Here is a 72,089-nt window from a genome sequence, read left to right as displayed (position 1 = left end):
TGCATTAGGTATAAAATCAGAAGAAACTTGCCTTTCATAGCTTATTAGTTTAATAAGAATAAAGATTAGTTTTTCTTGAATCTGTAAGAACATAGAGACCTTTTCATAAACTACTAAATTTCACCGGCTTAGATATCTACTCCTGACACTCTAACAATTTGTTAGCTTAAATAGTTGCTATGAGAATCACTTTGTCTCCTGAAAAACAATATATTTATATGCCTATATTTAATATAGCCCAGATACTGAAAGGTTGCATCTATAAATTGTAGCCAAATCCACTAGCATGGTCCTTTACTTGGGTATCAGATGTAGATACTTTAAATTTTTTGGCCAGCTATGAGAACTATGGATTAGTTCATGTGGGAGGAAAAAGTTTCAATAGTATTTCAGGAACACATGAGAGCTGATAAAACAGTTCCCCAGTTAATATATACGAGGTAATCTGAAGAAATCCCAGGATGCTAAGGTTACCAAGTCAAATTTATGGGAACAGCCATTCATCTAAATGTATTCCAAATAGTTCAGAAAATATGAAGCTCTACCAAGTAAATTTACAATTGTTAAGAACTATAGGATCTTTGCACCTGTGTTTCTACATAATGAAAATAAAGATCAGTAAAGTGGACAGTGGTGTTTAACATTGTGAATTTGGGAGTTAGACACCTCTGGAATGGGTCCTGGCTCTGCCTTTAAAAAATGTTTGATTTTAATACTTCTGAGGATCTTGTTAAAACATCTATTTCATAAAGTTGCCATGAGGCATAAAGATACACTGTAAGCAGAGGAGGTGGTGTGATGCCATGGAAGTTGTTAAATCAATCCTGGTGATATAAGAATTTAGAACATGCAGATTATTTCTTTGGTTTACCATGTTTAGAGAAATAGGGGATATGTAATACTTAACATGTGATATATCATAGTATATTCATATTATATATATTCCATATAATAACTTGATTTGAGCGATCTTTAGTTTCTCCCCCTCACTCTTAATTTGTGACCCCTTTAATCTGTCAGTTATGTGTTGTTTCATTCCTCACATCCCACACAATGCCTTCCCACATCTTCCCTACCCTAGATTATTGACAGATACACTAGGCTCCCAGCAAACTGTGTGCTTCTTTTATTGTGTTAACTTTTTATGTTGAATTGAAATACTGGCTTAATTTTATGCAATTAAAAAAACTTAATTATGAGAAAGCATAATCTGTGTGTGTGTGTGTGTGTGTGTGCGTGTGTGCACAAATGCATGTATCTGATCCAGAGAAGGAACTCAGTGAAAACCATTGTTTAAACAGACATGTTATATTATTTATATTATTTAAGCACGTCTGTAATGATGGAACCAGAAACTTTCAACACACTCAAACTGAAGGTGAGTCAGAAACTTACTTTTGTTTTACGGGTAAAATATTTCATATTAAGAAGCTAGGTCCTACTGAAATGTGAGTTTATATCTTCTCACACTGTTGAAAAAGACAGGAATGAATAATAATGGTCCTATCAGAAAAAGAAATAAACTTTAAAACAAAACTTAATTTTTTAGTTTTTGTTTTTTGGTTTTCAAATGCTTTCCCCTTTATACTAAAGGTTATAAAAAAATAAGTTACAGTTTAAGAGGATAATAAATTTTTAAAAGAGACCTGTAACATGTACAACTTAACTTATACAATTTTATATGTCAAGTATATCTCAGTAAAGCTGGAAAGAACAATAAACTAATAACAAAGTACATGTCCTCCAGAAAAATATATTTTTTAACATAAATTTTAAAAAGAGAAGGTGTAATTTTTTTTTTTTTAGTCTTCACCCAAGGATACTTTTTCCATTGCTTTTCAGAGAGAATGGAAGGGAGAGAGAGAGAGAAATAGAGAGAGAGAAAGAGGGAGAGACATTGCTGTGAGAGAGATGCAGAAAAAGAAATATTGGTTGCCCCTCCTCACCTCAACCAGGCCAGGGACTGAGCCTGCAACAGAGGCACTCGCCCTTGCCAGAATTGAATCCGGGACAACCCCCCCCCCCCCCCAGTCCTTGGGCCAATGCTCCAACCACTGAGCCAAATCAGCTAGTGCAAAAAGAGAAGATTTTATATGTTTCAAAATATTCTTGTGACTTCTTCCCTAAGTATTAGATAAATAATATTCTTCTGTAAATTCTTAATATCACAGAGAAGTAAGAAACAAGCCCATCTCAGATTCACCCACTCAATGGGACAGGAACTTTTCAGACCATTTGAGAAAATGCCTTGCTATTTGTTTTTTTATATTTAAAAGCTGTCATCAGATGGATATCTTAGTAGACAGTTGGTTTTGCTTCAAATCATAAATCTGTCATGGCCAGCTTTGTCGTTTGCTGCCTGACACTTTCCTGTACTAATAATCTCTGTAAAGAATAAGAACTTGGAGTGGAAGTATCTTTCTAAATCCCTTCTGTACTACATTTGTCAGTTTCATGTTTTTAACTCCTGGCTGCTACTGTGGGGACATTTCTAATTCATTCTCATTTGAGAGTCCTCTCATTTTATCTGCTTTTCCGAGAGCAGTATTATCTGATGTTATTTCATGCTGAGATGAAACACTGACTGTATCAGTAGGGATAACTGCTGAGAAGAAAGAACAAAAGAATTGCATATATCTAACAGTCTGGAATTTTCACTGGGGTTGTGCTGAGCTAGAAGATTTACTTATATCCCAAAAGGATTGTTTCATAATATATCGGTTCCTATAAACTTTGAAACATGCAAAGGTTGTAAGAACTCAACCGCAAGTTTCACATATGGGTGAAACTTTAAAAGGGATCTTATTTTTGTCACATTTTCCTTATTTCCCCTAAGAAAACAGTTGTGCAGATGCAAAAAAATTGTCCTTGGGAACTTTGATCTAAAGGATGAAACTTAAGAGTTTAATCTCTGAAAACAGGCAAAAACTTTACATTTATTGATCTGATCACTGCAAATGTGCTCACCAAAGTGCAGTTAGGAGCAAACATTTCAAAAAAATTATGAGAATATAAAAGATTGAGGAGTGACTCGGCAATCCCATCCAGACACATGTTTGTTGCGGGAGAGCATACCAACCACAAGGAATGACATTTCATGGACAAGATAAACTGGCATTCAAGAGCAAGGCTCCTGGCTGCGAGATCAAGATAGAGGAGTAAGAAGATCCTGAGTTCACCTCCTCTCATTGACACCAGAACTACAACTACATATAAAACAACCTGAAGACTAGCAGAACAGATTTTCTACAACTACAGATATAAAAAAAAGCCACATTGAAATGGGTAGAGGGGGTAGAGACTAAGTCTAGTAAGGACCTACCCTACCCCCCACTCTCCATTCGGTGACTCACAAGTGGTAGGGATATTACAACTGCAGAGGTCGTTGCCAAAGAGCGAGTGGTCTGAGCCCTAGCCTAGGAGACCTGTGCTAGGAAGAGGTGCCCCCATAATATCTGGCTTTGAAAACCAGTGGGGCTTATGTCTGGGAGAGCCAAAGGGCTATAGGAAACCCAGGTTGTGCTTTTTTCTGAGTCCCGCCGCAGAAACAGCAGTTTGAAAATTACCTAGGTCATATGTGAAAGTGATACACTGACTAATTTTAGGTGTGTGCTAGAGGAGCAGGGATCTGTTAGAACTTTCTCTTGAGTCAGAGGTGCTGGTGGATGCCATTTTTCTTCCTTTCTTTAACCTAGCTGGTCTGACACTGACAGGTGCCATGTCTGACACTCTCCATTAACCTTGCTAACACTGTTCACCCCACCCTGGCATTTCCCTGAGGACCTATCCAAGCTAGCTCCCCACCAAAGTGACTCTGCCCTGCTACACCCAGTGGAAAGCCTCATTTGCTACCAGCGCACAGCAGTGTGTCTGCTAGACCATGGCTGAGCCTCACAGCCAGCCACACCAATGTTTGCCCTGCACACCAGTGAGCCCACAATTGTGGCCAGGCCTCACAGCCAGTAGCTCAAGAACCAGCCTTACCTGCCAATGTGTCCAAAGAAGTTGTGACCTAGTCACAACAGGAGGCCACACTAGTCTACCCAGGGAACACCTCTGGAGCACCTGGCTCTGTGACAGGGGGGATTCCACTACTAGGCCCCACAGGACTCCTTCTAAATAAGGCCACTTTTTCAAGACCAGGAGATTTAGCTGACCTACCTAATACATGGAAACAAACAGTCAAAATAAGGAGAGAAAATAAAATAATATGTTCCAAACAGACAAGAAAAACAAAAAACAGGACAAAACCCCAGAAAAAGAACTAATTGAAAATAGAAGTCAGCTGTCTTTTGATAAAGAGTTCTAAGTAATAGTCATAAAAATGCTCATCAAAACCTGCAGACAAGTGGATAAACCCAGTGAGAACTTCAACAAAGAGATAAAAATTATAAAAAAGAACTGAATATAACAACTGAAATGAAAAATACACTGAAGGGAATCAATAGCAAATAGATCAGATGATGCAGAAGAATGGATCTGCAATCAAGAAAAGAGGATAGTGAAAATCACCCAATTGGAAGATCAAAAAGAAAAAAGAATTAAAATGAATGAGGATAGCATAAGGAACCTTTGGAACAACATCAAGTGTACTAACATTTGAATCATAGGGTCCCAAAAGGAGATGAGAGAGAGCGAAAGGGATGGAAAACCTATCTGAAGTAATAATCACCGAAAACTTCCCTAACTTGGCAAAGGAAACAAACATCCAAGTCCTAGAAGCACAGAGAGTCCCAAACAAGACGAACTCAAACAGACCCACACCAAGATACATTACAATTAAATTGTTAAAAGTTAAAGATAAAGAGAGAATCATAAAAGTATCAAGAGAAAAACAAGTGGTTACATACAAGGGAATGCCCATAAGGCTATCAGCTGACTTTGCAACACTTTGCAGGACAGAAGAAAATGACCTGATATATTTAACATGATGAAAGGGGAAAACCTACAACCAAGGATATTCTACCCAGCGAGGTTATCATTCAGAATTGAAGGAGTGACCAAGAGTTTCCCAGACAAGCAAAACATAAAGGAATTCACCACCACTAAAACAGCACTATAAGAAATGCTAAAGGGAATTTTTTAAGTGGACAATAAAAGTTCAAAACTAGAAATAAGAAAATATATGAAAGAAAAAGATCTCAATAATAAAAGCAACCATACAATATAGCAGACTGACCACTTTTAAATCTAGTATTAAAATAATTAAAATGGCAATAAGTACATACCTATCAATGATAACTTTAAATGTAAATTGACTAAGTGCTCTATTGAAAAAAAAAACGTAGTTTGACTGAATGGATTAAAAAAAACCAAACACCTCTTATATATGCTGCCTACATGAGACTAGAGTTTGAAAGACACACCTAGACTGAAAGTAAAGGGATGGAAAAAGATATTTCATGAAAATGGGGAGGAAAAAAAGCTGAGATAGCAATTCTTATATCAGACAAAATAGACTTTAAAAACAAAGGCTGTAATGAGAAACAAAGAAGGACCCAGCAATTCCACACCTGGGCAGTTATCTGAAGAAAAAACCCCACTAATTTGAAAAGATATATGCACCCCTATGTTCACTGCAGTATTATTTACAATAGCCAAGATATTGAAGCAACTTAGGCGTTCATCAATAGATGAATGGATAGAGAAGTATATACACAGACACACACATTGGAATATTACTCAGCCTTGAAAAAGAACGAAATTTTGCCATTTGCAACAACATGGATAGACCAAGAAGACCTTATGTTAAGTGAAATAAGTCAGCAAAAGACAAATGCTGCATCATTTCACTTATGCATGGAATCTGAAAAACTAAACAAATGAACAAATGAAAAGGACTCATAGATACAGAAGAGCTGACAGTTGCCAGAGTATTGGGAGGTGTGGATATGGGCAAAAAGGTGAAGGGGATTAAAAGGTACAAACTTATAGTTATAGCATAAGTAAGTCACAGGGATAGAAAGTACAACATAGGAAGTACAGTCAAAATCACCATAACTTTGTACAGTGATAGATGGATAGTGTACTTTTTGTGGTGATCACTTTGTGATGTATATAAACATGAAATCTCACTGTTACACAGCTGAAATTAATATAATATTGTACATCAACTATACTTTAATTAAAAAGAGCTATACATTCAGAATGAAAAATAATAAAAATAAATGATTGAGGAGACTACATAATTCACAAAATTAACTACTGTTTATCTTTTCTCTTAGATTATAATCACACTCCCATATCTGAAATACCTTATAAAGCCAACTTCAATTCATATGACCTCAGTGTAAGGACATTATAGAATCTAAACCCTCTGAGCATATCTTGAAAGTTCTTTTTAAAATCATGTGATAAAACTCCTGACAGATTTTAGTTTTAGCCCTTTTTGAGACTATAAACAATTGAACAATCATTTTCAAACATGACGTACAATTATTCCAGTTTTAAAGTATATTAGATAATATTAGCAAATTCTTCCACACCAATCTTGGACCATACCATAATATAGCATTTATGAAAAACAGAAATCAGAGTGGTCATCGTGATAGCTGTATAATAACAATAGTTTTGGTAATTTTCCTTTTGAAAGGCTAGTTTAAAAGATACTAATAATATTTGACATCAGTGCTTATCAGTCACTAATGAACAGATTAGATTTGTAGTTACCATTTCATAATTCATGCTTCCATGCAGATTATGCTATTATAATTATAGCCCATTGCTTATGAAGATAAAGCTATTTGTGTGTTAGGTTAATCTTTAATTGGCATGCATAGAATTATAACCAAATGCAAAATAAGGACAGTGTAACGCTGTGCTTCATCTTAATTACACTCATATATTTGTATGAATTTTCTCTTCTTTTCCTTCTTTTAAAGAAAAAGGAAAATATTTTACAAAAGCCTTCATAATAGGAAACACCATATGGTTCATTATTCACCCATTAGAGAAAATTGAAAAGAACAGCTTGTTCTTTTGTAATGCAGTGATCCTCACTTTACCTTCAAGTACAGTGTAATTCTGACCTCAGAATTTCAGATTTGTTCTGAAATCTTTGATCCTGGTGACCGATTTGTGAACCCTCAACAATGCATTTGTTGTGCTTCTAGATTTGATCATTTATATAAGAAAGGTAGCACTCATGGCTGTCAAAATAATCCTTGAATCTTCAGTATGAGACGTATCCATATTTTATTATAAGAGGAGTAAAAAATAGAAAAGATAGTGTAGTCCAAGGTTACATTTAAAATTCACTTATTCATCTATCTTTGTAGACTGTAGCATATTGAGAAATATTGCTATGGTTGATCAGTCATAGAAACCCTCACTTTTGAAGAGGGCACTTAGGGTGGGAGAAAGTGTGAAGAGAAATTAAAATATTTTATCAAAATTGTTGTATAGCTATGCTCGGGCAATTATAGGAATAAGTAAAATATTTACACTCAAATATTGCAGGCCATAGGTAAGTATAAGATAATAGTAACACAAATTTCAAGCATAAATAAGATAGTATAAGGATCACTTAGTGTAAGTGAAGAAAAACTCAACTGATAAACCAATGTAGGAGGGATGTATGAATGTGATTACGACATGGCACAGGCGTGTTTTCCTATTTTAAGGGTTGCAAATTTAACTGCATGTAGATGTCACATAAATACCTTAACAGAATTGAATGGACTTAATGGCATCTGACGTTTTGCCTCAGTGCCCAGGGTAATGGATAATGGTGGAACACAGTCAACTGTAGAGCAGGGTCCCTGTCTGAAAGGCCAGACACTTCCCCTCCTCTGTTGATGGTTATGATGATTACTATTGTCATATTTTTCACAGCGAAAAACCCAAGTGTGAGATAAATGTATTTTTAATTGAAAAATATTTTTACATTTAGTTTCAGTTTTTATTTTTTAAAGCAACAAAATTGAGCAGAGGTATATAAATTTCCCGTGTATCTTCTGCCTCCATGCAGGCACAGCTTCCCCCACTATCAACATCCCTCTCAAGAACGGTACGTTTGTTACCACTGATGAACCTACATAACTACCAAGAGTTCACTCTTGGTATTGTATAGTCTATGGATCTGAACAAATGTATAATGACACGTATTCATTATTATAGTGCCATGCAGAATGCTTTCACTGCTCTAAAAGTCCTCTGTGCTCTGCCACTGCATCATTCTCTTCCAGTTATCCCAGCAACCACTGATCTTTTGATTGTCTCCATGGTTTTGTCTTCTCAAGAATGTCATTGGAATCATGCAGTATACAGTCTTTCAGACTGTCTCATTTCACTAAGTAATATACATTAAAATTACCTCCATATCTTACCATGACTTGATAGCGCATGCCATTTTTGAACTGAATATTCCATTATCTGGTTGTATCGTAGTTTATTTATCCATTCACCTACTGAAGGGTGCTTCCAAGTTTTGGAAATTATGAATAAAGCTGCGATAAACGTGTGTACAGGTTTTTGTACAGACATAAGTTTTTAACTCCTTTGTGGAAATATCAAGGAACACGTTTGCTCTGTTAAAATATGTTTACTCTTGTAAGAAAGCACCACACTGCCTTCCGGAATGGCTGTACCATTTTGCATTCCAACCAGCAATGAATGAATGAGAGTTCCTGTTGCTTTGCATTCTCATAATCATTTGGTGTTGTCAGTGTTTTGGATTTTGTCATTCTAATGGATGTGCAGTAATATCCCATTGCTGTTTTGATGTGCAATTCCCCAGTGACATATGATGTTGAGCATCATTGCATATGCTTATTTGCCATCTGTATATCTTCTTTGATAAGATGTCTATTCAGGTCTTTTGCCCATTTTTTAATTGGGTTGTTTGTTTTCATACTGTCAAATTTTAAGATTTCATTTTACATTTTGGAGACAGTCTTTTATCAGATTTTTTTTGCAAACACTTTCTCCCAATCTGTGGCTTGTCTTCTAATTCTCTTGACATTGTCTTTTGCAGAGCAGAGGTTTTTTAATTTCAATGAAGTCCAGTTTATTACATTTGTTCTTTCATGAATCATGTCTTTGGAGTTTTATCCCAATAGTCATAGCCATACCCAAGGTCATTTGGATCTTCCAGGAGATTTTGTGTTTTGTATTAGTATGTGATTAATTTTAAGTTAATTATTGTGAAAAATGTAAGCCCTATGTTTAAATTCATTTTTTTAAACTATGGATGTCCAGATTCCGGCACCATTTGTTGAAAAGACCATTTTTATTCCATTGTATTACCATAGCTCCTTGTCAAATCTGCTGACTATTTATGTGGATCTATTTCTAGGCTATGAATTCTTTTCCTTTGATTTATTTGTCTGTTCTTTTTCAAATACCATAATACTGTCTCAGGTATTGTAGCTTTATGGTAAGTCTTGTACTTGTGCACTGTCAGTCCACCAAATCTCTTCTTCTCTTTTAGTATTATGTTACTTATTGTGGGTCTTTTGCCAAAAGTATTCATTTTTTAATATTAGAAGAAATATTTTTTGATATGGTGTGTGACAACACTGTATAGGCCAAATTAAATATCTTTGCAAGCTATTTTTAGCCCACAGATTGCAAATGTGTTAAGCCAACGCCAATATATCCATAGAAAAGATTTCTAGAGCATTTCTGTTTGATATTATGGTAGGACAGTGAGAACAAAATTTGGATTCTCTTCAAAACTACCACTTAGAATAGAACATAACTGATCACTTAGACATTGTCCCAGCTGACTAGACACCAGCTGAGGATTTAGATTTAAAATAGGCAGCTAAGGGACATGGGGGTCAAGAAAAACAAAGGAGAAGTAGGATACCTGACATCTGGCAGGCAGCTCAGGGCTGGAGCAACCTGCAACCTTGAGGGTGGGAGTCTAAGAAGGGGAGCAAAGGATTAAAGTAATTAGATGTTGCCAGAGTAGAATCTTTCAAAATAGCCAACAGAAGGACACTCAGGTAGATATAACCCCTAGACAAAGAAAGTCTCAAGGCTACCTCATGGAGACCCCTCTCGCTGCGAGGGAGCTTTTGTCTCTCCTCTTCTTTAGTAAACTTTTGCTTTCCCTTACCTCTCTAACTGTGCATGAATTCATTCTTAGACTCCAGGAGACACTGACCCAGCTGTCCAGAAAAATTGGTAACACAATGATAAGAGTTTACATTCACTCAAAACTGAAGCAGGAACTGTTTCCACCTAGAGTTACAGTAAACCAGAGACTATGAGAACTATCGCCAATGAAGCAAATATCAAGAGGGACTTGGTTGCTTAAGACAGAAATCAGTGCTGTAGCCATTCAAGAGGGTATCATTGAATGATGCTAACTTGACAGATAATCTCTTTCTTTATCATTTTAATGTGGCCTTTTTTTGTTATTTTCTGAGTGGAAGCAATAACTCTTCGATTTGGCTATATCTCTACCTCCTTCAGGCCCTTTTAACAAATATTCTACACCTGCCCCATGCAGAATACTTTCTTTGACTCTCCACACACACACACACACACACACACACACACACACAACTATCAAACATTATTTCCTTAAGTAAGTGTTTGCTGATCCTCAAGATTATACTAAATTTTTCTGTAGCATACTCTCATGATGCCTTATACTTCCACTCAGCACATATATCACCATCTTAATCGAACAATTCATTTGGTATCTATGTTTTTAATTCTGTCACCTATTAGAATATAAGCTCCATAATGGCCAGAGCCATGAAAGATTTCTTCTCCAGTATATTTCTTGTACTCAATGCAGTCTTTGCAAGAATAAATTAATATTTCTTGACATAATAAATAAATATAAATGAATATATTGTTGACTTTTGTGAACATATTATATTCTGAAAAAAACAGTAAGAAAATATCATTCCATTTAAGTACCTGGTGGAAATTAAAATTGAGAAACACTGGGGGTGGACTCAAGAAATTACTGATTTATTTTTACTATTTAACAGTGCCAAAAGCAGTCTTTCAATATCAACTTTACCATCATAACTTGAAAATAATTGCCAAATACAAATAAATCAACAAGAAACCATAACTATACCGTGCACTATGTTGTGGAGTTGATGACTACTTCATTTTTTATACATCTATAACTATGTTAACATTAATTTAAGAAACACCATTGAAAGCCACTTTTTTTGTTTAGAATCAGTCACTCACTTTAAGTGGCTGGGTTCAGAATGGTGACATGATGTCCCTTACAGTATTAAGAGCCCTAGATTATTATGTTGAGATTTTGTTTTCTTGAAACTTCTAATAATATGACAAAATTGAAGTTGCACAGCTGTGATGGTTTCTTGGTTTCCATAAAAGAATTGTTGTTGTTTCTTTTTGTAAAGCAAGGACTGAAAAATCCATCCATATTCAGACATCCCTCTTGCGTGATGGCTCAATTATTATTGTTGCTACTAATCATCTCAGTACTTGGCAAGACTCATTCATGCTGCAGGAAAGCAAACTTTCCCAGAAATCAAAACACCAAATGTTCGGAACAAAATAATTGGAGGATAAGGGTCTCCTTAGAATCTGAAATTTTTACTTGACAGAACCTTGACAAATGTGAGTGGGTGTCTAATCAAAAGGGTATTTGTCGTAGAGCATAGCTCACAATTTTCAACAGCAAAGGAAATATTTGGTTCCTATAGTGCAACTGGAGCTTAAATCCAGACAGACCATTCCAAGTCTCTGATCCAGATTGATTTTTAATTCAGAAGTCAATGACTTGAAGATTCAATTTCTGGGTTTTGTACAGATCTGAAAGCAATGTCTTACTTTCCTACTAATGGCAGAGATGGCAGAACTGTGTGTGACTACACCCAGTTTCTAGGAGGGGAGTCTAAGGGCCTGAATTAAAGAAATGTAGAGTTCTGTTCTGTATGTTTATGAAATGGAAAAGACATTATCAGATCCATAATGTTTATTTTATATATATTCACCTTTTGAAAATAATTGCCAAAAAAAAAAAAACAAACCCAAAAATACCAGAGCCAAAGAAGATGTGTTTATAGTTTACTTTTTCTTGACAAACTTGTTTCTCAAACTTAACAATTTTAAGAAATTAGTACACCTTTGAAAATGCCAATAGTTAAGAGGGAGGTAGACTACACCTCAGGGATTGTTTAAGGCTACTTATATCTTCTAATAAAATCTGTCTGGCTATTAGAGTAATGCGTTTTTCCTAACCTGTTTTCCCCTTTTTATGTGTTTATGCATTAGAGAAGTCAAAGCCATAAAAAAGCATAGAATCAAGAAAATCCTATTTTTGAGAAACAGCTGTGTGTACATGTGTAATGCTATACATTCAGATTATTGTTGGAAAAAACAGAAAGTTTATAGTTTTATCCAAATTATTTCTATCAATCTGTCCGTCTGCCTCTCTGTTCGGTCTGTCTCTCTGTCCATCTACCTATCTATCAATCACCTACCTATTCAGATTATTTTGGGGAAAACAAAAGAGTTTACAATGGTTGAGCCCTTACTAAGTACTGTGAACAGTACTTAAAGCTTTCTTTAAAATGATCCTAACAGGTATTTCAATTGTCCTATTTTACAGCTTAATGTATATTAAAGCGTGTAGTGGACAGTTATTGTGCACAGCTAGATAGTGAAAGGGCCTCCATTCTAATCTCAGTCCCGAACCCATTTTCTTGATTGCCATATGTCAGAGATAAAGAAATGTATCTCATATGTACATTTTTTTCCCTTAAATAACATCACATCACCTTCATATAACTCTTATTCCCATGAGTGTGCTATTGTTTTTCATGATTGGTACATCAAACTGAGTATCTCCAATACATTTTTCAAGATTCTCCTGATTTTTCGCCCAAAGGTGTATTCCTGTGTGTAATCAATCCACGTCAGATCTGTCACTGAGTTCATTGTCATGCATAGAGCAACTTCATTGCTCTCATCTTGGAATGTTATCTTTTTCCACTTTGATCCCACTCCTTCTTTAGCCTTCATCATTTTATGACCCAAAGCTACACTTTTTCCCTAAATCATTTCTTATAACCTAAACCTCAGGCAATTTTACTCTCTGAAATTGCATGTGTCATCTGCCCCAGAGACTGGAATTTATCACATTGTATTTCTTATATTAATATATTTTTCTTTCTACAACTATTTGCATGCCTAAACATGTACATCACTGTGCTAGAAACTGGACTGTGCGGATGAGCGAGAGGCATGTCTTTCCCTTGGTTTACTCACAGATTGATGCCTCTATGGTTTGTCCCTACACCTGGAGAACGTGATTCTTAGGTTATATTGAATTTTACGGTTTACAAATTATCTAAATAGCACATTCTATAAATTTGACTAGTCACCCCTTTATCAAACTTGCTCTTCAGAAAATGATAAGAATGTATCTCACAATTAGAGTAAATATAAATTCAGAGACCTGATACCCTTTTTGCCAGCAGAACACCTGGTACCTCTTACCAGTGCCAGGACTTCGACTACATGGAGGATAGCAAATATCATCACAATACCAGCCTCCAGGACTGGAAGCCCACATGTTTCTGCCCACTGCATTTAGAATCAGAATCTCCAAGGAAAACACAACACAGTCAGGCCCTGGATGGAACAAGCCCTTTACTCACATGGAGAAGAGACGGAGCAAGATCAATTCCAATAGCCTGCACTGCTCCACCCCCCTCCCATGACCAGCAGCTCCCCCTACACACTGTCCTTGTCCCTTCCTTACTCCTTCATGGGTGATGCAGGGCAATTGGCAGCTGTACATCTTATAGTGCCTGAGGAGAGGATCCCCACCCCTGCCCCACAGAGTCTAAAGTACTGAGAGCTGGGGGCTGCCTGAGAGCCACAAAGGTACATAATTAAGCAAAACAGAGGAGCACTCACTGAGTATAAAACAGGGAATCACATTGTCATACAAGTTGATAAGCCTGCAACAGGCTGTGCGGGCTCTTTATCTCCCTGTAAAGCATCCCAGGACCAAGGATCATTCTTATGTGGCTGAGCAGGGGTCCAAAGACTATATATATACCTTTCCTAATGCTTATACCATATGAGAAAATACATTTTTAAAAATATAGATAAATTAGCCCAAATGGAGAGGGTAAGTAGTTTGTTTTCATCATGGATGTACAGGCTCCAGATGGTATACTTAGGTGATCAGCCATTCCCTCATATCTAGTGTGCCCTATTAAGGATTCCTGCTATGTTTAACTTAGGGCATCTTCTTTACAAAGAAAACACACACACACACATAACCTAAGCTGGATTTTGACAGCATGCTGCAGAAATTTTTATTGGAATTCATGACTTTTAGATAATCATTTAAAAAATATGTATTCTGTTGAATATATTCTGTGAAATTTTGCAAGCAATGGTGGCCAACTAATATTACATCTCTGTTTAAATGAGGATCCAACTTCAATTATGCTTTACCATTTGTCCAAATTTTTTCTTTGATATATCAGCTTTTCTTCTATGAGTGGAAGTCTGTCCTTTAACCACATTTCAAGATCTTTGAGACAATGAACAAATATCTTCTACTTTGACATAGCTCATCACATGCTAATATAGCTCAATGTTGGACAGGAAGCAGGCAATAGAATTAGGTAGATTAATGATGTAGTTTCAGATGCAGGTACAAACAACTTGTCCACATTATATTCTATTTCTATACAACCTCTTTACCTTACACTCTGCCAATAGGATATACGTCGACCCTTGAACAACATGAAGGTTAAGGGTGCCAAACCCCCACACAATTGAAGATCCATGTACAACTTTGGCTCCTTAAGAACTTAACTACTAAGTGTCTACTGTTGACCAGAAGGCTTATTAATAACATAAACAATCAATTGACACCTGTTTTGTATTGTTATATGTATTATGTACTGTATTCTTATAATAAAGTAAGCTATAGAAAAAATGTTATTAAAATCATAAGGAAGAAAACATTTATTATATTTATTGAGAAAATCCACTTGTATGTGGACCTGCGCAATTTAAATGCATGTTATCCAAGGGTCAACTGTTTTTAAAATAGCACTCAGTGCAGTGAAGTTGTTGGATAAAAAATTATAACAAACTCGGTGGCTAAAAACTACACACAATTTCACAATTGTCTGGGTGAGAAGCCAAACGAGACTTTGCTGGGTCCTCTGTTCTGGAACTCAGTAAGCTACAGTCAATATGTTGGCCAGGTGGCACAATCATCTGGATGCTTGACTGGGGAGCAGTGTGCTCCAAGCTCAGTCACACTGTTGGCAACATCCATCTCCTTGTGCATGTGGGATTGAGAATCCTGTTGTCTGTCTAGCTGTTAGTTGAGGGTCATTCTCCTATACAGGCCACCTGCAGTTCCTTGCCATATGGCTCTCCCACACCATGGCAACTTACTTTTTGATAGCCAGGAAAAGAGATGCTTTCTCTCCAGGCTACTAAAATGGATGCATTTATAACATAATCTGATCATCGGGGTGAAATCCTAACACCTTTGCAATATGACCTAACTTCAACAAAGGAATGACATTCCATTGTCCTTGCCAAGTTTTGTGGATCAAAAGCAAATCACAGGTCCTTCTCACAGTCAAGGGTGTGTCCACCACAGTTGATATTCTTTTATCATGAAGGAAAGGTGAAGACATTTTTGCCTATGAAGTTTATTACTCTTTTTAGTGAATCTTTTAGTCCAATTTATTTAGTTTTTCAAATATATATCAAGCTGGACATTGGTCTATTTAACCAGCAGAGAAAAGGACTATTAATTAGTAAGAGTTTTAAAAAGCCAAGTGCCTATTTTTTTCCTCCTGGTATTGACCTTTTCAAGAGAAGGTTTTAATTTGACAGATTTTAACTAAATCAGCCAAATAGTTTTAGCCTTTTTCAAGACTATATCTCAACCCACTCTCACTTACACATTTTATTTATGCACATCTTAATTAGCCAAGGAATGAGTGGCCAGAAAAATACAGGGTTTTAAGATTTTAGAACACAAAATATTAGTGTGTCTGACTGGGAGCTCTGCTCTTCATGAGAGATTGCCTGCTCACCAGATAAATTCCTTACTATCTATCTATCATGGCCTTCAATTTTCCAACAGAATAGCCTGATTCATCACTGTTATGCCAATGACACCCTGCTCTATTTGCTGTTGCCTGCTGATTCCCCTGGGGAAACTCTAATATTTCAGGCTCATGTGGAAGATATTAAGTTTGATATCACAGAACTTCTTGCACCTAGCCAATGCTAAATGCATTGACTTTGACTATTCATACAGGAATTTTAGACACTCAAAATTTAAAAGGATCTCAGAATGTTAATGTCAAAACAGGTTTTTTTTCTCCGTGATGAAAATGAGGCTGAAAGAGGAAACATGGTATAGCTTAGACAACCAAACCAATTAGTTTAAGGAGTCAAACTTAAGTTTTATAACTTTAAAGCAGTATCTGTACCCTGTATTAAACATCATATACATCCTTTTCAAGCCAGGACACACAAGACAAATTATAGCCCCAATGTTGTAATGACAGAATAACCCTGTTTCGTGATGCTTTTTCTTCTGTTCACATTTTAGTTACTCTACTGCTTCAGCCCCTTCTGGATCTCTTTACCCCTTCCAGTCATCTTTCTTCTCTTCAATAACTAACAAAACACAGAGATATTAAATTATTGTATCAATTGTTGTTAATCAAAGTTTTAGTCAAAGGGAGACTCACTCAGTTTCTACCATTGTCTTTGTACCTATTTTCACTCTACATTTCACCCTTTCTCACCTATTCCTACCCATGCATCATTAACCACCATTGTCTGCTGCTCTGCTCTCTGATTTCTCATTGTCTGTTTCAAAAACCAGTCTCCTGAGGCTCTGGGCATGGAAATCATGAGCACTCACCATCCTGACCCTTGGAGACGCCCCCTGTGCTGGGGCGGAGTTCTGGCAAAGAAAGATGTGAACAATTCAGAAGTGCAGCACTTAGGTTCTCACGTGTTTACTTGGACATGGATTTCAATGGTTTCAGACAGGGCATGGGAGAGAGATACAGCAGGGAAAATTCAGATATTCCCCTGTCTTTGTGAAATGTATAATATAGTTTGGGAGATAGGTAATCAACAAATAAAAATAAATAGATATAAAATGCAATGTCAAGTACAGAAAGTGCTATGAAGAAAAATAAGCAGAAAAGGGAAATGTAGAGTAGTGTAAGCTGACAGGATGTTTTGCTATTACATTCAGGGGAAGTTTGTGAAGAAAGGCATTTGGGCAGCAATGTGAATGAAGAGGTCCTTCAGGTGACTGTGAGGACGGTGCTTTCAAAGTGAGAGCAGCGATGTACAGAACGAGGACAACCTCTGGATAAGGTCTGGTTTCTCTGTGAGGGATTGCTCCTCTCGTTTCTTCCTGCACACTTCATCTCTCACTGAGCCGGTGCATCCTGAAAACGCCCTGCATTCTCCTATCTTCACACCGTGTACATGCTACTATTGGTTGACTGAAAGTTTTTCAGATCCTCACCTGGCTCATCATTGTCACATCTCTTTCTCAGTTGCATATTTTCTGACCCCCAGACACTGACTTTTGTTTCTTTCTTGAACCCTTAACACTGGACATTGACATAGCATCCATCACTTTGCTTTATTTATTGGCTTCTTACCTGTCCCTGTTTCTGGCTGAACTTGAGTCTGAATGAGGACAGGCGCTGTGCCTTCTGTATACACAGCCTCAAGCACAGAGCCTGGCACATTGGAGAGGCTTGATTTGTTTGTGCTGAATGTGTGAATAAATGGAATGGAAGGAAAGAAAGAAAGAAAGAAAGAAAGAAAGAAAGAGGGAAGGAAGGAAGGAAGGAAGGAAGGAAGGAAGGAAGGAAGGAAGGAAGGAAGGAAGGAAGGAAGGGAGGGAGGGAGGGAGGGAGGGAGGGAGATCCTGAATGATGCAATGACAGAACTGCGTTAGAAACCAGGTCTCTTCACTCCTGGTCCAGGACATTTTCTTCAAGAATCACCCACTCAAATGGATCTACAGACAAGCAAGAAATAAAAATTCCCCAAGTGATCCAAAGGGGAGTTTGAGGACTCTGGTGAGCGTAAGCATGGCCTTCTTTAACAGCAAGGCGGCTCCTCAGGGCCCGCTTACTTTTATCATCTGAGAATGCTGATGAATCAGTGTGGCCAGATACTCTGCTGTACTTTTTATTTTTTTTAAGATAATACATAGATGTGTAGATTTGAAATGGTGGCTAGTAAGTCTAGCACTAGTATCAGTCATCTTTCTTTATTGTTTATTTGTAAATACTGTGCTTAACCAACAGTGTAGTCTCTCTGCCTCTAGATTTCAAACTCTGCTCTTTGCTAATCTACCACAGTCCGTTCTAGTCATTTCATTTTCAGAATGCTGATTCTATCTTTAGTTTTTGTTATAACACTTTCTTAAACTTCTAAGTTTTATTTGAAACATTTTCATGTGTCGTTAAAAAAGTCAATAGCAGTTAGTGTCCTCAATATGACAGAAACTGTGTTCTTGATATGACCTGATATTTTAAGAAACATGATCTCATAAATTAGGAAGTATCTGGGGAATTAAACAATTAATATTTAAATGCATTATTAGAGAAAAAAATTGTGAAGTTCACATTTTCCTTGGATTTGAATTCACATTTCTATAATTTATGTCTTAACATATATTTTGTACTAAATTTTGAATAAAAACAATTAGAAGGTCATATTCATCTCCAAACATGATGGAAGAACTTCTTTAAGCATAAACTTAAGTCAAAAATATATATTTGTTTAATTTTTAATTACTGAGCCATAGATGGTTATTTCCATTATAAATTTAAATTAAAGGTAGAACTTATTTATAATAATAGATTGTCTACAACAGAAATATACATTTTGCTTATTCTAACTATGGATTTATTATTCTGAGCACTTATCAGAATATTCATAGTTATAATTAGGCTAACAAAGGAAGTTCTCCTATAAAGAACTTTAAGTCCAAAACTTAGAAATCTTATATCAGCCTGAAAGGTGGGGATAAAGGCAAATTTCCAGGGTAGAAGAATAAATATAATAAAATAGGCATATTTTTATGGTAGAGTAATAACATTAGAAGAGGAATTTTTCAGACTCAAATAATACAAAAGTATATTTTAAAGACATTGGTAGCTCCAAAAAATTGTAAGTGCTATTTGATATTTCCCCCAAAATGTCTATAATTCCAAATGACCTGTGTTAATTTATGCTAGAACTTGTTTCAAAATTATATGATGTATAATATTTTTTTAAATGTTTTGCTGTCTTTATTCATAGTTGCCATAGGTTTGTGTCTTTGAGGTTAATAGGCAAAGCTGATCCTACTGAGGAGAAACCCTTCATATGAGGACTCTCTCACGCGCTCACCATAAAACCCCTTTAACACGCTTGCAGTTGAGTCTCACTGTGCTGGATCATCTGGAATAATCTGAAAGAAAAGAATGAGCTGAAGTCATTGATTTCATTTCCTTTCCATCATAGTAGGAGGACAATTAGCTGTTGTCTTTTTATGGGAAGGCAAGAGCTACTATTTTATGGAATATTTTTGTTCTTTTCTGAAGTAGTTTTACAAATAAATCACCAACATTTCCATTTATCACATTCTATTTCTAACTCACTGTCTTAAACTGATACTTGAAAGGCAAATGAGAAAGAAAATAAAAGGAGCCTAATGGGGGCACAAGCCAGATATGCAAATGGGAGCATTGAATCTTTGGAAGTGACCTACAGATTGTGCAAGAATCTGTTACTATGGTTACCTTCGGAGAACTATTCAAGATTAAAAAGAAAAACCTAAAAAATAGGCTATTTGCCTTTTCTGTTAGTATTAACTATGTTAATTATTTGTCTGTTTGTTCTGATTGAGAGAAAACATACCCAAGAAGAGAATATTTGCTTTTTTCAAAGGAAGAGCACGAGAAGACAATTGATGCCTGCTCGTGAACATTTGAAAATTTGTTCTTTGCAGGAGGATGCCGTCCAGCATCGCAGGTGTAGCTCTGACCTCGCTACTCAACAGCTGGCCCTACAGCAATATTAAGATTTCTAGACTATATATCAGTTAGGTTTTGCTTTATGATAAATATCAACACAATTTAGCAGCTTAAAACAATTAATTATGTTTTCAGTTGTTTCATGGCAAACGACCAGAAATTTAGCGAGTTAAAACAACACAATGTTATTCTGTGACAATTTTTATGTCTCAAGAGTTCATCATGTTCTCTCTCTACTCAGGGTTTCATAGGCTGAATCAAGGCATTAACTGGCTGTGTCCTCAATGGTAGGCTTGAATGAACAAAGATTTACTTCTAAGACCCCTCAGGTTGTTGACAGAATTCATTTATTTGTGGTTGCAGAACCCAGGCCCCCATAGACTTACTAGATATTGGCTGATTACTGCTTTCATCAGCTAGAAGTTCAGGTCTCAGCCATGAAGAATCTCCCCTGAGCTGAAATACCCTCATGCTTTGAATCTTTCTAGCATTTTCTTCTGATAATAGCCAGAGAAATTTCCCAGTGGGCTTATATGATTAAATCATGCTTATCAAATAATCTCCATTTCTTAAAGTCAACTATTCCACATAACATAATCTAATCACAGAAGGAAAGCCTATTAAATTCCCATCCCAGTGATAGCAGAGGGTGTGCCTATCAGACAGGTACAAAACCTTGTCAACCACCACCCTTTATAAATGTAATGAACCTGTTGGGCTGGGCTCAGCTAGGTAATTCTTCTTTCATTGGATATTATAGGCTGGTTTCAGCCAGCTTACTTCAATCAGCTGGCCATTAGGTGGGGGCTGGATATTTGATGGTGGTCATGTACGGGAGAATTGTATGAGGACAACTGGGGCTTCCCTCCACTTTGCCTTTCATTCTCCATCAGGGGAATCTAGTGCTTATCACCATGGCAGTGGTCAGGATTCAGAGAGAGAGAGAGAGGGGGAGAGAGAGTAAGTGTGCAAAGGCTCTTGAGGCTTAGACTCTGAATTCATACATTTCCCCTTCTACCACGCTACGGACAAAGCAAATCACAACTAAAAGGGTGAGGAAATGGACTCCACATCAATGAGTTGGGAAACATCTATGAACATATTTTCTATCTACCACACTTTACTCTTTCTACATGAAAATGATTAGGACAAAGAAGAAAAAGAATGTTAAGGAAGAATACATTTTCATAAATAGATAATTAGTTAACATTTATATCATTTATTTAAAAAATTTTAAATTTTTCAGTGAAGATTTTTGTATTACAGGATTTTGGAAAAGGCAGTTAAAATTTTTAAAAGTTAGATAAACAAAACTACAAAAAAGTTATTTTTTTATAGCTGTCTTGATATAAGAGGATAGGTAGCAGCTAGACTGGAAGTAAAAGTGAGGGAACAATTTTAGCTGAAACTAAATTTATTTATCCTATTTTAACTTTGCCTTGACCAAAATCTTCATATCTTAAAAGGTGGAATAAAACATCTTTAACTTACTCACATTTTGTTCTCTGGTGAGCTATTTGTATACAATAAAAATGAAAAACACTAAATACCCTTCCCCTATAACAATTGTTTTAGCTTTTATATTTCTATTTATGTTTATTATAGAAGTTTGAAGGAAATTTTTAAAACCCAAATAGCCTTTTTTCATCTATTTAGAATTTGTTGCATCCCAAATTTCTTCCCTCGCTTTTCACAATCTCACAGGAAGAAAGTGGATAAATGAACTAAATGAGACACAGCCATTTATTCCTAGGCCCCTTATAGCCTCTCTTAGACAATGTCATTCAATTTACAGCGTGTCGTCAGGGGGAACTGAACATCTGTTCTTTATAATCAATATTAGCATAGTTACACTATGACAAATAAATATATATAAAATATATATGTGAAAGATATATATTTATTATATATATTATACAAATGTATACAATATATATATATATTTGCTGCTTTAAAGAAAACAATGATTGACCAGTCTTCCAGTGACAGCAGAAAATTTTTTTTAGAAAATAGGCCAGTGGAATGGCATCAACCCTTAGCCTGAATCAGTTCTGAGGTTTAGAGAGATTAGCTTTCTGAATTCCAGGCTTATGGTGAGTCCAAGATTCAAGTTTGCCTGCCTTCCATGATGCCTCTCAAAAAGACCATATGCCTCCACACAGGTCCCTTAAATTCATTTTACTAATTGTACTGCCATGGCTCCCAGGAGAGTGGAGAGGACATCTGCTTTCTTCAAATATGCAGATGTTCAACAAAGAATTTATAAACTTCTCAGATTTTTAAATAAATATTCACTACTAGATATACTTCAAGGTGTATGGTATTGAAATTCTAATCAGTTTTTTCTTTCTGAACAAGATTTAACAAGAAAAGAGAAATCAAGAGATCAAAGAACTCTGTCGCCAAATAGAATACATTTTCCAAGAATCTTTCTCTACTCCTGTTGTATGAACCATATATTCTAATGCCTCCTCGCTCATGAAAATATCCAGCATGATGTGTGTTTGTTGATCATTAAGAGATCAGGTGTGAGATCTAGAGATATGGATTCTAACTTTGATTTTATTCAGTCAAGTAACAAGTAGTTCTTGGGAACCTGACAAGTACCTGTCTGTTCTAGAAATTGGCAACAGCGCAGCAAAGAAAATAACATATTTTCTCCAAAGGTGTTTATATTTTATACGGGGAAGGAGAATGATAAATAATTAATATAATGTACTATGTCAAGTGGCAATGAGATAAGGGAGGGTAGCGATAATAACTTTGAAATGCCTGTTAGACATCCAAGGCTTTGCCTCCAGTTCATTACACAATCATAGACAAGATAGGTAACCAGTGAAGATCTCCCTGCTAGAGCCAGTGCCACCTGGAGGAGTCCAGCTCCAGGCCAGAAAGACGTAGGTGTGACTTTTCAGTCCCAACCACGGCAGGCCTCATGGGGGAAAGCTGCCCCCCCACACCAGAGCAACACACAGCCAGGGGGCTGCAGGCCCTGGGGGAGTCACAGCCAAGGACCCGGGGCGCTCTGGCTGGCATGCTCTTAGTGCAAGCACGTTCCAGCTCAGGCCCCTGCATTCAGAGGCCTGATTATCTAAGACAGCCTCGGGCACCTCTGCCAATACCTCTTTATAGGGGAAGGGAGGGGATATTCTTAATTCCTACTTCTACCCCATCAAGCCTCCATCAATCTGCAGGAGTTGTTTGCTTGGGGCTCCCGCAGTAGTGAGACTGCAGCCATATCTGTGCTGATTCACCCGAGTCTCAGCCAGTGTAGACACTCACTGCTCCGTGGGGGGAGATGGAACGAGGGGCATTGGGCGCTTTCTTGTTTCAGCCTCACGCTTCTGCTGTGGCAGGAAGTGATTCACAGCTTGATTGTGCCTTTCCTTTGGGCTTGTTTTTAATCTGTGGCTCTGACACCTAGCAGCTCAGCTCTGCCTGGCTCAGCTGCGCCCCTGACACATGCTCCTGGAGAGGCTCACGCGCCCTCACCCATCCCAGCAGCAGCCCTGGAGCTTCCATACACGGGTTGCCACGCGTGTCAATCTTCAACCGTGAGGAAGGGAGCGGGGGCTGTGATGCACACCTTAAAATTGCACCGACTTAGGAAAGACCAGGTTTCTATTTATACACTTGTAATTTCTGTCATAACGCGGTGTAAATTGTAAATTATCCTGAAGATACTTTCTTTCATAGTTTTAAGAGTCCTCCACCTCTCATTCTATACTGTATCCCAGCAGTGCCAATGAATTATATTTCAATTTTATAAATATTTATCAAAAACCTATTAGATGCTAGGAATAGAGTGGTAAGTTAAAAGAGGCAGACTTCCTGTGAGGGAATGCTGTCTTAATGAGACAGATATTAAACAATAACAAAAATCAAGATATAGTTTTAAAGGAAACAGCATGAGGTGTGATAGAAGAGTGAACAGAAAGAATATTTAGATTTATGGTGAGGGTGTGGGAGCCGTATTTGGGGAAACAACATTTAACATGAGACCAAGAGAGTAACAGGGTATGAGTGCTATTTCAGTATTGCATGTAGAGATCTGGGGCAGGGCACAGTTCAGAGAAAGATACCGTATAAAAAATTAATTTGAAAATGCTTGAAAAATTTGAAGTGGTGTAGAAGTGTGCATTATTATTATTAATCATTGCAATGATGTTGTCTAAATGTCAGGAAAATTTATCTCTGGCTGAAAGCATAAGTAACAGAGAAGCTCTGAACACAACCACATAACTATAATAAATAGTTCAACATTATATCTCAGAATAATACACTGGCTCATTGCGAGGAGCCAGAGCAAACAGCAAAGATGCCAAGATCTAGAACAAGCAGCTAAGGTATGGGCAGGATGCAGTTGCTGATGCCAGAAAGGTCATTCCAGTGGCCAAAGCTGCTCTCAGAGATGCTAGTGATAGATAACTGGGTGTCACCTATGGTGCTTAGCATGGTTGCAGGGACCCTGGGAATGCAGATCCAGAAAACAGTGAAGTGCCATTGGAATTGTCTGTCCCTGTGTGACAGGGGAGAAGATTCACTAACAGCACAGGTGTTCTGCTCAGGTCTTAGTGTCACCTACCTAGACTATAGCAAGTCCTCAGATAATGTCATTTCACTATAATGGTGATGGGGGAAAAATAGATTCCCAGCTGGGCCACTGTCTGTCTGGGGTCTGCATGTTCTCCCCACATCTGTGTGGGTTTTCTCCTGTGACTTTGGTTTCCTTCCACCTCCCAAAGGTGTACATATGTCTACATTGTCCCAGGCTGAGCCAGTGTGTGGAGTGTGGGAGTGGCCCTGAGATGGAAGGGCTTTCTGTCCAGGGGGGTGAGTTTTCATCTTGCACCCTGAACTGCCTGGATGGGCTCCTGCCACCAGCAACCCTGCCCTGAAATAAGTGGGACAGAAAATTATTATCTTATTTGTTCTTATGCAACTTTCTTAAATATATGTATAGCTCATGTTTATTTCAGTGCTTAATATTAGAAGAGTTTTGGAGTCTTTATTTAAAAGTTTGGTGATGTTTTTGTGACCAGAAATATACTGAACGAACTAACCTTTATTTATATCAATTAGCCTACGTGAAAATTGCTTTCGTGCACTTTGTTTCATTTAAAGGCAGTCTCCAAAAACCTACTGATGACGTTAAGTGTTAAGCGAGGACTTTCTGTACCAGACATTGACTACTGGGTCATCCTATGAGTCTGTCCTTTGCTGATAGAAACTGGCTCCTCGTCATTTCCACTCCTTCACTGTCTTTAGGGACTGGCTCATGCTAACATCTTCAATTTTATTTCCTTTTACTCCTCTACCTCTAGGGCAGCATTTCTGTCTTCCTCGACGTATTTTCATTCCTGAATGTACTGTTTTGTCTGAAGACTGAAACATTATACATCTTCTCTTTGCCAGTAACATTCTCCCCTTTCCCTTTCTTTGCATCTCCAATTTCTCCTTGACTTTCATTCATCAATTTAGTTATTTCCTTCAGGAAGTGCTGTCTGATCCCAAGGCTGGATTATATATACCTGTTCTGTGTGCCTGTAGGCGTCTGTGTAGCGCTCCTAGATTGTGATTACAGGGACCAGGAATTGTAGCTATAGACAAATAAAATGTACTCCAGCTTGTTCAGATAAAATAGTTTCTCTAAACAGTGGGGTAGGTTTAAAACGTGTTTTCAAATATTGTGACATTCCCATTAAGAGGTAAGTTTAACATTTTCTTCCCTTGACCGCTGTGGGCTGACCATATGACTCACTTTTAGCCAATAGAATGTGCCACCTGTGACCCTACATGACACTGACACTATGCTAGAAAGGGTGATGCAGGTTCCATCTTGTCCACTGAGGTAGCAGAATTCTGAACTGGTCCCCCAAGATTCCCTGTGTTCACACTGAGGACATCCTTGATTATGTTAGGTTTTGTGGAAAAGGAAAATTTTTCATATATAATTCAAGGTATTATCATTTCACTCTGTGTTAACCAAAAGGTGGATTATCTGGGTAGGCCTGACCTAATTACATGAAACCTTTAAAGGTATAAAGGTTTCTTGGGGTAATAGCATTATAAGAAAGAAGAGAGGTCTGAAGCACAGTGGGAATTTGAAAGGAGAGGATGTGATCCTAACTGAGAGGTTCGGAGGGTCTGTCAGAGGGCCTGTGAGAAGAGCTGGGGCACAGAACTGCAAGTGGCTTCCAGGAGATGAGCCCAACCCCTACTGATAACTGGAAATGAGGCTCTGGGTCCTACAACTGCAAGGAACTGAATTCTGCCAATGGAATGAGCTTGGAAGCAGATTCTTCCTCAAAGCCTCAAATGAGAATGCAGCTGGCAACAAGTGGAATGTGAGACCAGATAGAGAACCCAGCTGAGCCTTCCCAGACAGTGAGGTGTCAGTATCAGAATAGTCATAGGTTAAAATACATAGTGGATATATATTTTATAGAAGAGTGAGATATAGCTGTTGTCTTGAGCCAGTGAGTTTGGAGCAATTTGTTTCACAGCAACAATAAAACAATTCTTACTGATACCATTTTAAAAACCTGGAGACTCCAAGACAATCACGCTGTGAGCACGCTCACATGTAGGTACTCTAGATGACAGTCTCAGCTGAGGTCCCAGGTGACAGCCAGAATCAATAGCCAGACATATGAGTAAATATATCTAATGATTCCAATCCCTGGCATAGAGTGACATTGAGCCATTTCATTTAATCTTCCCAGCAGAGGACCAAGATATTGGAGAGCAGAATCCAGCCAGCCCTGTTGTTTTCTGTATGAATTTCAGCCTACAGACTCCATGAGCAAAATAAGATAGTAATTTTAAACTGCTGTGTTTGGGGGTAACTTGATATACAGCTCTAGAGGGTAACTTCTGCCACCATATGGCTATTAAGTAACTTACAGGAGCTCTCCTAGAACGGACAGAAAAATGATTGCATTCAAATAGGCAGGAGTGCACAGATAGGAAAGATAAGCATTAAATTTAAGAATTAAAGTTATATCCAATCCTAAATATTACTTCTGTAATAATAAATAAAATATCCACTAAATATTAGTGAGCTGTAACCCCTTGAATCTACCTCTAGAAATATGAAGTTAAACATAAAATGCAACTTCCAGCTATAGATTACAAAATATTTTATAAACACCTTATGTTTTATCGATGCATGTGCATCCTATTATTGGATGGGGTAACTAGACCCTAGAATACAATATTTAAAATAATCCTTATAGATTATTATATGGCTTGTTCCCTGGAATAAGGGAAGAGTATGAAATGGGGGTATCAATTTGGCCTTCAGGTACAGCCAGGGGCCTCCTGAGAGTCACCTACAATACAAAGTTTAATAGATGAAGCATACTCCTCTCAAAGAGGTCAGCAAACTAAATGTATGACTTGAAATTTAGACAAGGCTTTGCAAGGAGCCACATGCTACCCCCCATGGCACCTTAGATCCCAAACCACAGTTGTTGGCTCAGGAATGAACTCAAGATTGGAAAGATAATTTACCTGGGATGTTTGAACGAGACTTAATAAAAATAAAAATAAAAATAAAAAGATAGCGATTCACTGCTGGTGGACAGGAGGTGCATTTTTTGTTTCCTGTGCACTGGTTTTCCAGTTTCTGCCACGTAGAAGAGAACACAGCTGGCACAAAGCTTTTATCACAGATGATTAATGGAGGGGAAATGGCCCACATTTAAGTCTTTGGTTTGAGTTTTCTGTTATCCAGCCACAGTCCAACTTTTGCTCTACTTACTTATTTTTTTAAATTTATTTTTATATTGTTATTTTTCCCCATCACCACCTATCCCTTCTATGCCTTCTTCCACCTCCACCCACCCCCTTCCTCCCAATTCTACTTTTTTCTAATGAACCAGGATTCTTCCAATAAACTTCCTTTTGGCCACAGCTTGTGCAGGCAAACTTCTTTCATTTCAAGCCATAGATCCTCCTTTGTTTAATTAACTTCAAAGTTATTTTTGTATTCAATAATATTTATTAAGTATAAATTATGTAGAGTACTTACACTCTAGATGCAGACTTGATCAGACAGCCCTGTAGATAGCTTCGTAGAATGTACATTCTAGAAAATCACAAGACATTTAAAAATGGTGAATTAATTACTATATCACAATTTTCATGAGTGCAATGGCAGAGAAAACACTGGGTCCTGAGAGTGCCTGTGAAGTACTTCTGGAGAGCCAGGGAGGCTTCATGGAGGAAGTGATGTTTAAGTGATGTCTGATTTTATGTCCTAGAACAAGTCTTCCATCTCCAACATACTCCAAAGTATAGTTGGAGTAGAAAACTTCTCTTATACTTTTCCTAATTTTTCCAATTCTATTGATTTTCTTGTTTAAGACATAATTTTTTTATTTAGGTACTTAATGCTCATTAAAAAAACAACCTTTGAAATCACAAGTCCTTTTGCCAAAATATATGGCACTTGTATTTCAACAGTCATGTGACTGTTAAGATCTGTCTTCTATTAAGAGTATAAGGAGACTAATAAAGAACTAAAAGTAAGAAAGGAACTTTTTTAAGTTATCACAAGCTTTAACATTGAGAACATAGAATATAGAAAGGTATCTTCTGACAGGAAGATGAGGCTAGGGTGAAAATGAAAGGAAATAGGTACAGAAACACCTGCTACAAGCCTTTCAGGTAACACTCTGCTTCTGTGGCATCTGTGCTTAAATCTGGACAGTGAGCAGGAATTATCTGTAATAGGCAAAGAGGTAGAGTTTTCAGAAGGCAAACTACTCATAAAAAACATAAGATCAAGTATAGTAAATAAGGAAAGGATTTTTCCTCCCAAGAAACCTGGAAACAGTGCAGTCAGAGCACAAAACGTGAGGAGTCAGCTGCCACAGATGACACCATTGAGATGGTACCAGACTAGGAGGCAGGTAAGATGCTAAATTATTTATATTTAACCCTAAAGATAATGGGAATCCAGGGAATTATTTTTGACAGGCACAAATGAGATCATGTGACCACAACTAGGAGCCTGTGCTCCAAGAATCTCAGTAGGATGAGGTACCTTCTTCATGAATACGTGCCCATTGAGGGGGGTGCTTTAATTTCATGCTCTAACCTACCCTTGGTTCAATTGTTTCTTCATAATGCTGGTGTAGAGATAGAGTTTTACAAGTTTGTGAAATGCCTATACTGGTCTCTGTGTCAGCCCACCACTTTGAAATTAACAGTGTCTGAGACACTGTGTTTGGTCGTGAGGGTGTGATGGAAAAATCAAGCTTCCCTTCGCACAAAGGGCACTCCTTCCAGAGGTTTCCAGCTTTACATAATACATGCTGTGACTTCTCCCATCCGGGGTTTTATCTCCTCTGTGCTGCCATTGCTGAAACAGTGCACCCTCACTTAATTGTACACGTGTGTGTTAGTGTGCATGCTGGTGTGTTCTCTAGAAAGATTTCTAAGAGCTTAGAAGGGAAACACTTGGAATGATATCATAGATTGGAGTAAAGAATGAAATATTGTTATGTTACTTTTTATGGTTGGCATTATAGAAAAAAATGGCAAGTCTGGATAATTAAAAAAGAGGTAGAAAGCTGATACTGTACTTCAAAAATAGAAAAATAGTTTAGGAGTGTAGGCATATTTATTTTTTCATAAGATAAATTTCAGAGAAATGCTATTATGTTTAGCTGTATTAATTTTTATGATCATAAAACACCCTAACATATTTAAAAATATTACTGCCCATTGGCATTAATAAATTATTAACTAAAATGAAGTGTCCATTGAGAAGACATTTAGAATTTGGATGCTAAGCTTTAACTTATGATATGGAAAAAGTCAACTGATACATTAATTAAATTAATATCTGGCCGTACATTGGGGGCAAGGAGTAGAGGAGAAATGAGAAATAGTAACATAAATGTTAGAGAGTTGTAGCTCTGCATGAAAATAAGTGAATTTCCCGAATTAAAAAAAAACAAGATCCTACAAGGTAAAATAGCCTAACAAAAGATAACATCAAAGTCTAACTTTAGGGGATAAGATTCTTCAATATAATTTTATTTCTGTAACATTAAATTAAACAATTCAATGAAGTTGATATTTTTTAAAAAATAATTTTATCCTCAAATATAAAAGTTTAGGTTCTGCATAATTTCAAGAGAATTAAATGGAAGTGGCTATTTTAATTCTTAGGTAAATCATATGTACACTTAAGTAAAATTTAGTTTTATTATTTACATATACTTATTTGAGTTTTTCCCACTTTATGAACAGACTAGCATAACATGTATATAGCATCACTTTAGAGACACAAAAATGAATCCTCTGCTTGCCTGCCCCAATCTTGTCTACATTTTAAGTAACAATAAACCATACTATCACAAAGTTATTCCTTAATGTAAAGCAAGAATGTGAAATTACATTTTTATGGTGAAATAATATGGAACATGCAATTCAGTGGGAGGAATTCCCAAAGAGAAAATTGGAAAATCTTACAGTGTGCTTAAAGATGGCTTTTATACAAGAAGTAAAGAATCTCTCTCCCAATTTTAATTCCCTGATTAGACCAAAGTGGCAAAGGTTTCAGAAGCTCACTGGCACCGTTTAACAACTTGATGCCTGAACCTCACAAGGCTGCCATCATAGTTTTGGCCAATGTTGTAGTCTTGTCAAGGCTTCCCTAGGGGAGAATTCCCTTCTATGGTTGTTGTCATGATTTTGCTCCTTCTGGCCCCTTGGACTACAGGACTCAGTTATTGGCTGATCTATATGTTGATTGAAGGCTGCCCAAAGTTTTCTCCATATGTCACCTCATAATATGACAAGTGGCTTCATAGAATGGATCATGTGACAGAAAGCGAGTGAAAGCCAATAAGACGGCAATGATATTCTCTCACCTCTGTCATATCGCTCCTGTTAAAAGTTGATCATTGGGTATAGCTCATATGCAATGGGAAGGAATTGTACAAAAGTATGAATACCAGGAACTAGAAATCTTTGAGAGCTACCCTCAAAGTGTGCAAACTACAAGGGATATGTAAATATATTCTTGCTAAAAAAATGTTTCCAAATTTCTGTGAGTGAAAAACCTTGGTCCCCATGAGATATCTGAAAAACTCTCATGTAGTAAACATTAGGAAACTGCATTCTTTGGCCAACCAAATGTCACATACCATTCTTCTTCAAAAATATATTGATGTGTGTGTGACACAGGAAGACCATGCTCACATGTCAAAAGAAAAGAAACATCACAATGGTAGCTGTGTCTTACACAGATCCTATTCAACATTATGGAGTGCTGCAAATCAAGAAGTTCTGTCCAGTTAATTAAACATAAATTTCATTTCTCAGCTATATAGAAATTTTACCCTGCTTCCTTTTATCTGGCTTTACACATAGTGTAGTCGAAAAGGAGAAAATAAAACATATCACTGTTAATTGTCCACATTTAAAGAAAACACTATAATAAGAATCCATATTTAGATGGAGACACTGTCTTAAAAATTCATTGCATTTAATAGTATCTCACATACTAATGCATGTAAGCAAGCCAAGTCAAAAATAAGAATGGCTATTCAAGGAAGATTCTTTAATACTTACCCATCTGCTGTTAGATGAATTCTTAGAAAATTCACCAAGATATGGAACATTATTCTTCCTATGCTGAGTGATTCATTAATGTTCAACTACCTTAGATGATAATGTGACTATCCATGCACGTTATTGGAAAAATGTAGCCCTGGAGAGTTAAACAAATGTGATGCAGGGAATAATGCTCTCCCAGGAGGGAAATGTGTGATCTACTCACTATATTATCTTTGTATTGCCTTTGCTTCTATGATTGGTTAAGAAAACCTATAAAATAGTTATTAGTATTTTAGAAAAATGTTGGAAAGTCTATTGCTCTGCATTTGCACAGTAAACCAAGCAAGCTACTAGACTCTACATTTAAGGATTATATTACACTGGGATATTCACTCAATATATGTTCTTTGAATTTAAAATATGATCACATTTGAATATAAACTACTTTAAGAGAAGTTTGTCCACTTTAGTTGTGATAGTAAAACAATAGATTGATAGTAAATCAAATTATTATTGAGTATCTACTATGTTTCAAGTACAATTAGGTGACACAAAGAAAACTGACTTCAAAGAGGTTAGGATTACATTAAATCAAATTTGTAAATCATTTTAGTATATAGAAATAAATTTCATATATGAAAGGGACATATTATCTTTCACATACTTCTTTTAAGTAATAACTTCAAGACTACTCAGCTTATAAAATGACATAACTGGAAAATTCTGGGTTCATTGTTTTGTTCCTCTAAGCAAGTTTTTATCAAAGTATGCTCCCGTCCCATTCTAGTGTATAGAACAGTGCTCCTCAGCACGACATCCACGGGTTACCTGATTAGGACCACCTGGGTGATCTGTTAAAATGCATTTTCTGGCCACAGACATGACCATTCTATATGAAAGTCTCCAAGGGGGAGCCAGAGAATCTCCGTTTTCACCATCTCTGTGAGATTATTATGCACAGTGAAGCAGAGAGCCACTTACCTTAGCTGTGCAGATGCTTGTATCTTAGCTACGGAGATAAACATTCATTTGTAAAACTACTAGTGAGGGCTTGAAAGGAATGGGAGATAATTACTAGAAAACTGGAAAGTGGTAACTTGTCCTGAAATGCATTTAGTTTTTAAATAATTATTGTAAGTTTACTATGTGTCTGGCATTGTACCAGCACTTTGCATACAGTGTCTAACTTAAATGTCCTATGAAAGAGGAAATTTGAATCCCCAATTTATAGATAAAGAAACCAAGACTGAGATAATGTACTGACCTGACTAGATTAGACAATCATAATAGGAGAAATTCAAAACCATCAGTCTCATTTAAATTCTCCATTTCTGTGTTACCCTGGAGAGAATGTGCTCTGCAGAGGCTAGAGAAAGTTTCACTAAGAAATGCAACTCATGTGGGGCTTTGGTATAAAGAGAAGTGGGACTCACAATACTCACTAAAGAATAACTGAAGTTTAATAACTGAAGTTTAAATAAGTGTAATAAAGGAGAGAGGCCATTCCTGCTTTGAAGAAGAATGCAAGTAAATCCTGCAGTTGAATATATCAGAGACGTATGTGACACCAGACACTGAAGTGTAGAGCAGTAGGGAGAGTTCCCTCCTGGGAGACTGAATGTTTCTCTGGTAGACAAGAAGGGAACATTCTTTCTTCCATCAGTGTGAGAAAAGGAACATTATATTTATGTGATAGTATTTGGTAGAATCTTTATTCTGCAAATGTTTGTTGTTATATCTGAAGCCTTTAAAACAATTGACCACTCTCTTCTTGAGTTTTTTCACTGTGAAATTAAGAGATCTTGGTCCATCTAATTTCCTTTCATTACTTTTTTTTTTTTTTTTTTTAAATCAATCTTTTGTCTCATTTTTCCTTCTTTGCTTATCCAGGAAAGAGGGTTTTGTTCTGCCTGCTGTCCAAATAAGGACTCCAATGATTTTGACTACAGTTTCTGACAAGTTTCTTAAACTAGTGTCTAAAATATTCAGCCTTATTGTGGCTTAATAGTAACTGTTGGATTCCAACTCAATCTGTATAGTTCTTCATTCCTTGTTTTAGGCTGGCAGTGTCTCAGTTTTATTTAAATTTTAACGCAGCTCCATATGGATCATCCTAAGTCCTTAATGGAAAGTTAATTTCTCTTCCAATAGATTGATTTAAGAATGGAGATATGAATCAATCCTAGCAATTACACATTAGATGAAGTTGTCTGGAGAAGGGAAAGAATGGTTCTAGGAAAGGTTTCTTCCCTGGTCGAAGAGACACACAGAGAAAAATCATCATTTCCTCAGCTGGACAGTTTCAGCTGTGGATGCTATTCTGGGAACTGATGCATCCATCTTGTGTCCATGAAGAGGACTCGTCCAAGTGCAACCTGACAAGATAAGGGTGGTGGAGAAGAAAGACAGAAAGTCCTAATGTCCACTGTGATGTTCTGAGGGATTGCGTCATCAACCTTGGAACTTAGTGTTACGTGTGATGAATTTTGTTATTATTTAAATTATTTTAATTAGTCTTTTCTTTTACTTTCAACCAAAGGCATCCTCACAACTTTGAAACTGCAAAATTTTGTGCATGTTTCTGGGAATATAATTTGTAGTTTTTATGAGATTTAAAAAATATATGTAACAGTAATAAATTCTTAAAATGCATAAAAGGACATATTGATGCCTTGTAAATAAGAATCCTCTACATTATGTGATTAACTTCCCTCATATACTTCAGTAAAGCAATCATTTCTCTGTTACTAAAGTTCTGTTTCCTAAATAAAATCTGATCGAGTTATTTCACTGCTTTAACCTCTATCCCAATCTTCAAAGGTGTTTGCCTTTAGGAGAGTAAAACAAATCACATTGCCTACAATTTTAATTTTTTTATTTCTTTATAACAAGCTTATTGAATCACTCTAATCTTTCAAAAAATCAATAGAAAATGCATGCAAAGCTTCTTGAGTGATGGACTTGTCATGAATATAGCAGCAAAAACATAGAGTAGAGGGGTGACCTGTCTGAACCACATCAGTGTCTGCGGATGAAGCCGTGTTCATTAAGGGAGTGTGGGAAGCAGTGCCAGCCACTGGCCATGCCAGGAGTGTGGCCAGGAGTACCCGCTGCTGGCCATGGCAGGAGGCTGGCCAGGAGTACCAGCCACTGGCCACAGCAGGAGCGTGGCCAGAAGTACCAGCCGCTGGCCACGGCAGGAGCGTGGGCAGGAGTACCAGCCGCTGGCCACGGCAGGAGCGTGGGCAGGAGTACCAGCCGCTGGCCATGGCAGGAGTGTGGCCAGAACCAGGAGAGTCAAGGAGAAGCAAAAGATGCTGACCAGTGACCAAGAAGAGAAAACATCAAGAAATATGTTTTTCAACTCTGGCATGAAGAAAGCTAGCACCGGAATGGGAAGGAAAAAGGCAAAGCTACATGTAACCCTTCGAAGTTCAGGTGATGAACTGATTTCACTCTCATTTCTTCATAAAAATCCTTCAAGCAGTGGCTGAGTGAATGGAGGGAGAAGGCGGGAGACTGTCTTTAATCTGCAAGGGCTCCCTGGCTCCCCTTTCACTGCAGCGGGAAGGAGAGGCCTCAAGGCCCAGCACCCTCAGGGCCTTCCCGGGGCAGGAACTAAGGGACCAGCGTGTCGCCCCTTCGCAGGCGAGGCGGCGCTTCTCCCTCCGCTGGGAGGCCCTGCCTCCTGGGTGCGCTGTCTCGGTCTCACCGGGTGCCTGACGGGGCGCTCGCCTTCTCGCTACTGCTCACTGCGGGCTGGCTAGACCCTCCCTGTCCATAGCCTGGCCCCATTACCTCTCTAACTATATAATGTAATTTGATTTTTTTAAGGAAAATAATTTAATATACAACAAGAACACAAGCCCTACAATCTATTTTGTAATACAAATAAACAAGACTACGCAGACAATTAAAAATAATAAAAATTTATGAAACAAATTTATGCAGCTGAAAGTTGATTTCATCAGATAGGAATACAGTTTAATATAAAATTAATTTGATTCTTTCTCCTTGGGCTATATTAAAATTTATGAATTAAAAAACACAAGCACACAAATAGACTTTTATTGAAAGGGTATTCTATATGCCAGTCATGCTTCTATCTGTTCTTAGTTTTCGTTTAACCTAATTACCTTGAACCCATAAATAATGAAAATTGCCAGGGAAAGGTACTTGCCATAGTAAACGAGGATTTTGGAGTTAAGCAGGCCAAATTATACATTCAGTTCCTTTCTCTGATGCTGTTCTAAATTTGCATAAGTTACTTATACTGTCTAAACTACTGTTTTCTCATGCATATAATAGGGATATACCAATTTATATGTTTGTGAAAGGATTAAATGAGAATTTATTTAGCATAGTAATTGGCACTTAGTAGTTGCTCAGTGCATATTAATTCCCACTCTTCCTCTAAGAAAAATGGAAAATTACATTTTTTTATGGTGGACCTATGTTAGATGCCCCAAATAATTATATTAATAGCTACACATTGAACAGGTGCTTACTATGTGGCAATACTAAGCACTTTGCATGTATCATCTCATTAAATATCTCAGATTAACATGGTGATGTAAAAATATTATCTTTATTTAACAGATAATGAACCTGAGGCTAATTAGCACACTGCTGCTATGAGAGGCTGAGGTCCTAGTCCAGTGAGTCTGATGTCAGAGCTCCTGCTCTTACTCTTATGTTGATTGAGCTCCGTGGTTATGTACATGTGTGCACATGTGCGTTCATTTCTTTTGATTGAAGAGAAATTTTGAGTAAGTCTTCTCTAACAAAAAGCTATGAACTATATGTTTATCCATAAGCATTTATGGAGTGTCTGCTCCCACTGGTTTTCAAAGTCACACTTATCTACTACCTGAGAAGGTTACTTTTCAGAATTAAGAATGTTAACTAAAGATCTTTATAGCTAGTGTTTTAGATGGAAATTTTCTGACTTATGGAAAATACATATTTTTATAATACAGGGTGTAGCAAAAGTAGGTTTGCAGTTGTGAGTATGCAAAACACAGTTTATACTTTTATTATTATTTATTATATTATTTTTCATACAAACAACACTAAACCTACTTTTACCCACCCTGTATACATATATATAGATGATATATAGATATATATAGATGATATATATAGAGAGATATATATAGATATAGATGCAGATATAGATAGATATAGATAATTTTAGTAAATTTTAAACTGCTTATTCTGGAATAATTTTAGATTTACAGAAAAGTTGCCAATAGAGACAGTTCCATATACCCTTCAACAACTTTCCCGTATGTTCAATAGTGTCTTTTACTGCTCTAGGATCCAAATTAGGATGCCACATTGCATTCAATTTCCATGTGTCCTTCCACTCCTCCTATCTATAAAGTTCATCAGTCTTTCCATATGTTACATGACATTGAGAATTTTGAAGAACAATGCTTATTTACTTTGAAAAATGCCCTTCAATGTCTCATAATTAGGCTGGTGTTATAGGTTTGGTGGGCACATCAGAGGTGATGTGCCCTCTCCCCATATGATACCAAGAGCATATGATATCCATTTGACTTGCTTTGGAGAGGTGAACCTTGGTTACTAGGTAATAGCATGTCTTCTGTTTCCCACTCTAAGCTTACTAGGATTTTCCCCTGCATAGTATATTCATTGAGAGCAAGTCCTTAAGTCCAGCTCACACTCAAGAAAGAGGAAATTTAATGCCACCTCCCAGGAGGGGAAAATACTTGTGTCTATTATTTTTAAATATTCTAAAAAGAAGATTTATGTATTCTATTTATTTATTCAATTATTTATTTATACCTATATAGACTCATGTATATTTTTTGCGCTTTGAGTTAGAATTCAGTGTTATATTATTTATTCATTTCTTTACTTTTTTTTGTATTTGGGCACCAGGAACTTGTTCAAATGGATAACTTTTATAAAATGTTCTTCTCTCTGGTTTATGGGCACATGCCAACCAACTTTCTCCTCTAAAACTTAACCCACACAGGTTTTCAACCCTTCTTTACCCTTTCTGCATTTATTTCCATAATTAACAACTGATATGCCATTTATTTGCTAATTATTTTGATTCATGAAATTTACTTTGTTAAATGCTGTTTGGTTCAGTTATACACAAAACCAAACAAAAAAAATCTTTAGGAATCCTTCCTCTTTGTTAATGGTAATGTTGGATTCTGTTGATACTAGAGGGGAAAAAATAAATTGCATTTGCCTTTAAAGAACATATAATCAATTTGGGAGGAGAAAAAATAGCACTTTTGTAGCAATAGCATGAGACCTTAATAACAAACGTGTTAATATTGTGGATGTTAGGAAAGAGGGCAACAAGGAAAAGCTCTATAAAAATTACAACGCAATTTATCCAATAAATACAGTGTGCAAGGTGTAAGAATGAGGTTGTGAACAGATGATTAAGAGGCATGTCAAGTGGGTGTTATGAGTTAGTTTTAAGATTAGATACTCAAAGCACTCTGATATAACTTCACAGGGTCTGAGTCTAATATGTGGCTTTAGAAGGACCCCTGGAAGTGACTTTTATATAAGACCTGATTGATTAATAGGAAAAGCCACCTTGGAACTTGTATGCAGTTTAGAAAAGTACTTTCAGAGCATGATATCAGAAAAATTATTATTCTACATAATGTACTCAAATTGTAAAATATTTGTGGGTAGGAGTTTATATGCAACATTATTTGGTACAAAATTGTTTTTCAGTAATCATTTTACTGGCATTTAACATGTGTGTTGTGTGTGTGCTTTCCCTGCTTGATTTTTTTTTTTTTTTAACATGGCTATACAGCTGTTATCTCATTATTAATTCATTTCTTTCTCCAACAAAATATCTCCAAGTATTTTGTGAGAGGCAAGATTCTAAGATGACTCCCAATGACCCTTTCTCATATAACCTCATCATTCCCTTGAATATGGAGGAGCCTGTGAATATAATGAGATATAACTTTTATAGTTACATTACATGGCAAAAGGGATTTTTAAAATGTAATTAAGCCCAGCCGGGCATGGCTCAGCAGTTGAGCGTCGACCTAGGATCCAGGCGGTCGGGGTTCGATTCCTGGTCAGGGCACATGCCCGGGTTGTGGGCTTTATCAATGACTCTCATCATTGATGTTTCTGTCTCTCTCTCTCCCTCTCCTTTCCTCTCTCTGAAATCAATAAAGATATATTTAAAAAAATTAAAAAATAAAATGTAATTAAGTTTACTAATTAGTTGACTTTGAGTTTATTAAAAAAGATATTTTCCAAGTGGGCCTGACCGAATCACATGGGCCTGTTAAATCTGCATCTGAAGGCCAGAGAAAAGGAAAAGTCAGAGATCCAAAGAATAAGAAATATTTGACATACCATTGCTGATTTGAAGATGGAGGGGACCACATGGACAAGAGTGCAGCAAACTCTTGGAGCTGAGAGTTACTCTAATAGTCAACAAAAAATTGAGGCCTTAGTACTACAACCACAGGAAACAGAATTCTTTCAACAGGAATGAGCTTTCAGGTAGAACTCAGTTTGGCCAACCCCTTGGTTTTAGACTTGTAATCTGGGAAGTAGAGAACCCAGTCATGCCATGCTGAGTTTCTCACCTATGGAATGAAAGCTAAATAATATGTATTGTTTCGAGCCATCACGGTTTATGGCAATTTGTTATGCAGCAATGGGAAAGTGACACATGCTTACATGTGTCAAGCACAGTTTTAGACCCTTGTAATGATAGTCAAGATACGTTATATTATCTTGTAAAAAATCACAAAAAGAACATCAACAAATCTCCAAATCTTTGTGGCTTAACACTGCAAAAATTTAGTCTCACTTATGCAAATTTCCAGGCAACTCTTCAGTGAATAATGATGCATCAGCTCAGGCTTTGTTAATCTTGCACTTTCACCATATCAACACCCACCTCTCTCCGTGATTCCTGAAGTAGAGAGCACTATTCTGATACAATCAATAAATATTTCCCCAGGATGGGACATACATCACATTTGTCTGCACCAGTTGGCTCAAACTAGTCATGTGACCATGCCTGAGGATGTGGGGAATGAGTGTACCCAGTGTGAGAACAGAGTTTATGGGAGCAATAGAAGTCTCAGTCTCTCCTTGGGTGACTAAGAACACTTAAATCAGTGACCAAGACAAGATCCATGTCTTCCTGAAGATTACGTTCCAGTACTTCAGGGGAATCACCTGCCTCTGGGGACAGTGGTTTTATTAGGTTTTATTAGTTTGAACCTTGGGAAGATCCAATCACATTCATACAGCCACACCTGGGATGAAACATGAAGTACAACTGGGCTGGGTCCTTCAGAATAAGAACATGTCTTAAGTTACCTCTATTCCTCCTATTTTCATGACATTTTTAACTCTGCATCAAGCAAATCCATGGGCAAATGACCTGATGGTACTAAGCAAATAGCTTCCAGAAAATTAAAATAATAATAATATATAAATAAATTAATTAAATATGTAAATAAAATGTGAAGAGAAGATAATTTTTAGGATAATAATGCTGGTTGAAAAGATATAGTAGCCAGGCAATTCTAAAAATTTACTTCAACCCTCTGCACTTACTACTCATCTCTTTTGTTTTCAAAGATGATCATGGACCGTTTTAAGGAGCCATTTTTTCCCTGCAATTTTGGAATCCTCTCTGAGTGTCAGCACTTAAAAAAGAAAATCAATGAATGTATTCAAATATCTAACAGTACAATATAAGACGCTATAATTGTTAAAATTTTGATTTCCCTTGCTATTGTTAGGCTGCTTGTCAAAAACAGATTCTTATTTATATGAATTACTGAGATGCAGACACTTTGAATCAATTGTTTTAATACATTCTACATAATCCAACTCCTTAATGGCTTGCACTTGGTTCTAAGTCCCAAAGAAATTAGCATCCATCTTGTTAGTAACTTTTGAACTAAGGTTTTATAATCACCAACAAAATATTTCAGTTTTTCTCAAACTGAATCAACACAAAGTAACAAAATATTCTGATATCTCATTCTACGCCCTCTTTTTCTGACTTTTGGTTTAGAAGCCCGAGAATGCCTTCCATCCTTTCTCTCCTTTGGTAAACTTCCCAATCTTTAAGGAGGTTGCATTTATTGGGGGGGTTGATTGAGATACCCATAGGGAGGGTGAACTAGGGCTAGTAGAAATCAACATGACAACACCTTTGCTGTAGCCTAATGGATACCAACCTAGATGTCACATACTGAGCCCTGGCATTTGAGGATTTATACGAACAGTGATGATCAACATCTTTCTCCCATTTATAGATTACCTTAGTGTTTGGAAATTTTCAACAAGTAATAGGGCATTTATCCATGCAAAATCCAAATTACAACTCAGACTCAAACTACACATGTTTTTGGAAGACAATAAAGAGTCTTCAGTTGACAGGTTATTCTCACATAATTCTGTGTATTGCTTTCTGTGACTTTCATAAATCAGCCACACTTTGTAATCATGCTACTCAGCCAGAGGTCTGAGGACCAACTCTGGCATCAATTGGTTCTGATAGAAATGCAGAATCTCAGGTGCCACTCATGATCTATTGAGTCTTGGAGAAGATGAATTTGTCAAATTTCAGATAAATCAAGATTTAGAGCCAAATTCAGTGTGGCAAGAGCTCATGTTATTTCCCCTTCTTCTGTCTCTGTAGACCCCTTATAACCAGGATCAGGATAAATTTGGGGGCAAACAGAAAGCCAGTTTCCTAATAAATTGAAAAGTCTGATTATGAATCTGAATTAAGAAAAAAAGTTTATTGACTTTAGTTGTTTCCAGAGCATATGAAGGAAGGTAAATAAATGGCCTAAATATAATACTGACTATATTTGATTTTTAATCAGCAATTTCAGCATTTTGGTGAAAGAAGAATCAACAGCAGAATTTTTTTTTCAAAACCTTATGTTGCTCTTCCAACTGCAGTGTTTTTGTTTCATTAATTTAGTTTTGAGGCTCAGGGATTTATTTTATAACCAAAAGTTCCATAAGCAAGTCTGATGCACAATATCTAGCAATCACTGGGTAAACTTTTAAAAGACCTGATCAAAATCACCCCAAAGCAATTTCAACTTAGGGGAAATTAACTTACAGAAGATTAGTAGGGAGTCTCGCTCACAATCTTTTCTTTTAAGGACAATACATCTGCCAATAAATAAGCTAAATTACCTTTGTAAACTTTTTATCAACTCTGACCTCGGTAGTGTGCAATTTCCTTTGCAGTGTGTTTCCAGATAGTCGGTGCTGATTGGATGGTATCAATCTTATAAATTGCATTCACCACATGTTATTTAAAAGAATATATGATATGACCAAGGAATAAAAAAAATGAGTCTGCCCACTGGAAATAGAATAGCATAAACTTTATTTGGTAAAGTTTAAATATATCAGGTATATATTTGTTCTGTTCAGTTTCCTGAAGTGTTTACCTATCTTAATTAAAAAAAAAAAAAAAAAATTGTAATACACAACTTAGATTTTATAGACCCCTCTATTACTTTAGATTTTATTTGAACGTTTAACTCCAAGTTCTCAAGGAAATATCTGCTTTAATGTAAATTCACTTTGTGAATGACGACTGGACAAGAAATACCAGAATTGTGAAAATTTGGGGATATTGTCACAAGACGATCTTTGAAACTAGACAAACAATTGTGATATTATGAAGAAGGTCATTTACTGTGATGTTAGGAATTAAAACTTATCCAAGAGTATACAGTTCCACAATGTATAGTGAATGCAATTTATTGCTGCTTTTCAGTATTGTAAAAGAAAAAGTTCATGCTGTCATTGATTGACCTTTAGAAAGAAAAATGTAGCTGGCTTATGGGTAATAAGAAAGCAATATTTTTTTTGTTACCCTTACAAGTGGGCTTTCTGCAGTTGGGGCATTTGTATGATTTTTCCACCTTTTTAGTATCATGTGATTGGATAAACTAATCACTGTAAAATCATATTACTATAATGGATGCGCAACTTTTTGTTGCAATATTTTTTAATACTGCAAAATCTTGCAAAAATAAAATTGAAAATTGGTAAGGCTTATTTTTTAAAATGTGTGTCATTATAATTTCTTCATTTGATAAGTATCATGGCATAGAAAAGACATAATTTTAAAATTTATTCTTATAAAATAAACTAAAACCTCATTTTAAAAGAGTAATACTGTTGAATGTGTTTGTAGCTATAAATGTAGCTGTCAGTTTTTCTCCTTCAGTAGAAAATATAACTAGCATAAAAACAGTGATTGATACAAACGTTTACATGACAAATGATCACAGTCATGGTCAGTTTTTGCAATTGAATAAGGAATGATTGTCTCAGAACTATGACATTTTTCCTATTCTAAATTACCCTCATACGTCTTCCCTCTTTTATCTTCATTTTGAGATCGTCACATCTTTTTGTTGTTCCATATATTGAATGATTTACTAAATAATAAAAGTACCTTCTTGTGCCTCGCTGCCTTAGCTTTAATTTTATCTGGTTAGATCAAATTAACATATTTTTATGCCCATGTATTCCATGAATTACCTGTTTTCATCAACAGAATTTACTGAACATCAATTTTACTTACAAAATTAGTTCTCTGTCCCTTGGCTCTGTTGGCTCAATTTGATTTTCTAAATTTATGGGACACGGTTTTACTGAGCCTTTACCACAAAGAAGATGACACTCAAAAATATAAGCCTAGTTATAAAAAGAAGCCTGGTGTCTAACACATTTACATTAAGAATATCAAGTAAGTGTTTCATTTATTAAAATGCCTTGCACTTTATTTCATTTTTAAAATTAGAATTTAGTAATGGTATTTTTAAACCTTAATTTACATCACTGGCTACAGAATATAATGCTAGACTCTTTCTCAAAAAGTCTCCTAGCTTTAAGTTTGAGTTAATTTAAGTTAATTGAGATAAGCTTGAGTTATTTCTCTTGAAATCATTGCCCTTTCCTACTTTGAAAACTGAAAGTAAGCATCTTCTTATAAGACCTCATGAAATTTACATTTCATGGTATGATGAGATTTATATTTTAATCCGTCTTTTTAGGTTCTGCAAATCTGCTATGTTATTGCCAGCTATAGACCCAGCTTCTACTATAACCAACATTCAATGCTCTGATCCTCTGAAAACCAGAGGCCTCAAAAGATTAACTTAGCCAAAGCAGTCTTTTATGACAAGGAACCCTTCCTGCTCAGTTTAATTGAACATCCTTATAGGGACCAAGTGCATCCTCTTAGACAAGACCTAATCATACAGAGCATCTATATTGCTCAAAACCTAACTTAAAAAGCCACCTAAAAGATCATCTTTTGACTTGCCTAAGTGACTATGTATGACAGTCTGTGCTCAGCACCTTCAGGAAAGAATCACTTGGGCATGCTTTTCCTCATATTTGCCTTCTGGTTCCCTTATATCTTATTAAAGGAGGGATGGTGGGAATGAATTTGTATGGGTGTGGTTGTCCTGATATCCATCTTGTTCATTCTTTCTATAGGCTATCTATGAAAGACCAATAAAAGGAATCTATTTGGGGCCATAGGAATTTATAATTTGGGACTTTAGGCAAATTTACAAAGATATATACTCTCCACACATGTATTCTACCAGAGTGAAATCTAAGCACATCTTTATCAAAGAATGCCAAATAATATTATTTGCAGTAACAAATATATTCTGATATTTCACTGGTTTATCATAATAAAATAGTATGTCTTCTTTAATACACCATCTAATGTGGGCCGGAGGAAGGAATATCAAGGGGGCCAGGGCTCTGCCCTACACAGGGCCAAGTTCTTTCCATCTTGTGTTTCCATCTTGTGAAGAACATACCTGAAATATGTTTACAATATCCAAAAATAACCTCTTGCAATAACAAGGGAAATACACAGATGCAATAGAGTGTATCTCAATTACTGCTTCTGTATTGCATTGAATACTCACAGCCTTGTCCTGTATTCTAGTAGTTGGTGCTATGACCAAATTCATGTTGGTACATCTTGAAATACCTCACTTCAGTCTAAAACACTGCTTGCTTCTCTCAGTCCTAGGACTTTTTGCGTGCTGCAGGACAGACCCAGCAGAAACTGACTTAGATCTCAGCATAGATAACCTGAAAAGTATAGTGCCCTGGAACTAATTATGGTTAAGGAGCCTTGGGAGACATTGGGTCAATGCTTCTTTTTCTCTCCTGTTTTTTTCCAGATGGGGAAAGCTCTGAGACAGGTGACACAAAATGTGTGTAGGACAGGCATAACTTTGGGTTCTTGGGATCCATCAGAGACTAATGCAAATAAAAATTCTGGCTATCGCCCTGGCCAGTGTGGTTCAGTTGGTTGGGCAGCATTCCAGATACTGAAAGGTCTCTGGTTGGATTCCCAGTCAGGGCACATACCCAGGTTGTGGGTTCCAACCCCAGTTGGCGTGCATAGGAGAGGCAACCAGTGGATGTTTCTCTCTTTCTCTCTCCCTCTCCCTTCCTCTCTCTCTCTAAAAATCAATAGAAACATATTAAAAACATACACACACAAAAACCTGGATATCTAGAGTCTTCTATTCTGGTAACATTAATATGTTCAAGTTGAGTTAGTTGAAGACTTGGTTAAATATATCCTTTTATTATTTGATTGAGATTTCAAGTCATGAATAATTTTCAACATTTCACAATAAACCTTTCACTAAAAGGGATTTACCTCTGTTATGACAGTGTTTTCCTTCCAGTAGTGATAAGGAATGACAATGCTAAGATATTGCCATAAGTTATTTATAAATTTCTTCATAATCAGGACACATGTTTATGCTATTTGTATTTATTGAAAATAGTAAAAAAAAAAAATTCTATATGTAACATTAAAAGTATCTTTCCTGAACTAAAAATTAGAAGGGTGGATTTTAAAATAATTTCCTTTGAAAGCACATTTCATTTTCACTGCCTCATGGGAAATGCTCAAATTGGCAGCACTTATGATTTGCCAAATGACTGGAAAAGAGAAAACTGCAAAATAATGCGACATTTATCATGTGAATTTGTCCCCATTTTCCACATATATTAAACTTCAGGAAAAGGAGTATCATATTGAAATATTTTTCATTACAAAAAAAAATGTGCTAGTCCAGATACTCAATGTGATTATAAGATCCACCATGAAAATGGAATGTTTTTCGTTTTTTTTTTTTTTTTGTAATATATCTTTATTGATTTCAGAGAGAGGAAAGGAGAGGGAGAGAGAGATAGAAACATCAATGATGAGAGAATCACTGATTGAGCCCATAACCCGGGCATGTGCCCTGACCAGGAATCGAACCCCGATCGCCTGGATCCTGGGTTGGCGCTCAACCACTGAGCCACGCCCGGCCGGGCAAAATCTAATGTTTCTATAATTAATTAAAGTAAGGGAGATCTTTTTTTTATTTTGATGTAATGGTCTCAGTAAACAATCCTCAGTCTACTGTGTATCTAGTGTTCTTGTTCCAGTATGTTCAAAGCCATTTTTGACCAGCTTGATAATTTGCTGGTGCCTGTATCTAGAAAGTTTTGTAATACTGAAATAAGATTTAGTTTAGCTACTTGCCACCTGGAGCCTACTCTCAAAGTAACTATAAAATTAGAATAAAAAAGTAAATATTATTTATTTGAAAAGAGTGTATGATATCTTGAAGCATTGATATTCAGTGCGCTCTTGGGAGGAGCAATATGTACTTTGGCTGTGCAGAGAGAAAGAGATATCTATTTATAATATTTGAGCTAATTTCACTGATTCCTGTGGCAGGCTTGTTTTACAAGAAAGGCCAGGATAACTTCCATCCACATGCTTTTCTACATGGGGACTGTGTCATTTCAACAATGGATAGAAAGTAACTTCACCACCTGAATCTGAGTGGACCTGCCATTCCCTTGTAACAAATAGAATGTGGTGGAAGCAGCACCATGTGACTTCAGAGGCTAGATCCTGAGGGCACTGGGGCTTCTGCATCCCTTGATCAGGCACAGACTTTGAAGCCCTGCGTGGCTATATAAGAAGCTCTACTGCCCTGTGGCTGCCGTGGTATAAACTAGCCCATAAGGACCATCTAAGGAAAAAGAGGTCCATGCCCCGGACTACGTAGCCAAGGTATTGCATGTTTTAAAAATCCTTACAGCTCACTGGCTGGAAATTGCTGCTATAAATCAATACATAAAAACTATAAATATTTTGATGAATTATTATGTGGTAATTGGTTTGTTGACAAACTACATCTCATAGGCTAAGTCTGGCCCAACTTCTGATTTTGTAATCAAAAGTTTACTGTAACACAGCCATGCTCATATGATTATATACTTTCTAGGACCGCTTTTGTGATTCAATGTTATAGTTGAGTATTTGCAACAGAAATGTAGTACCCCAAAAGCTAAAAATATTTATTATGGAGAAATTTACAGAGAATAATTTTGAACCTGCTGAGTACCTATCTTTATATGTAGAATATTATGTGAATTATTACTTGAAGTGGTTAAAAAAAAAGTCATATATTTATATACATATATATACACATGTATGTATATATTAAAATTAATTATTAGAAGTCCCTCAAAAACATAAAATTTTAAATACCCAGTCCTATCTTTTTTTTTTATCCAAGGTGTGACTATCTCTTTCTAGCCTTCTTCATTCTCTTTTATTTCAGACAATATTAGAAAGTGTTGACATGGGAGAGGTTGATACAAGTTTTCATTTGAAAACCATCCAACCTCAGAGAGGTATTATTTCACATAATTAGAGGAGTGAATTAAAGTCAGGATTTATCATATGAAATCAAGATTAGTTTTCAGCTTCACTATAAGATGTATTATAATCATTTATTTGTTCAATAAGCATCTTAAAATTTCATTTCTGCAGACTTTATGTGAGACTGTGTGGATACAAAGGTAACTAATATTTGCTCCTTCCCATAAAGCAGCCCACACACTTGGAGATGTGGGCAGACACAGAGCTACCCATGAATTCACGCTGAATTCTGCATTCACATGTGTATTGGCAATGTTGATGGACATGGTTCAATCTATGCAAGCAAATATTTTACAATTGAGCTTGCTGATTATTTTCTTTGTTTGTTTCCTCTTTATACCTGTACATGAGAATTAACTTTACATGTATTTTGTAAGTTACCTGAATTCTCATCATTCCTAAACAAAAAAAATCCTGAAAAAAATTATGAAGATTTCTATTAAAAAATTCACAAAATATCTCTTAGTTTTAAGACAATTCCTGACACTGCACAAAAAGATTTAATGAATAAAAAGTGTTTATATTTTCTTCCTTTTTTGAAAATTATTGGTTAAAGAAAATTCTTAAACAGTCTACATTCTCCTGATAATATTAAACATTGTCATTCTTCCCTGATATATCCTGACTACCTATGTTTCTTGTGATCTTGTTATATTCTTTGTGATATTGTTATATATAGCCACTATTTTGCACCCACATAGTTTTGTTTTGAGTTATATAACTAACTGCATATATTCTATCTTCTCAATTATATTTTAGACCCCATAATTACAAGGAACATGTCTTATTTATTTACTGTCACTAATTTAAAAATCAGTATTTTATTATATGTTCAAGAACATTATAAGTAATTAATATTTTAAAATTTTAGATTTTAAAAATGAGATTCAATTATCATTTTGTTTTGTTTGTTTTCACCCCCATATTAACAAGCCTTTTGTGGCCAACTCCCATCACAATAAATTTATTAATTTCTTCAGAATTATGTACCTTTATGACAAAACTCTTTATTCTTATTCTTAACAACAAGATTGAGATCTTACTATTTCTGGTCCCCCACTGAAATGTTTTGCAGAGTTAACGCTTGAATCTTGGTTGAACCCATGTTTGCTTGGGTGTCACCGTCATCAGACATCTTCATTCTTTGCTCTTCCACGTCTTTCCTAATTTTGTTCAACATCACCTTATCAAAGAGAGTTACTTGGACTATTTTATATAAAAATGCAGACTAGGTACTCTCTATCTATTTACAATATCCCATTACATTATTTTTCCAATATTCTTAATGTTCTCTGAAGATGGTATCATCTATCATCTACTCACCACTCCCACCCCAAGAATCATGCTCTCTGTAAAGACTTTTGTTTGTTTTCATCTCTGCTCTTTCCTTCGTTCATTGAACAGTACCTAACAGATAGTAGGTATTCAATAAATACCCTTTATCCACACCTCCAATTACATCCCTTTAAAGTAATGTTGAAATTATCTTAGTGAAATAATGACTAATGATAGTTTAGTATTTTTTATATGTTAACCTGTTTGCCATTTCTTTCATCAATGCTAGGTGCACAAATATTCACTTAAAAGAAGGTGTTATTTTAATTGTTATTTTAAATCATAATTGTTATTTTTATTTGAAAGAAAGACTGAAAGTATAAGTATTCTAAATTTTTGCCCTACACATTCATAGGTGACTTGCATGCAAATAATTAATATATATAGTTGTTAATTAATTTTATAACCTAATCAATTATTAAGAATGGTAGCATTTTATTTTCATAAATTCTTGTAAATACCTGGAGGAAATAATCTCATTTTGTTCAAAAGATTATTAAGTCAAAATGTTGTTTTGTTGTTTCTTTTTGTCCTAAACAACCTAATTAACAGCAGAATTAAATTACAGAAAATAATTATTTTGTTGAAGATGTCCATCATTCAGCGAATTCCTAGAGTTTCAGCATTTTTAAGGGTATATTAAGGATTCTCATTTTGGATTAAGAAAGAATAAGTGCAGCTGATTGTTTGTCACCGTTCCTTCCCATGATGCCCCTAGTCCCTGCCCCTCGTTTTTGTAATGATTTGGGGCTCTTTCGACACAGAATAGGGAAACAGACATATTTAATTGCCAACTAGTATTTTTTAATATATGAATCTCTTTTCATCTGATAACAGAATCTTCTAGAAAACTGTGCACCTAACTACCTGCAAGTTAGTAGCTTCCTAGCTGCTATGTATACCATTGCTTTAATTTTGGCCAGGAGCTGACTGGATCAGAGAAGGCACTTGAGTCCAGTGACTGAAATCGATCTATTAGATGAGCACCTGCCTCAAAGAGTTATCTTGAGATAATCAGGTCTTTCTTTTGAAAATGTAGAACTAACAGCAGGAAGACATTTAGAAAACAATGGTAAATATTAAAGTTTTGAGGTTCATTTATTAAATGAATGTTTTTGAACCACTACTACATGCCAAACTTTACATACTGTGAATTATAGTCATGTACAAAATAAAACATGAATTTTTTGCATTGTGAAATTATAGGCTAATGAAGAGAGAATAATTAATAGCTAGATAAATTAAACACCGCATGTGTCAGATGGTGTTGAGACACAGAAATAAGCTGAGCAGGAAAAGGGATTTGGTGTGGAGGCACAAGGCACACAACCTAGGAATTCTGGATTTCTCTTATGTGTCATATTTGCATACAAAAAGAATCACTTTGCTTGAAAGTAGAAATGGCCATATGTGAGATTATATACTAATTCATGGGCTGTGGTCAATGATTTGGCTAGGTGGTCAGAGATATAGAAGAAACATGATGAGAAAATTAGTGACAGGGAAATCTTGGCAAGAGATATTTTGATGCACCTTTCTGGACAAAAAAGATATGTGTGTCCCATGTGAATGCTCATCAAAGGGTGACCTCAGCAGAGGAGAATTTTAATAATCAAGTGGATAAGACAACCCATTCTATGGATACCAGTTAGCCTCTTTCCTCAGCCATCTGTGTAATTGCTGAATGGCCTCATGAACAAAGTAGCCATGGTGGCAGGGATGGAGGTTTTGCTTGAGCTTAGCAACATGGACCTCCACTCACCAGAGACAACATGGCTAGGTTGGATCGAGACATAGCCTTTCCTGGGTCTCCAACCTGCTGATATAGATTGTGAGACTTCTCAGTCTCTCTAATTACAGGAGCCAATTCTATGTAATAACTACATATAAATAGCCTACTATTCTCATTCTATGGAGAATACTGACTAATACAACAGATATTGGAGATGAGGCTGACAGTACTGGAAGGGAAGTGAGGGTGACAGATTTACCAGAAACACACAGAGCTATTTGCCTAATTTACCAAGTGAAAATGTTAAGCCAAAGAAGGGCAAGTTTATCTACAGCCTGCAGAGTTACTGAGCATCTTCTGGGGTGTTGCCAATGCAGGTGTGGGTGCCTGGGGTGAAACTTATCTGAAGCACATGTTGCTCTGGGGCATTCTTAAGAGCCCTTGGTTGTGATCCACAGTGAGTTGGAAAGTTAAATAGGACCTGTAAAAGGTAATTAAGCAAATGTGAGATATCGTTATCACCAGAGGCTAATCTAGGAACATATATTTTGTAGGTTTTCTTGACAGAACGATTCTGCCATTGTGAAGAAAATGACTGAAATTAGGAAAAAAGAAGTGGAAAGAAAACCGTTACTGCCCCAGGAAAGATAAAGCAGGGCTGAGAGCATGGGAAACACCAAACAGAACATTTCATCAGTGGTTTCCATCATCCTCAATTAACCACACACTTAATTACCAAAAAGAACTGAGATAAACAGCACTGGTTTCTCTGATTCCCAAAACTTCCTGATTTTTCAGAACATTGAAAACATTTTAGTGCTCTTTGTTCTAGTTACTGCATATGTTTTATAAGCACTAATCCCCTGTATTAAATCTTTTCCTGCCAGAAATACATATAATTGATTTTAGATTTTTGGCTGAACCTTGAGTAATATGTCAATAGATTCTAATTTTAAAAATACAGAAAATCAAGCAGATATGCCCAATGAAACAGGAGAAATGCCATGTTGACCCTAAGAAAAGGAAGAATGTTAATTCTCTTCTGTAACTCTTTTTCTCACAAAGCCCAACTTTACTTTATTTCCTGCTCAGACATTATTACTCTATTAGTGTGCTAGGGCTGCCATAACAAAGTAACACAGAATGGGTGTCTTAAGGAATAGAAATTTATTATCTCATAGTTAAGGAGACTAGAAGTCCAAGATCATGGTGTCAGAAGGGTTGTTGGGTTCTTCTGAGCCTCTTCTTTGGCTTGTAGATGGCCATCATCTTCCTGAGTTTCCACACGATCCTTCTTTGGGTCTGTGTCCTAACCTCTTCCAGTAAGGACACCACTCACAATGGATCAGGGACCGCCCCAATGACCTTATTTTAACTTAATTACCTTTAAAGGCCTTAGTTTGAAACACAGTCACATTCTCACATTCTAAGATACTTGGTGTTAGGACTTCAATATATAAATTTTGGAGGTAAACAATTCATCCATAACAATCACTACAATAATATTAATCCTGAAATCTTGGAAAATTGTTCTCAAGGCAGAGAATATTAATTCTAATTGTGATATTTATTAAATCCTTACTAGATTCCTGGATGTGTATACAGAGTTTTATACTTCCTTGATTTATAAAACAACCTTAGGAAATCACTGTTTATCCTGATTTTACGACTTAGTACTCAACTAAGGGTCTAAGTTGTTAAGTAACTTGCCCAGTGTCATGTAACCATACTGATGCTGTTCAGAGTGAGCTATTTGACATACTTGTGAGGGGGCATCAAGATACATGATCAGAGATTAGATAAAATAAGAATGATCTGAGTAAAACCAAAGGTTTCTGTGAACTCCATCTTTGGAATCTGAAAATAGTTTGTTGTCATACCAGGAAATCATGATGCTATAGATAATTATGTTTTCTTGCTTTTGGTTCTTTGTCCTTCTGCCTATATAATGACCTAATTTCAGAATTTTCCAGGCCCCAGTCTGTGTTCTTGGTCCGTTGATGTTTACAATGGGAAATTAAAATAATGAATTAACATAAAATGTCTGAAATTCACTGCTTACAGTTCTAATATTAAAATACACTGCTATAAGAAATATACTAGAATTCAATATAGGGTGGAAAGCAATAAGTTGTACAGAGAGAAAGAGACACAGAGAGAGAAATAGAAAGAGCCCATGCAGTTCAGTATGCCAAGGCAAAGAGCAGATATATATATATCCAGAATAATTTATATTATAATAAATAAAACTGCTGAAAGGGGCTCAGATTTGCTAAACAAATGTCAAGCTATCTAATGAGCTTCATGACTTGGAAAAAGCATGGATCTAACAAAGGCTATCATTAGTCAAAATTTTGCTTTCCTAATCGTGAAGTTTGTGAGGTTAATTATTCCATGCACAAACTATTTGAATCACTATAAACAATATTGGATTATATTGAAAATTTTAGTTGTAAGGTTTACTAATAATTGGTCTCGAGTGAATTATTAGTTTGGTCAATTGAGCCAGTAAAAATATGACATATTTTTTGTGTCTGGTACTTGGTTGGATTCTAGGGGAAACTCGAAGGAAATCTGTGCCTTTGTTCTCGCCTACAGCTGGCTTACTGTCATCTTCTGAAGACAAGGCTACATAAATGAATGAATTAATTGATATTAGTGTAATAAAGTACTGTTCATTTGAGTGATCGACCATAGGATCACATAAGTAAATTTAAAAAAATGCTTTCCAATGCTTTTCAATAAAAAGATTCCTTATGGTATTTTTCCATGAATTCATGGTTTTAAAATATTTTTAAATTTAAATAATTAAAACTTCCATGAACAAGTAACATAAATAAATTGTCTAAATGCTTGGCATGATAGTTGTGTGATTTAATTTTATAAGTATTTCTTTTTATTTGTTAGGATAAAGTATGGAAACCAGCTCTAAGCCTTTTATTAGAACATCCTCATGTTGGAAACTGTTTTAAGAACAAATTGAAAATGCGGTGCATAGATACAAGTTAGTAAATGTTTACAAATGATGTGAAACATAAACCTTGCAAGAGAAGTATGTTTTCAATGTGTTGAAAAACTAATGAAAAGTAAATATAATCTGCTGCCCATTCTTTTTTGAATCATATTATATGATTTTCGAAGCATTAATTCCATAATATTTTATTCTTCCCATCTCTGAAGGAAATACTAAAGACATGAATGTTGATGGAAAAATAGTCTTTGCTTTATGTATTACTTCTCTGTGTTGCCAACTGCTTGACTAGCTCAAAGAGTTAAAAAAATGTCAGCCTCATAGTAGGCCATTCAAAGGGGTGACCCGATGAAATAGAAGAGAAATAAAAATCCCATTGCAAGATGATTATGGAATCATGTACAAACCTTTAAAGGTTAACGAGCTCTCTAGAGGAGATAAATGACAGTTCTGAAATCAGTTGTCTGCCTATATCCACTTTCAACATAATCCTAGTTGTGAAGATTTGACATATTATGGGTAATCTGAAGTGAATGTTAACTGTAGAAATGGAAATTTAGGTAATGTGAGCCCAACTGATATTGAAAGAAACATCATTTGGTCAAGAGATGAAACAGGAGAACTTAAAACTTAGTGGCTAGAAAAACCAAAGTATACCTTAATAATAAAAAGCAAAGTGAATAAATGAAGAATGATCTTTAATTCATTGATCTCTGTATCATATATCATGTGTGTGTGTATATACATACATGTATGTATGTATATACACACACACACACATATTTTTCCCACAGGGTTGAAATTCAGGCAGGGTTTCTATGTTGTAATTCTGAGAATTCCTTCTGCTTTGGGAATCCTCAGTCTTTGCTTTTAAGGATGTCAACTGATTAGACGAGGCCCACCCATATTCTGGAGAATAATATGTTTTAATCAAAGTTTTCTAATTTAAGTATTAATCACATTTCACATATACCTTTACAGCAACTTCTAGCCTGGTGTTTGACTAAACTAGGGATCATAGCATAGGCAAATTGACACATAATATTGACTATCACAAAGTCTAATCTGTAAGCATTACTACACTTTATCATCCTGTGGAATCTAAAATAAGTAAGTGGACATTGATTCAGCTGGTATTATATGAGGGGTATTAGAATAAATAAATGAGACAGATGAGCCAGAGAGAGAGAAAGAGAGAGAGAAAAAGAGGACTACTCTAATAGCCAGATCTCCTTTGACCACAAAATCCTTACAATAAAGTTTATTTTTTCTTAAGGTAGGTAAAGTATTCTTGGATAGTTTGCTTATTTTTACTTGCCACCAAACAAACCTAACTTTTGTAGATTTTATTAACTTTGAAAAAAAATAGACAAGTTACTAGAATGTATAAAATGCCATTCTAAACAAATCAATTTCTTAAGAGGACTATTTCAAAGGAAAAATGGTAATGACAACAAAACCCTTTTCCTTACGATTCTACACTTGACTCCAAAACTAGAATGTGAATTAAAAATTGTTCTTATATGTCATAGTACAAAAACTCAGTGCTAGAACTATTGTGTTGATTAACATTCATATACCAAATTTGACTTAAAGATATGTCTAGAAGAGATGTCAAGGTATGAAAGAATTCCTTTCATTTCATAGTTATAGGGATTTAAATATTCATGAATTAATTCCATACCCATGCTTACATTTTAAACATGCCAAAATTAATTTGCACCTGAACTATTTTAAATGATAAAAACATTAAAACATTTGCATTTAACCCAAATTCTACATTTATGATATTTTACATTGTGTTGCTTATTTTGTTTCATAGACTGATGCATGTTTAAATATTCTCTGCTATTTCAAACATTTTAGAATCCATTGAAAAGTTAATACAATGAAAGTAACAGATTATAATTGGTTATGGACCACTGGGAGGAAAGTTCATATTGATGTGGATTATAAAAAAAGGATGATTTCAGTGACAGAAATATAATGGTGGTTCTGACACAAAATTAATGGGAGAAGTAAGGCAAGACACTTCTTCTTGGCTATCAGTTTTCCTATAGGCACAATATGAAATTAGCCATAAAACTCATGACATTTTAAAAATTACATTTGCATTATTATGTGCTATATTATAAAAATATGAATATGTATATATGCCTAGGTAAACTCATGCTGATGAAAAGACTGAATATTTTAGTGAATAAATAAAAATAAACAAAGACAAATCTTTATTATAAATTTATTATTTTTTTAAAGTTTTTATTGCTTTCAGAGAGAGGAAGGGACAGGAAGAGAAGGAAACATCAATGACGAGAGAGAATCATGGATCAGCTGCCTCCTGCACACCTACTGGGGACGAACCTGCAACCTGGGCATGTGCCCTGACCAGGAATTGAACCATGACCTCCAGGTTCATAGATCGATGCTCAACCACTGAGCAACGCCAGCTGGGCAAAACTTATTTTTATTGCACAATAAAATAATGTACATGGATATTATTTCTGTATAACAAAAAAGGTACTCTAAGCTGAAATGGGGAAGTAAGCACACAAAAGATTGTAGGGCTCTCTATGCCCTTGATTGGAAAGAGCAAATATTGTACACTTTGCTGAGAACATTTGACAGTAGAAAGGCTGAAAAGTTATTATCATGAAAGACACTGAGTTTGCAATTGTGCTTCTCGGAGCCGTGAGAGCAGTTCTAAGCAAGAGGAAGGAATTGCATACTAGAAACATGATCAGAACCCCTGAAATCCCAGAGACAAATCTATCAGTATTTTCACGTGCTTCCATCCATAATGGGATATCTCATTTCCATTTGGGTGCTGAACTTTCCTGCTGCTGTCAGGCATTATTACCTTTCCAGTTGCAGGTTTGAAAAATCAGCATTTTTACTCCAACTTTGGCAAATCCCTCTGAAAGGCAAAAATCAAATGAAGCACTTTCTATGAGGAGTAGGGCAAGTAGATTTTCTAAACATTTCAGGTTAAAATGGAATAACACAGTAAACACTGGAATGCTGGTTCGTAATTTTTTTCCTTCATGTATACTTTTCTAGTTTGGATATGCCAGGTTTTCTCTCCCTTTCTTTTCTAGCTTAAAATGTTTAGAACAGAAGATAGCAATTCTCTTTTAGAGTTTTGAATGTGAGTTTTGAGAGTTGACTTGAAGTCTCCATAAAAATGGAGGGGATAAATGGTGATGGAAGGAGACTTGATTTGGGATGGTGGACACACAATACAATATGTAGATGATGTATTATAGAATTGTACTCTTGAAACCTATATAATTTTATTAACCAATAGTTATTCAGAGGCTCAAAATGTCTAAAATCTGATCACTGACAGGCAGCCATGAGTCCAAGCATGCACAATTCACATCACTTTTATCAGTACTTAGTTTTATTTCAGAGCGTCTAGCTGTACAATTCTCCCATATCTGTGGGAATGCACTCCAAGACCCTCAATGCATTCCTGAGACCCAGATAGTAACAAACCATATACATACTATGTTTCTTTCTATACATACATACCTTCTCACTTAAAGGAAGCACTTTATGCTTCTTTTTAGCATATTAGAATTGCACTTCGAGACCATTGTTAGGTAAAATAAGAGTTACTTGAAAACAAGGACTGTGACACCCCAGCAGTGGATTCAATAACAGAGATAGCTACTGAGTGAGTAATGGGTGGGGCACGTTTACAGTGTGTACATGCTGGACAAAGTGGGTGATTCATGTCCTGGGCAGGATTCACTGGGATAGCATGAGATTTCATCACACTACTCAGGATAGTGTGCAATTTAAAACTTATGAATTATTTATCTCTGGAATCTTTCATTTAATATTTCTGGACTGCAGTTGATAGCAGGTAACTGAAACCACAGGAAGTGAAACCATGGAAAAGGAGGGATTAAGTATATGTATTTGTTAATATTGACAGGGACATTCAGTTAGTAAAATATCACAACATTTTTGTAAATGTTTATAAATTCTGTTTTTACTCTAATCACGGTCAGGACACATGCCCGGGTTGCAGGCTCTATCCCTAGTAGGGGCCGTGCTGGAGGCAGCCGATTGATGCTTCTATCTCATCGGTGTTTCTATATCTCTGTCCTTCTCCCTTTCTATCTCCCTAAAATCACTAAAAAAATTATATTGAAGAAACCTGGTGGATACCACCTTAACCAAGAAATAAAGGTTAACATTAACAGTCATAAGTCATGTTGATATCATGTACTACCCGAAATTAAATTATGAAAATGTCATTTTACCACTGTTACGCGGTTCCCCCAAAATTCATAAAATCAGTCTAATAATGATAAAATATTAGCCAATCCAAATCGAGGACATTTTAGAAAATACTTGGCCAGGATTCAGGAGTGTCAAGGTTATAAAAATCAAGGAAATACTGAGAATATGTCACAGACTGGAGGAAACGTAGTGACTAAAATACATGTGGCACCTTGGAGTGGATTCTTTACTAGTAAAAAGGACATTATTGGAAACATATAAAATATGAATGAAGTATTATAAATGCCAATGAAATATGAATGCGTCTAATAAATGTTAATTTATTAATTTGAAGTATGTACCATGATTATAGGAGATATTAATATTGAGGGATGCTGAATGAAACTTATATGGGAACTCATTAAACTACTTTGACAACTACTTAATAAATCTAAAATAATTTCAAAAGTTTTTAAAAATTGACAACTTGTATGGGCAGAAAAACAATTTTCCCCCTAGTCTTCTCAGTTCTTGGCTGAGACCATTCTGTACTGAAAGGGCAAATTAACAGGAGAAAAAGAAACAGACATTTCACAGCATGTATACATACCTCCTGTGTACATGGGAGAGATCCCGGGCAAATGAGTAACCCCTGTAATGGCCCAGCCATCATCGTAAATACCATCTCCGTCTAAAGATACAAGAAGATGCTGGGGTGGGAGGGAGCCAGTCATGGGAGGCTATCAAGAAAAGCACAGTAAATAAGGCTAAGGTTGTTATGCAGATTTAGGTCCTCTGCTTTCTCCATTGATAAGAGTTTCTAAAGATTTGATGATTAACCTCTTCCTGGTACAGACAGGGAGACACCTTTAAAAATTGGGATTTTTCTTATACTATAAATGTCTCTTACAGAATGATAACTTGTACTCAGTTTTCAGAGCTTTTCCTATGTCTGCTGTTTCTAAAAATAATACTCTTAAAACAATCATTATGCCAAGGAGGCATATTTGAGGTGGCAAGTTCTGCTCCCTATAAAAAGATAATTACTGGAAAAAAACATTAAGAACATTGTTCACATTTTAGCTCTTCCTCAAACAAGTTGTGTTTCTTCTCTGGTTCAAGCTTTCTAATTTGTAATACACAGAGATAAGACAAGATAAGATCTCGAGTGCTTTCTTCAGTATCCTATAAATTAATGTGTAAAACTTTAATTATGTTGTGCCACAGTCTTGAATTTTTGTCAAGTAGATTGTTAGAAGCCAGCATTGAGATTTGTAGGGAAGGCACCCTGTAAATGGCCCCCAATATTCTCCACCTCTTGGCATCCGTGCTTATGTGTGGGCTGGATTTGGTGCTTTGTTACTAATTACTAATAAAGGGACCATGAAGAAGTGATGAGTGTTATTTCTTTGACTAGGTTATAAAACACTACCATTTTCATCTTGGGCTTTCCTATCCTTTCTCCTACAGGATCTGAGGGAATCCAGATGTCATGCTGTGTGCAGCCACATGACAAATTCCAGGTAATGAAAGAATGCGGAACTGACTATCTAGAATACTAATTTTCATTTCAATAAGAGCATATCTGCTGAATCTATCCTGTCTAATGATACTGTGAGTGTAAGAAAGGTCCAAACTTGTAGAGAATTCTTATAAGAGTTTATTTGAGCCCATACTGAAAACATAGGAAGTAAAATCTCAAATGCTTTGAAGAATAACCGTTTGCAGGAGTTGTTTTATGCATTTAAAATTGAGACCGGAAAGTAAGAAAGATTACGAGGGTAGGAGAAAGCAAGGCTGGGATTGGATTATAAGGTTATGTCCTTTCTTAAGGGTGGTGAAGCCTTTCAGGGGTATTACTTTTTTTAATTTCTATTTTATTTTATTTTATTTTATGTATTATTTTATTTTATATTTTATTTTATTATTTATTTATTTTTATTTATTTATTGTTGGCAATATTACAGATGTCCCCCATTATCCACTCCTTTGCCCACCTCCACCTACCACCCCCTCCCCTGGCCTTCACTGCACTGTTTTCTGTGTCCATGGACTGGGCATATCAGGGGTATTACCTCTGACCTTTCAAAGGTATGATAACTTAGATGCCCAAGAACAATGGATAGGGCTTGCTTTCACCAAAGATGTTAAAGATGGTATAGGCCTGGGTGGGGCATGACTACCTACGATGGCCTGCCCAATAAGGAATTTATGATTTATTACAGCACCCCTTTATTACCCACAGTATAATTAGTGTACAAAGATAATCGAATATTATATGGTAGGTCACCTTGTTCTAAATTTGGTTTTTCTTTGTTTGTTTTTTTTCAGGGACTTTGATTTGACTTTAGCTCTTGATTACAATCTTTATTGGAATGGGGAAGGCCCTGGTAATTTCCATGGTCATCATCAGCTTCATTTTTATAAGCAGACTCACTCTCATTTTTCCTAGGCTTGGCAACTTAAAGAATTATTTTAGGGATTCGTCTGACATTCTTAAATAGGTCTCATTTTACATAATTTCACTTTTCTACGGCTTCAGTCTTACACTAATTTTATTCTTTTTCCTACCTATAAAATTTTTTGGAACAACTTACAATGGTTAAAAATTGGCTAAATGGAACATTGGTATAATTTAATGTGATATTTCTTTTATTTTTTGGATGATATACATCTATTCAAAAATACTGGGGCAGTATAGCTGCTTTTCTTTAGAGATGTTCTACTGATATAGAAAATAATACCATTAATGCTGAATAAGGGAAAAAAGTCTAAGAATGTTTTATTTTATATGATGTTGAAGCATCAAAGTGATTTACAATATTCTACTAGCTTGAACATATCAATTCTTGTCAAGTATACATTCTATATGTTCTCAGAAACAGTTAACTTTTTTAGGTCAAGTTTGGAAAGTTAACTTTTTATTTTTTCTACTTCAAAGATTGAGGTTGATTATTTGAAGATGCTAATCTTAAACTTTCAAGAAAATTGCTGGAAGGGCTAAAATAAACTGTCATATCATTTTTGGAATTAGCTATTTAATTAAAATTTTCATTCATCTTGAAAATAGAGATAACTGAGAGGGAAATTTTAACTTTCAAGAAATTACTATTTCTGATGAAAATACTAAACCTACATTACCAAAATTTAATATTTGTGTATTTTCAGGAATTTTTATCCTCATAGATAGTTGAGATTTAATTTTATGTGAGAAAACTCATAAAAATGTGCATTTAAGACAAGGTTGCTTCAAAGTTTATTGATTTTTTTTTTTTTTTTTTGACTTGTATGCTCAGAACTGATTTTGAATTTATTCTGGGCATTAATCAAGATATGTCTTAGTTTAAAAAATCCCCTTTATACTTTATTATAAGCATAAAACATGTTTTTTATTTAGCTTGTACAGTACATGGGTATTATTTTAATGATGTTCAATTTTTATTAATTAAATATCTGAAATGAAAAAATGTTATTTTTTAAAAATCTGTAATGTTTTAATTCATAAATTAACTTACAACTCCCAGACCAAGTTTCATATTTACCTAGCTCTTATAAACATCAACAACAATAAAACATTAAGTGACTTTGCAAAGCCAAAGACATGAATTGTTGGCAACTTTGCTCTTTTAATTATATTATAGGGTGTATTGAATGACCTACTAAAAGATAGTCTAAGCTGCCAGTTCAAAATCCATTTAAACATATAAACTAAGATCTGCATTTCTATTCAAATATATAAAATGCACTTTAATTTGAAGGGAAAAAAACGAGAAATGAGTATATATCTGTAACGGCTAATTCTGCCTCCTCCTGCTGTTATACTGATTCTAACAGTAGAGAATATTAAATGAAATCCTGAAGTAATGGAAAGGGCGATTGTGTTAAAAGGGCTGAGACACCAGTCAACCAAGACTCATGATGTTATTACCCTTCCTCTTGGCAGTGCCACTGTGATGAGATAAGGGACTGCAGAGTTCAGCAGGAAGGAAGAAAAGGTAATGGCAATTCTAATTTTCATGTCGATTTTCTTTGTGCTTGGAGACGATCCTGCATCACATTGCTTCCAAAACCAGGGACTGCCTTGTTGTGCTCTGCACTTGCAAAGGTGAAAGAAACATTTTAAAGACACACATTCAAGTCTAAGTTAAACAATGTCCGGTAAGCCAGAGTGGAAATAAAGCTTGATAATGTGTGAGTGCTGGCAGGTAGTAGATTAGCCAAGGAAACTAAAAATGTTCCCACTGTTTGAATCCTAGCTATCCCACTTTTTAGCTGTGATCTTAAGCAAGCAATTTAATCTTTATGCCTTAGTTTTTCAAGTGATAATAATAAAAATAATAGTATTTTCTTCAAGTTATTGGGAGGCATAGAGAATTAATAGAGAGGGAAAGCATCTAAAGCAGTACCTGGAACATAGTAGACACAATGCTATTATTTTTATGCCTAAAAACATTTCTCATGTCTGTTTTTATAAAATAACAAATGAAACTGTTTTCTGTTTAGAAAATATGTACAACTCAATTGTAGAAAATTCAGAAATCAATAAAGAATAAAATTTTAATCATTTATAATGCCAAAAGTCACAATAACTATCTAATTGTTATTTACATATTAAGATTATTTTCCATATATTAAATATACTTTTACGATACCTTTTTAGTGATTGCATGATAATTGGTTCACTAGTTGTTCCACAATTTACCTACCATTTTATATCTGAGCAGGCCTCAATTTCTCTAAAGTGCACATAGTAGTGTCTACCTTTTAGTTAGTAGGGAAAATTAAGTTAGGCAACGTATACAGCATTAAAATAAATTAAGCACTAAACAAATGTCAGCTATTGGTATTATTTACTAATTGTAATTACAAAATTCCTGTTTTAACTCCTCTTACATCTTCAATTATGTATTAGAGAATTCACTTAGTTGAATTACTAAAGCACACATTATACATGTTATTAAGATGTTAAATCTAGGAAGCATTTTAAAATTGCAGTTAAGCATAACTACTTTAACTAAATTTTTCTTGAATTTGCTCCAAGCAAATTAAATTTACAGAATCCTTTCTAATTTTTTTTCTCCTTTTTAAAATCTCCATTCAAAGGTCCTCCAAGCAAAGACTTAGTGTACCCTTTCAATTATATGATTGCAATATGCACACTGATTCATTTTTCACCCTTTGTAGAGCTAAGAGGGTTCTTTTGCCATAAAGCAGTTTTAAGATATTTAAAGGTGACTTTATAATGCAAATATTTTCAATTTTATGTATGTGACTGTAGGGAAAATATTCTAATTCTCAATGATATTAAATGCAAACTAAGAGAAAAGTCTTAGTGAGCAGGTCTGCAGAATTAGTTTTAGACTATTTTATAAATATATCTTTTGAGTTCTTTATTGGATTAAAATTGTATAGAAAGTCAGTAAGTACCTTCAATTTAAAATGATTAATTTATTTTCTAAATATGAGCTTGCATATTTAACCAATATGTCACATTTTCATATAAAGGCTAGGCTAAAAGAATTTAGAAATTTTTGTTATGTGCTTCAAGTATAGTATCCTGATAACCAAAGAAAAGACTTGGGGATACATTTCTTAAATTATGGTCCTTTGACATCTGAAGAACTATGGGTATATTCTCCTGAATGATGGAATCTCTGTTAGAATTTCTTTGATCTTATGACTTGTTTTGATTGAGTAGTTTAATTCATAGCACATGCATTGCTTCTCTTTTGGCATTGTTGATATTTTAATAATTCTCTAATATTATATTCAGTAATATGCATGTTCATTGTCATAGAATATGAGAAGTTATTTTTAACAAGTGTTAAGATTCTAAAAATTACTGTGACAGTTTTAGTAACCAATACAATTCCTGATGTTCTTCTGATAGCCATATCATTTTATTATCTACAAACTTTGTGATAATTTATATAAAAAAATAATACAAAGAAAAAAGGAAGCATGCAAGTAATGGTAGCTAGTTTTCTTTTATTCATGAATATTATCATTATTCTATGTCAGGAACAGAGTAGGTTCCAACTTTTATGCTAAATATGGAGAAGTAATGAGGATCAAAAATTGTGCCAAGAACCAAAGTAAAGAGATTGATTAGCAGTATTTGCTGGAAAAGTATTAAGGAAACTAGTGACATGTATACCAGGTACTAATCACACCCAATGGAACAGTCTCAGATTAAATTTTTCTCATTTTTAGTCCCTTTATTGGTTCATTATTTTTTTATTAGTCAAACTGCTTGCAGCTGCAAGAAATAGAACAAAACTCAGAATGGTCTAAGGAAAAAACACATATATATGTATTTAGATTGGCTAATGTAACTGGCTTGCTCAGTGTTACATTTATGTTCAGGAACAAGCAGACATGAGGGCTCTCTCAAATCCATCTAATCTTTCTTTTGACTTTGTGTAGCCTTCATTTCAACATACAATCTGTCTCTGTGGTGGCAAACGTGATCACCAACATCTTCAGGCTTTCACATGATCAGTTTATAAACCCAAGTGAAAAAGAGCATCTTTCCTCATAGTTACTCTCATTCGCTCAACTCAAAATGCATCTCTGTAGAGGAGGAAGGTTGATTATATCCAACAGAATAACACTGAGTAATGGTAAGAAAAACATGAAACACCACAGGAAATTCAGGAGGCTTTCACTAAAGAAGGGTGAAACAACAAATATTCCTGATAAGAAATATCAGCTAAAACGTTACTTTGATAATTATCACTCTATTTGTGTGATTTTTTTTTTTTCTGCTTAAAAAATTACCACAGACTTAGTGACTGTAAACAATACCCTTTTAATTTTCTGTAGTGACTATTGGTCAGAAGTCCAGGCATAGTTTCCCTGGGTTCTCTGCTCAGGTTCTCACAGACTGGAAACAAGATGTCAGCCTGGGCAGTAATCTAATTTTCATACTCTTCTCCAAGGCCAGTGACTGTTGTCATAATTCAGTTCCTTGTGGATGTAAGACTGAATTCTTTAGCTCTTAGAGGCCTCCCTTTGTTACCTGCCGTGTGATATGATACTCTGATTTTTCAAGGCCAAAGAGAAGTGTTTCTGTCTCTTCCATGCCTCGGACCTCTACCTTGAGACCTGCTTTCAAGGACTCATTTGACTATGTCAGGGGCAGCCAGGGAAATTTATTTTTTGATTAATGTAAAGACAACTGGTGATATCTACAAGATTATATCTGCAAGGTTATTTTACCTTTGCATATAACATAATAATCACAAAGGATGAAACTTGGTGACCATTTTAGAATTCTGCTTATCACAAAATAATTAGAGATTGCAGAAGACAGGCTCAATGGATTTGAAAATAGATCAGTAGATATAATTCAATGAGAGGAGCAGGAAGGAGAAATTGAAGAGAAATCATCAGAGCCCTAGAGAACTGTGGGATATCAAACACACTGACAAACATGAAAAGGGAATCCCAGAGGAAGAGAAGGTAGAGAAAAGCTGATTCAATTGTGAAGAAATAATGATGAGGAACTTGGTAAGACATGGTAATGTACACTTCAGATAGAAGAACTGTAAATAGATCCACATCTAAAGAAATCAGTCACTGTGTTGAAAGACACAGATAGAATTTTGCATAAAGAAAAGGAAAATAACTCACCATGTACAGGGAGGGCTCAATACGATTAACGACTGACTCTAACGGAAACCAGGAAAACCAGAAGACAGTGGGATGACATGCTCAAAGGACTGAAAGAAAAGCCGGCAAAGAAATGAAAAAATTGTCAACCCAGATATGGATATTCAGCAAAATATCCTTCCATAAATAAGTATCCTTCCATAAATATACTTCCATAAAAAAAACCCTAACCAGTATATAAAAAATAACACTTCAGAAAGAACCTATAAACTAATAGTCTATGTAGCTCGAGTGAGTGGTCAATATCATACTAATATTCTGGGCATCCTTACCTTTTTATTTGTTAATTATTATTATTACTACTGTTCTTTTTTAGTCATTTTCTAATATTATTCTGTACTCATTGTATTCATTTTTAAGAAACATAAGAAAGTTGCAAACATTTGGAAATTAAAAGCTGTCAATTTCAGCCAGCAAGTCCTGACACTCAGGGTTTCAGTTGTTATTGTTTTTCATGCTTATTCTGGTATAAGTGGATCTGATGAGGATGGGAAGTGAGCGACCAGTCCAAGAGCAGGTTGCACATTCTTATAAGAGGCTTTCACAAAACATTATTTTATAAATCTTGTGATTCTCAAAATCTAAGTTATTTTAATGTGGCCAGAAAAAAATAAAACAAACTTTTGTTTATCAAAAAATTGATGATGTTATAAATCATCTTTCTCTTTATACTTAATCATAGTCACCTCAGTGAGAATGACAAATATCATATTTCTTTCTTATTTATATTTAGCCAGCAATTTTATTCTGGAGATCTGGATTTATTTCTATGAAAAGAAAAACCTGGGAAAATTATTGACTGAGTTGGAGAGATTTTATGAGACGGAAGGAGGAGAGAGCAGCAAGAGCAGGAGAGAGAGAAAAAAAAAGAGAGAGAGCACAAGAGAGAAAGAGTATGAATAAGAAGGATGAGAAACAAAAAAAAGAACTTTATATGGAGGGACATGATTGATTTTACAGAAAGAAAATCCCAGCAGCAAGATGTGGAATATGGAATGAGCATGCAATTATAATTATACTCTGAGTTTTTGCTGAGAGCTTTGCTCACCAGTGGCAAAGTAAATTAGTTCTTTCATAAACACTATTTAGCATTTATTTGTGAAATTAAAAAACAAAATACAATTAACAGAAAAAGTTGCTCTACTCCATTAGATGTATTGAACGTTTTACTTTCACAGAAACCTAAATTAAGAAATTAAGGCACTTTTACATGGAATGGTAAAGGTCTGGGTTAATGGAGGCTACGCAGGAAGCCTGGGCCCTTCAATTGCACTTCTCTAGAGATGCGATCTCTTTGATTTCTTTAAAAATGTTAGGATGTCAGGTTGCTATTTTCCCCCAATAATTTTCTTTCAAAATAAAATAATGTTTTTTCCTCCTGTAATCATTTTGCAAAGGCCAAGTCTACAGAAAAGGCAGAATTCCTTACTTTACCTCCATGAGCAGGCTCCTTAATCTGCCCACATTCTGTACCTTCAGACACATGACATGTAGCTCATGTTTTCCCAGAGACCTAATTCCAATTAATGTTAGTAATGGTGTCAGGAGATTTCAAGTGATAGATGTACTACTGTCTGTTAGAAAACTACCAGACATTTTGCACATAAGCATAACATTTATATATTAGGTGGTGGGATTTATTGGGTGTAATTACAGGATTTTACACATTGGCAGAAAGAAAGTCAAATTTTTATTAATGGCACAAGAGATCTGATGCTGTCAGCTGAGAATGACTTTTAAAGTTGACACTTTTCTTATTAAAAGTAATTGAAATTAAAATTTTATTATTTTTCCTGTTTTTTTTCCTATATGCCTACTCTCTTCTTTCATTTCATTTATTATTTCATATTTTAGTTATTGTTTCACAACTTTTCCTACCTTGAGTCCCAAGAACAGTGTTTCATATGTATACTTTATTTCAATTAGATAAACCTGTCATTATATGTGTTATTTTTCAACTTACGCCACGCATGTGCCCAGGTATAGTTCTTTAAAAATTACCAGTATAAGATTTCAGCTTTATAATTAACCACATTTTTCATTATAAAAGTAATGCATAAGAAAACTCAAGCAATACAAAACTCCATAAAATAATAACATTTACATTTTTGTTACTACCTCTCTTTTCACTTTGAGTAGTTATGATGAAAAATTTATGCATATCATTCCAGATATTTTTCTACAAACAGAACATAAAAACATTTTAACACAATTATTTCAAACTTGTAGATTTGTTAGCAGTTTTTTTCCATCTGTAACTCATCAAGTTGGCAAAACAAATGTCATCTCATTAGCTGCTCATACTGTTCCACCCTACAAAGATGTATCTATTATGGTACATTTAAGTGGTTAATGATTTTTTCACTATTGTAAATAATATTGTAAACATGATTTAAATATATGGATTACACAATCATTGGTTAGGATAGATTTCTGGAATTAAATTTATTTGGTCAAATGTATGCACATTTATATTTTTTGATAGATATTATCAAAATGATCTTCAAAAACTCTGTAACAATTTATTCTCCCTTTTATTCACTGTATTTTGGAAAAATTATCAGGCTTTTTTTTTTTTTTTTAAACAAAATAGGCAGTGTCATAACCCTAACTTTTGTTAACATTTTAGTATGATATTTACCAGAAGGGGAGGGATGCAAGGTGAAGCTAGTTGCTAAGTAACTGCCTACCAGCCTGCCTTGAGAGAAGGCTTTTTCTCATTTTTTCTGGGGACATCAATTCTACCTTAACTTCGTTTCTCACTCCACGTATTTTTAGCTCAGTGAACGCAGCCATAATCGACCTGACTTATTCTGGGTTAGATTTTTCATGACCGCCTTCATCTGCAATACACAAAAGTACTTAGAATTACTGAAATAACATTAAATGCCAAATTAAAAAATCTTAACAAAGTGTAGGTATTCTTTCCAATCTACCCAGTATTTTAATGTTTCATAGGTGCATTCATTGATATATAAAATAACAGTATGGATTTTGGAATCGCAGATTATTGATTTTAATTTTGCCACTGTGGGGTGTCTTCGGTGCACTTTTAGTCTTCTGAGTTGACTCTTTTCTTTTTTATCCTGCCTCTCTAATCTCTATAGTTTTCATCTTGAACCAGTGTCCATAACTCCTATTTGTGTTTAATTAATTTGATAGTAATGCCCTTTTCCAAGTTATTGATAAGATGAAATGCCAGACTCTTTCCCTGTGTGCAGAAGATTCACACACAGTGTCCTTGCCTGGTACTGACTACCTCTGGGAGGTGGAAGAGGCTGAACCCCTGATCTCTGATCTTGTTCCTTTCTGGTCTTTCTTTTCCTCATTACGAACCTCTCTCTCTCTCTCAGCTATTTTTTTCCCCTTCACTTTCAAATGCACTTTTATGCTTTGAGAGGTTTGTGTTTCTGTGGAACTTTTCTTTAGAAAGCAGTTCAACACCCTTTCTTGTCATCGTTTTGGTTAATTCTCATGGTTCACTGTCATGTCCCAAGCAGCGAGCTCTGTATTGAGGGTCCCATTTTACACTGAATCTGAGGAATAAAGTACACTTTAAGGGATACATCACAAGAAAAACTGAATCAGGAATAAACTTTTACGTTTGAATTCATTTGTCAACAGCTTTTTATGGAGTGTCTCGGTGTTAGGCTCAAGTATAACAGAATTGATTCCCCTACTTTTCCCCAAATAAAATGTAGGATGTTTTCATAAGCACATAAAGAGATGTGGAGTATTTCTAGCATTGATGCATCATTATTCAAGAGTATGGAAATGTATTGTTATATGTTCCTGCCTTTATTATCATTTCTAATCAGTAATAAAATATGTGTATAACTGACTAGTTTCTCATTTACATACATTTTGCCAAATTTTTGTTAGAGAACTCTGACAGGGGCCAGATTAAAAAAATGTATCAAGAAAGTTACTTGTTTTCTGCTAAATCTCTATCAATATTTGGTGAATTTAAAGCAGTTTATTAAAAAACTTTAGTATTCTAAGAGTAAAACTATACCTTCAGTTTGCATAATCTTAGGGTTTATAAAGTATTTTCATATGTGTCACCTAATAATCTTAACAAGCCATTGAAATGCAATAGTCATTCTCATCCTATAAGTGAGGAAACTGGGATCAGGAGATTTAAATAATTGCAAAGGGCTAAGAGTATCTTAATTCTTAAATGGCAGAGCTGAAATGAAAATCCAAGTTTACAATATTCCAAGAACGGTCTTAAGTGTTATATATATTTTGCCTCATTTAATCTTCTAAAACACTGAATGAAGTAGCTGTTAAGAGTATCCTAGACTTGCATGAGGAATCACAGGTGCCAATCACATAGCCAGATGAGAGTGAGGGTGGGAATCCAATTTCACATCTCTAACAGCATAGTCAACACTCATGGCTAAGACATCTATTTTCTGCCACCTTCTGTCACTAATTAAACCAAAAGGGATTAAGCATTTCCTTTATACCTTACTCATGACCAGCATAGAGCAGCTGCTTTTCACTCCTCAAAAACTTTCCTATGCATGATGTTCAGGATGAGTCATGGCCCTGTCCCCAGCGTCTGGTCATCAAGGTGTGGTGTTCATCCCAGAAGCCAGCTGCTCCCAGAGGCTGCGAGGAACTCAGCACCCGAGGCCCCGCCGCCAGGCCTAGTGCAGCGCAGCGTTCGTTTGAGTAAGACCCCCAATGGCCCTCTGCCCGTCAAAGTGCGAACAGCGCTGCTTTAGTGAACCAGCAACCAAAGAACAATCGTGAAAACTACAGGTCTGTTTAAAAATATTGAGATGTTACTTTATTCTGATTAAGTTTTATGGCTGTTATCTATAAATAGAAAATGTCTATCCTAATAATGTCTTTGAAATCCATAGTGCTCGGTGATTTTATGAGTAACAAAATTTGAGAAAACTTTTTTAAAAACCTGTTTTGTTCTATTGGTTCTACTTCTTCCTCAGCTCTTGAGGTTTCTCTTCATTAAGTTTCACTCAGGTCTAATGCATCGATGGCAACAGTGCTTTGTATACATTAGCACTTATTTCTGCGATATAGACTAGATATTGGAAAAGAATGAGGGAAATGTTAGCTTAGAAAACTTGAAGCATAAGTCGGATGCTTGTTTTCTTGGGAATATTTAAAATGATATGCAAGAAAACCAATGAGGGTAATCTTGTACATAAAGTTGGCCTCTCTTTCACTTGAACACTAGAGCACAGTAATACGCTATTCTGTACAGCATCATGAATTTTTTAAAAAGTTACTCTCCAAATCTGTGTTTTAAATTAAAATGAGCAGAGAAATTTTTTTCTGTATATATGCAATTTGCATTATTTAGAACATAAAAGTAGAAGCAACAAATATACATTTATATCCTTCTAAAGCTTAGACACGCAAAAAAATATTTTTTATGCAAAAGAGGAAAAAAGCCAAGATTTTCAGAATAGCTAGTCATAATGTTTCTTTCCAATTCATTGTATTACTAAGGCAATGTATGTCCCTAAGTGTAAAATTATTTATTTTTGTTATATCTTTTAATTTTTTTATTTTGTATCATTTGGAAAGATTACAGAATATAAGGAAGTATATTACCTGTTAAAGGAAGACTCGTTTTCTGTCTACATTTTTACCCTCAGGCAACAAGTTGACAAATGGACATGAATTTCCCCTCTGAGTGTTCCATAAGCTGGTATTGTCCTGACATTGCAAAGTGTTTACCACAGAAATCCGCCACATCTATCACCCAGGGCCTGCCTTTGCTTGATTCTAATTCCACTGACATTGAAATCTGAAGCTCTCTGCGAGTCATTTATCACACTTATTAAAATGTTCCATTGAGGATTAGAATAGCAATTCACTATTATTTCAGTGTTGCCCAAGGGGCATTCTTTGCAGCAAATCTTAATGCTTTATTGAAATAGTGCTTTGGTTTTAATAAATGATCCTTTACAAAGGTATCTTGCTTTCAATTGTGAAAGGTGATGTTGGCTTTTTAAATCTGACATCTTTGCCCAATATTATGTAAATCCCTTAGTCGAATATTGTATTTTTCTGCTCTAAATATTTCATCTTCAATATTTTAACATGGATATAGCAATTGGATTAATTAGACTGTTGTGTAAGGAATATCATTCTAAATTCCCTTTTTGAAATGGGGTCAAACAATCAACATATAATGAAGACTTCAAATAACAAATGTATTTTATAAGAATAAAAAGGAAATATAATTTTTTCATAAGAAATGAGGTAGTTGCATGAAATTGTTACAACTAAACGGCCCTTCCCCTGCTTATATCTTTCTATAAACGGGAAAGGTGGGCCCTGAATTAGTGACTGGTGATTGTGAAGTCTCTTCTTGCGAATCTTGGTAGTTCTCAGAGAAAGGCGCCTGGCCCTGACACTGGCAACTCTGAGCAGGCTCCCTTTGGAAGAAGTTTTTTTTAAAGCATCACTCACAGTTAGTGTGCAAACCCATTCTATACCTGTTACAATGGTAAGCTGACGTGTGAGCTTACTTGGAATGCCAATTATCTTGAAGGTAAATGTGGCTTATAGATCCAGTTGCTTTATCACCTCACAAACCATGTCACAAATTTAACAAGCAGGAACATGTCTACATTTTACCAGGTAGGGACACCTTGTGAAAAAGGAAGTGCTGCTTCAAAGGAAGGGTACCAATCTTAATAAATGAACATTATAAGTGGCAAAAAACAAAACACTGTTAACTATCAATCCAATAGCTCAGAAAATATGGTACAACCT

This window comes from Miniopterus natalensis, chromosome 1 (genome assembly GCF_054644295.1).
Source record: "Miniopterus natalensis isolate mMinNat1 chromosome 1, mMinNat1.hap1, whole genome shotgun sequence".
NCBI classification, from domain to species: domain Eukaryota; kingdom Metazoa; phylum Chordata; class Mammalia; order Chiroptera; family Miniopteridae; genus Miniopterus; species Miniopterus natalensis.
The sequence above is the reverse complement of the archived record's forward strand: the minus strand, read 5'-3'. Positions refer to the sequence as shown.